General features: G+C 39.5%; 2 protein-coding genes and 1 non-coding gene across 6 annotated transcripts in view; 1 reads left to right on the forward strand and 2 right to left on the reverse strand.

Moving 5' to 3' along the window:
- Window positions 1-9286: 9286 nt before the first annotated feature.
- Window positions 9287-20602, reverse strand: LOC136759174 (C-type lectin domain family 6 member A). Of its 4 annotated transcripts, none has more exons than XM_066714052.1 (7): window positions 20430-20602; window positions 19291-19380; window positions 17975-18088; window positions 12632-12745; window positions 12375-12523; window positions 11530-11639; window positions 9287-9751 (listed from the first exon to the last, which is right to left on the reverse strand). In XM_066714052.1, exons 1-7 carry the CDS (start codon window positions 20530-20532, stop codon window positions 9643-9645), a joined length of 789 nt encoding a protein of 262 aa, XP_066570149.1. In that variant the 5' UTR covers window positions 20533-20602; the 3' UTR covers window positions 9287-9642. The 4 variants fall into 4 exon arrangements, with proteins under 4 accessions (XP_066570149.1, XP_066570150.1, XP_066570148.1 ...); XM_066714053.1 differs by having other exon boundaries at window positions 18014-18088; window positions 20427-20602; XM_066714051.1 differs by having other exon boundaries at window positions 20427-20602.
- Window positions 20603-30399: 9797 nt separating this feature from the next.
- Window positions 30400-30487, reverse strand: trnay-gua (transfer RNA tyrosine (anticodon GUA)). Its single transcript is given in 2 exon segments — window positions 30400-30435; window positions 30451-30487. It is a non-coding gene; the product is annotated as a tRNA-Tyr (tRNA).
- A 13726-nt stretch (window positions 30488-44213) lies between these two features.
- Window positions 44214-72089, forward strand: part of LOC136758278 (uncharacterized) — a 34803-nt gene continuing 6927 nt past the window's right edge. The window contains exons 1-4 of the mRNA XM_066712529.1: window positions 44214-45094; window positions 58863-59039; window positions 65177-65404; window positions 70578-70791. Coding sequence (XP_066568626.1) covers window positions 44591-45094; window positions 58863-59039; window positions 65177-65404; window positions 70578-70791 — 1123 coding nt within the window. The 5' untranslated portion in view covers window positions 44214-44590. The remainder of the gene's footprint in view (window positions 45095-58862; window positions 59040-65176; window positions 65405-70577; window positions 70792-72089) is intronic.

Here is a 72089-nt window from a genome sequence, read left to right on the forward strand (position 1 = left end):
AGCATGAATTAATCAATTATTTATTAATTTATGTATTTATTTATTGATTGGCACATGCTCTTATCCAGGGTGACTTACAGGATATAACAGTGCAATAATACAGCACATAATACAATTACAGTTTGTCCAATTACTTTTGACCCCCTTAAATGTGGGGGACCACATATAAAAATGGGTGTAATTCCTACACTGTTCATCCAATTTGGATATAACTACCCTCAAATTAAAGATGAAAGTCTACACTTAAAGCACATCTTGATTGTTTCCTTTTAAATCTGTCCAAATATGTATGGACCTAACTGTATACTTTGTTCACCTCAAAAGATGCTAAGACTTGCCTTGCATTACAGCAGCATTACCGAGCAGTTATTGCTTTGAACCTGTTTACCTGTGTATTGACCAAAGCATTCTCTCAGTTCTACGCCTCTGGATCTTCCTTGCTAAAACGGTTTGCCTGATCGTTCGACCTACCTTCCGTGATCCCGACTATTCCTTTTGCCCAGTCGTCTTTGTTTGCTTGACTGTCTTTCCCATGGTTGCCAAATCTGATTTTGGTGCAGTCTGGTTGAGACAGCGGTAGGTCAGTGTCTTGAACTGAATGCGTGCCAGGATCAGGAGCCAGTGGCGGGAGCCGAGCAGTGGATTGGCGTGTGTGAACCGTGGCAGAGAGAATACCAGTCGAGCCGCAGAGTTCTATATGAGCTGGAGTGGGCGGGTAGTAGGTGCTGGTAGGCTGGCCAGGAGGAAGTTGCAGTAGTCCAGACGGGAGATGACCAGTGACTGGATGAGCACCTGAGTTGAGTAGTTGATGAGGAAGGGTCGGATTTAACGTACGTATGCTCAGGGAGAATCGGCAGGTGAGTGTCAGCATGGTGATGTGCTGGGTGTAGGAGAGCGCAGAATCGAGGGTGACTCCTAGGTTCTTAGTGGAAGAAGAAGGAGCGAGTGTCATAGATTCCAAGGGGATTGAGATGGAGAGATCAGCAGAAGGTGAGGAGGAGGGGGGAAAAAAGAGGAGATCAGATTTGGAGAGGTTGAGCTTGAGGTGGTGCGAGTGCATCCAGGTGGAGATAGAAGACAAGGAAGAGGAAGGGGAGTAGGGAGACAGGGAGGTAGTACTGAGGAGAGGTAGGGTCAAGGGTAGATTTCTTGAGGAGTGGGATGACAGCAGTTTGTTTAAAAGCAGAGGGGAAACAGCCAGAGAGGAGCAAGGAGATGAAGGGGAGTAGATCAGGAGTAGTCACTTGCAGGAGCTGAGTGGGGAGAAGGTCCAGGGCACATGATGTGGGTTTGTGACCTAGGAGGAGAGGGGACAGAGGTGAGAATGAGGTGAGTAGAGGTGAGATCTACTGTGTGGAATGCAAAGCTGTTAGTCATGATAGAGGAGAGAAAGGGGGGACAGAGAAGAGTTCTCAGGGGAGATCCATGTCTTGGTGAGAGCGAGGAAATCCAGAGAGTGGTGGGAGGCGAAGGTGGAGATTAAGTCGGCCTTGTTGGAAGCTGTGTGGCAGTTCCACCATCCTCCAGAGAGGGGAATAGAGGGGAGGGATGAGGAGGGGAGAGGCAGAGAGATGAGGTTGGGGGGATTAGGGAAGTAGATGCAGATGTATGCCAAGAGGAAGGAGAGAGCAGGACTGGAATTAGAGAGATAGTCATATCTGCCTGGTGTTGATGGGCGGAGTCTCCTCGCAGTCTTCTCCTTGCTGGAGTCCCACAGCTAGAGTCCCTGCCCTTTGTAAGTGTGGCCCTTCAGAAAGGGGGGGCACTGAAGGCTACTGGTGCTGACTGCTGGCGCGGAGGTCCTGGGGGCTGTTAAATAGTCCACCTGTAACTAATTAGGAGAGTGCGCACCTGAACCACATTGGATTACACTGCTTTGTCCAGAGTCCGCAAGTCCCGCTGTAGTACAGCGATCGGCTGAACTAAGTGCTTGGAATGTCTGGAATGCTAAACTCTATTAACTGCCTGTTCTGATTGCAGAAAAGGCAAAGCTAAGCACACAACAACACTGTACAATCTCTCTCTACAATAGTATATGCAATGCAGCCATTTGTGGTTACAGAAACTGCATCAATATATAGTCCAAACTGCGCTAAGTAAGACCGTAACTAACAACTGGTTGGTGCACCTCCCAGGTTTGTCTTCAGAAGGGGGTAGCCATAGCATAGCCTTCCTATGTCACGTTCTTCCCTCGTGAGGAGGGATGTGTAGTGCAGTACTGGGTGGTGCACAATGGGGTAAAGTGGAGGTAGGCTCAATAAAGAGCCTGTGGGCTACCTGTGAGCCTGTATCCCCTGGCAGTTGATGGTTTAATAATTTCTGATATAGACTTACAGTGAGGGAAAAAAGTATTTGATCCCCTGCTGATTTTGTACGTTTGCCCACTGACAAAGAAATGATCAGTCTATAATTTTAATGGTAGGTGTATTTTAACAGTGAGAGACAGAATAACAACACAAAAATCCAGAAAAACGCATTTCAAAAAAGTTATACATTGATTTGCATGTTAATGAGGGAAATAAGTATTTGACCCCTTCGACTTAGTACTTGGTCGCAAAACCCTTGTTGGCAATCACAGAGGTCAGACGTTTCTTGTAGTTGGCCACCAGGTTTGCACACACATCTCAGGAGGGATTTTGTCCCACTCCTCTTTGCAGATCCTCTCCAAGTCATTAAGGTTTCGAGGCTGACGTTTGGCAACTCGAACCTTCAGCTCCCTCCACAGATTTTCTATGGGATTAAGGTCTGGAGACTGGCTAGGCCACTCCAGGACCTTAATGTGCTTCTTCTTGAGCCACTCCTTTGTTGCCTTGGCTGTGTGTTTTGGGTCATTGTCATGCTGGAATACCCATCCACGACCCATTTTCAATGCCCTGGCTGAGGGAAGGAGGTTCTCATCCAAGATTTGACGGTACATGGCCCCATCCATCGTCCCTTTGATGCGGTGCAGTTGTCCTGTCCAGAAAAACACCCCCAAAGCATAATGTTTCCACCTCCATATTTGACGGTGGAGATGGTGTTCTTGGGGTCATTCCTCCTCCTCCAAACACGGCGAGTTGAGTTGATGCCAAAGAGCTTGATTTTGGTCTCATCTGACCACAACACTTTCACCCAGTTCTCCTCTGAATCATTCAGATGTTCATTGGCAAACTTCAGACGCGTCTGTACATGTGCTTTCTTGAGCAGGGGGGCCTTGCGGGCGCTGCAGGATTTCAGTCCTTCACGGCGTAGTGTGTTACCAATTGTTTTCTTGGTGACTATGGTCCCAGCTGCCTTGAGATCATTAACAAGATCCTCCCGTGTAGTTCTGGGCTGATTCCTCACCGTTCTCATGATCATTGAAACTCCACGAGGTGAGATCTTGCATGGAGCCCCAGACCGAGGGAGACTGACAGTTATTTTGTGTTTCTTCCATTTGCGAATAATCGCACCAACTGTTGTCACCTTCTCACCAAGCTGCTTGGCGATGGTCTTGTAGCCCATTCTAGCCTTGTGTAGGTCTACAGTCTTGTCCATGACATCCTTGAACAGCTCTTTGGTCTTGGCAATGGTGGAGAGTTTGGAATCTGATTGATTGATTGCTTCTGTGGACAGGTGTCTTTTATACAGGTAACGAGCTGAGATTAGGAGCACCCCCTTTAAGAGAGTGCTCCTAATCTCAGCTCGTTACCTGTATAAAAGACACCTGGGAGCCATAAATCTTGCTGATTGATAGGGGATCAAATACTTATTTCCCTCATTAACATGCAAATCAATTTATAACTTTTTTGAAATGCGTTTTTCCGGATTTTTTTGTAGTTATTCTGTCTCTCACTGTTAAAATACACCTACCATTAAAATTATAGACTGATCATTTCTTTGTCAGTGGGCAAACGTACAAAATCAGCAGGGGATCAAATACTTTTTTCCCTCACTGTATGTACAGCTGGAAGTCTTTGAGTCTTGAGCTTAAACAGAAAAAGCCCCACTTCTTGGGATATTTTACAGACTTTGCAAAATACACCTAGTTTGAGAGGAAATTATGACATGTTGGAGAGGGAGAAGATGCACCAGACGGCATGCTGCCGACTGAGACTGACCACATTTGTCTGAGAGATGCCGTGAGAGATATTATCAGTTTCCTTTCCTGTATTCAGTATAGCACCGTGGTCATCCCCCCACTGTCGTTGTGTTTTTCATCCATTGCAATGGTTTAAATCATATTTGTTGTTAACTTGGTTGTGGATGGATCTAAAGGATGCATATTTTCATATTTTCAATATCTATGCCTTGCTTTTTAAGGAAAAGCATTCTGCTTCTTTACATTCATTAATTACATTAATAATAAATGTATTAGACATGATAAAATTAATAAATTATGCATTTTATGTACTTGTTTTAAATAATTGTAATCCTCTACCAGAGAGGAACTAAGTTACTATATATATATATATATATATATATATATATATATATATATATATATGTATTCAAATAACCAAATATTGTCTTTCAACATGTGGCTTTATTTTCCTTTTTGATTATGAGTATTTGTAATTAATGTACCCAAATTAACCTCTAAAAAATAAATGAGAACCAGCAAGGTTGTTGTTATTGTTTTGACTGTCACCCAGCACTTATCGTAATTAGGAGGTATGCATGCAGGTTGGACATAAGATGGCTTTGGTCTGTCCACAGCGTAAACAAGAGACAGAATGTAAACACAGTATAATTTTCTCAGCTGAACAGTGTGGTTGTTTGCCATGTTCATCTAGAGAAACTGGATGCAATTGACAAACTATATCTGCCAGGGCTTCATCAGTGCTAATGATCACTGCAAGAATGACTTTGGATCTTCATGTGAAGAATTGAATCTAACGGATTAAAAAAAAAAAACATGAAAAAGAAAACAAGCTTAAATTATGTAGTGTACTTCTGGGAGCAATTATGTATTTTGTCCTACCAGAATGTTTTTAAATATAAACCTGGAGCTTCATTTGCTTCTGCAGAAAACAGTTGTCACTGTTACAAATAATTCCTGCAAAAGGAATGATACTCCAGGTTTATTAAATTAATCTTCAGGACCAATTTTTTGTTCTGAATTATATCAGTTATTGACCCTAACCTATGCCCCACCCAATGTTCAGAGGTACGTTATACTCTTGAGAGTAGTCTGTGAAACCTAAAGAGAGCCTCAGAAGGCTACATTCCTAGGCCTCAAGCACTTCCTGTTTGTCTTATGGAGTGTGGTGATTCAGACGGACAACAGACAAGAAGGGCTGTGGTGTCCAAAGCTAAAACGTCTGGTATATAAAGTATTCCTCTCTGTCAGGGTAGTTTATCTCCTGGGATTGACCAATATGGCAGTGGAAAAGATGTGCAGAAGAGATCCCCTAGCCTCCGAGTGGTGCCTTCACTGGCAAGTGGTGTCATGCATTGGGGACTGGTTCAGCATAGATCTCTTCACTTCACAAGATTCTGCTCACTGCCCACTACATGTCTTGTATGACTTTCCCCCACTCACGCTCCTTCCAGACATTCTGCAGAAAGTCAGGAGAGAGAGCAACAGTGCTGCTGATTGCTCCCTGCCTAGGAGATCATGGTTCCTTGCCCTTGTCCCGCTTTTTTGTGGGGACCCATGGCAGCTTCCCCAGAGAGAGGATTTCGTATTTCAGCACATAGTACGCTGTGGCATCTGGACCTGGCAATGTTCCAGCTAAAGATCTGGCCTCAGAGTGGGATTGGCTTATATCCTTAGTGCTCTGTGGTGGATATTGTTCAGAATGTGAGGGCTCCTTCTACAAGTACTAATTTGCAGAGCTTCAAGATGTGGTGTCTGGAAAACGGGCAAGATTCTGTATCTTGCCCTATGGTAGAATGTTTTTTAGATTTTGCTGGAGATGTTGGATGCTGGGAGGTCAACATCCTCACTCTATGTTTCCACCATTTATGTTTTTCATGTCTGTATTGATGTGGAACCACCTAGCACCGATTCTTGGCTACAAAGTTTCTTAAGGAAGCGAGGTGCCATTGCCATCCCCTCTTGATGTAGTGCTAGATGAGCTTTCGAAGGCGCAGTTCAATTCACTTCATTCAGCTGATTTGAAGCTTATATTGTAGAAGATTACATTTCTGCTGGCTATAGTATCTGCAAAATACATTAGTTTTTACTGAACTCTGATTACCCTAAAGGAGGAGAGGGAAGTGTTTCTTCAATACATAATGCTTCCTGTACAGCACCCTGCAGAGTGTCACAACACTCAGGGTGCCTTGACATGGGAGTGCTGACTATGCCATCTCTTTTTTGAGAAGGGGAGCTCCCAGCACCCTAAACCCCTGCACAGGACTTAATCAGATCTTAGTACACCAACGAGACAGCAGGTAAAAGTTCAAACAATTTATTACAAACAAATATATTGCAAAGTACACAATGAAAATAAAGCAGTCAAAACACAAGGCAAGAAGTTGACAGCCTAAATATCCAGATAAATACAAGATATTCAAAACTAATAAGTATAAAATCAGCAGAACAGTACAATAGCCTTTAATAATGTAGGACACTAAAACTATAAAATCCAGCTAAAACAATACATCACTACATAAATACCTTGCAATGTGGCACACGGGTGTTTAGTAGCATTCTCTGCAGCTTTTCATCCGTTTCCGCCTTCTCTTCCACAGGAAGCCTGGGAAGAAGCACCAAGCAGGGCTGGCCCTGGACGTTCTGCCGCCCTAGGCGAAAAAAACTGGAATCCTTGATGGGTGCTGATGGTGTTTTGTCCACAGTGCTAGCTGGGGGGGAGGGGGGCTGATGCTGATGTTGTTTTTGTCCGCTGATGGTGTTTCTTCTGCGCTACTGGGTGTGGGAGGTTTTTTTGGGGGGGTTGGGGGTGTTGACAGTGTTTCCTTAACGCTAGCAGTGGGGGGTGGGGCGTTCAGAAAAAAAAAAAAATCTTCAATCATCATGGATGGACGGTGCCCCTAGCTTTTGCCTACTCCGCCTATGCCACAGGCCAGCCCTGGCACCAAGCATGGGGGTGAAGTATTGCACCATAGATAAATATAACATCAATACTGATAAGGCTGTCTTTGAATTGATATCAACAATATCTTAACCCACCAATATTCCGCTTTACTTTGAATGCACTACCCACCCGTGGGACCTTACAGAGACAGGTGTATTAAATCTAAAATCATGTGAACCACTTTAATTACCCATAGATGGACTCCATTCAATCTATTGTGTGAATTTTGAAGGCCAATCTGTTGCACCTGAGCTTATTTGGAAGTTGTGGTGCTACTGAATTGAAAAACAAAAACTAAGTAGCTGCAGTACCTTTTTTCCACCACATGAGGCCATGTACATCTGCTTAGGACAGTTTTTTTTTTTTTTCTTCCTTCTTGTTCCTTGTTTTTGGTTTCATCTTGGCTGGTCTGGTCGTGGCGCGGGTGCAGTGTGATCCCGGAGGAGATGCTTAGGATTGTTTCTGAGATGACATCACCCTGAGATGCTGTGTGAAGGCAATGCCAGTCTTCTGTGTGTTTATTTTGTCTCGTCTTGGTATTTTTACTCGTTGTTGTGTGGAGTAAATACATGTTCTCCGCATACCCTGGCAAAGAACAGAAGCTGCATGGACGCTTTACAAATGGTGCTAAGAGATTTCTGTTGCCTATTTTTGTTGTAGGTGTTGAGTGACGGCTGGGTAAGAACTCGATTTGGGACTTTTGTTTTGTACTTTGGTACTGTAAGGAATCTGCTTCACTTTTGTACAGAACAGTAATCACGATCCCCCATTGAAATATTTTTTTTGGAGTAGTTGGGACAATTCTTTTTGTTTGTTTGTTTGTTTGTTTGTTTTTGTAGATTGTTTTGCAAGGACTTTCTGACATTTAACATAAGCAAGCATGTTTCCCCTTGTCTCCTACTTCTGTTCTTTATATTTCCTTGGCCTTCATGTTTCCCATTTTTGTTCGTTTTTTTTCTTATTTTCCTAATTCCTATTCCTGTTGGAGCTTCCCCTCCAGGAAATAGATGTTTATTGTTATTTTTTTCCCTTTTCATTTTGTCAGTTATTTTCCATAGTTTTAATTATTTGAAAGTAATTGTTTTATGTATATTTTTTGGGTTGCTAAGGTGTTAGGGGATTATCGCAATAAACGGCTTTCTGAAGTACAGTTGTATCTCGGTTTGGCCTATTGCTTATTGCCACTTTTAGAGTATTAAAATGTTATTGATTTGTAAATGATAAAAATCTTTAGTAACCCTGAGAAACCCTTGATATTATTATACCTGTAGTTATTTGATATTTGAAAAAAGGCTCTCTAAAAACAGATTACCAGGAGATAAGTTAATATCTGATAGATACATTTTAACCAATATGTAACTTATACATTGCCTACTAAAATTTCAAATATGAATACACTCACATTAATCAAAAAGTCATATTTATTTGGATCATACCCTGACTTCCTGGAAATTCCTTGATAACATGGGCTGGAACTGAAACATTCATTTCAAGAGCAGTGCTAAATTCTGATATTCTGATTACAATTCCCAAATAATCCATTAGAGGGCAGTAGATAAATATTTGACGTGAAACAGCAGGTATTTGTGGCTATACACCCATCAGCCATAACATTATGACCAGTGACAGGTGAAGTGAATAACACTGATAATCTCGTTATCATGGCACCTGTCAGTGGGTGGGATATATTAGGCAGCAAGTGAACATTTTGTCCTCAAAGTTGATGTGGAAAAATGGGCAAGCGTAAGGATCTGAGCGACTTTGACAAGGGCCAAATTGTGATTGGTAGACGACTGGGTCAGAGTATCTCCAAAAATGCAGCTCTTGTGGGGTGTTCCCGGTCTGCAGTGGTCAGTACCTATCAAAAGTGGTCCAAGCGGTGAACCGGCGACAGGGTCATGGGCGGCCAAGGCTCATTGATGCACGTGGGGAGCGAAGGCTGGCCCGTGTGGTCCGATCCAACAGACGAGCTACTGTAGCTCAAATTGCTGAAAAAGTGAATGCTGGTTCTGATAGAAAGGTGTCAGAACACACAGTGCATCGCAGTTTGTTGCGTTTGGGAAAAATAGGCACAATACAAGCACATGAGCTATCAACACTCTGAGCTCTGTGGTTTCTGACTCACTGACACATATATGTGGTCAGGAAACAGGGCTGGATGCAGTAACTGTTACTTCTCTATTAATATTTAAAAATTTAAGCTTAGTTAGAAATATTAAATAGCTTTAAATAGCTACAAACAATCGCCTAAAAAGCCATTGATAACTTCTACACAATTACAATTACACTTACACAATTACAGTATTTTTATTTAAAATCCTTTGGTTGCAAAAAAATATGTAAGTGGGTTGGTTTAACTTGTTAGAATAATAGAGATATATCTCTGTGTTGTAAATGACTGATTTAATACATACATATAATTAAGTTTGGACTTCCATGCTAGTGCACATGTGTAGACTCCTGGGGCTGCTGACAGCTGTTCCTAATCAAGTGGCAGTGTAGCCCCGACACCACTGATCCTGATCAAATGTACTGATGCATTTGATCCGGATCAGAAATGGCAGTGTAAAAGTGCCTACTCTATCAAATACTGAACTTTTCCTCCAGGACAGGTTGTCACACAGATGTAGACTGATGCTCACATATTGAGAATATTGTTGAGTTGCAGGGGTGTGAAACGACAAATGTCTGACCCCCATCGGTAAACAACAGCACAATCCCCTCCCCAGTGCTCATTCACTGCGTCCCTGTGAGAGAGAGAGAGTAGAGTCACTGAAACAGTCTGATCACCTCAGAACATCTCACTATGAACAGAATACAAATACTATGAGTATACTATATTCATATTATTATTATTATTAATAATAATAATAATAATAATAATAATAATAATAATAATAATAATAATAATAATAATAATAATAATAAGTCCTGTTAGCAGTAGTAATAATAATACTATATTAATGTTAACTTAAAAAAAAAAAAATGAATGAATAAGTAATCACTCCCTTTGCTATGACACACCTGATTGAGCTGTGGTGAAACCAATTGTCTTTAGAAGTCACATAATTAGCTGAATGGAGTCTCTGCAATTAAGGTGTTTCACATGATTTCAGGTTAAATACACCTGTCTCTGGCAGGTCCCACAGTTGGTTAGTACAATTCCTAACAAAAACATAATGAAGACGAAGGAACATTCAATGCAAATCCGGAATAAGTTTCTTCAAAAGCACCAATCAGGGGTAGGATATAAAAACATTTCCAAGGCATTGAATATTCCCTGGAGCACAGTAAAGTCAATTATTTAGAAATGGAGAGAATATGGCAAAACTGTGAATCTGTCTAGATCAGGCCGTCCTCAAAAACTGAGTATCCGGGCGAGAAGAGCACTAGTCAGGGAGGCCACCAAGTGGCCTATGGCAACTCTGAAGGAGTTACAGTCTTCCATGACTCAGCTGGGAGACACTGTGCATACTGTTTCACAAAAGTGGTCTTTATGGGAGAGTGGCAAAACAACAGCCATTGTTGAGACTCACATCAAATCTTGGCTAGAGTTTGCCAGAAGGCATGTGGGAGACTCTCAGACCAAGTGGAGGAAGATTCTATGGTCTGATGAGACCAACATTTTCGGCCTCAATGCTAAGCGCTACATTTGGTGCAAGCCTAACACCACATCCTGAGAACACCATCCTTACAGTGAAGCATGGTGGTGGCAGCATCATGCTATGGTGCTTCTCTGTGTCAGGGCCTGGAAACCTTGTAAAGATAGAGGGAAAAATGGATGCAGCAAAGTACAAAGTCATTCTGGAAGAAAACCTATTGAATCTGCAAGAGACTTGGGAGAAGATTTATCTTCCAGCAGGACAATGACCCCAAACATACAGCCAAAGCTACATGGGAATGGCTTAAAAACAAAAAGGTCAATGTCCTGGAATGGCCCAGTCAAAGCCAGGACCTCAATCCAACTGAGAATCTGAGGAAAGAGTTGAAAATTACCATTCACCAAAGGTCCCCCATCCGACTTGATGGAGCTTGAGCAATTTTGCAAAGAATAATGGGCAAAAACTGCTGGGTCCAGATGTGCAAAGCTGATAGACTTATCCACATAGACTAATGACTGCCAAAGGTGCCTCTTCCAAATATTGACTGAAGCGGTGATTACTTATGCATTCAAGTATTTTCTGTTTTGTATTTGTAATTAATTCAGAACAATTCCCAGATCATATTTTTCACTTTGACATTATGGACATTTTCTGTGTTGATATGTGGCAAAACCTCCTGATTAAATCCATTCTGATTTCATGTTGTAACACAAAGACATTTGTAAATGTGGGGTGAACACTTTTGAGAGCCACTGTAATACAAAAGTCCCTTTTTATCCCCTTTCATTTGATACATAACCTGCAATGCTGTCATTTATAATAGTGGGGCAAGAAATTGTAATAATTCTTCTGCTATGGATGTCCAGATGTATTATAGTGCTGAGTACATCCCACACTGACACTGCCCTCATCACCAAACTTACACTGTTGTGTTCATTGGTCGACCATCAATCCAGCTCCATTCACCACTGCTGTCCTTTCCCAGTCCAATCCAGTAATTAATATCATGATTTACTATCTTTAAAATGCCATCCTGTAGAGAGACAGAGCAAATAAGCCCAACCTGGACACAAACAGTTTTATCTGGGATTGTGGAGGCTGCATTGTCTTGAATCTGGGACAGTGTCTTTGTGTGTCTTTTTCTGCATCTCACGTGTCTCTCACGTCTGTTTGTCTTTGTAATTGTCTAGAGTCTAAAAGTATTTCCTAATTCAATGTTCTGTGTCTGAAAGTTACGAAATGTGTGTGTTTTATGGCACTGCACATGTCGTGGTTCATGAAGGGCATTATATATGAAAAAACTGATCCCTCTACGGTCACACCACAACAGTAACATGAGTATAAGATCTACTTAATGACCACAACCATTACCTGAGTATTATTACCAGAAAACAGTTTAATAGTCTGGGACATAGATAGGGCCATACTTCACTGTGTTAGTCAGCCCCAAACACTGGGGCTATTTCGTATTTTCCTTTTTCGTTCAGGCCTTTGAAAATACTATTGATTTCCTGAGTAACACCAAGCCTCCAGAGTCACTGCTCTACGCAGCTGTTGCAGCACTTATCTTTGTATGGCAACCCAGATCCTAAGAATCCCACTCTCCAAACCCCAGCTGTGTTACAGTGCATATGTATATCTGAAAAGCAGATGTTTCTTTCTATTGCTCCTATTCCCTATAGTTCCTTCTCTTTATATATATATATATATATATATATATATATATATTCATCTAAAACTGTAATTGGTGTTTTGCTGTTGTACTAACCAGATCTCTCTTGTGCTTAATCACAACCAGTCGAGCTCCCAGTAACGAACAGGACTGTTTTGCAGATTCCCAGGTTTTCTTTTCAGTAGACATGTAGTAACAGCTCACATTGCCTGCTGCCCTCCATCCCACTGGACAGCAATGATGCTCTGTATAGGCAGACACACAGACAAGTGATTCATGCATACAAATACTGTTTGGGCTTGTAAACACCTGTGTATCTTCTGTGTCTCTCTCCTGTGCAATTACACATTTACCTTTCTCTCTAGGGGACAGTTTCACACACAATGTATCCAGTGCTTTATTGTATCTCTCCATGTCCATCTCCATCTCCCCCAGTCTGCTCTCCCAGTCTGCATTGTTATTCCACCCTGTAGATAAGGCCCAGGATAAGTTAATTAATGTATTGTGGGAGATACTTTTCTTTTTTTTTTTCTTTTTGAAAAAAAATACCAGAAGATTATATTTATATATACAGTGAGGGAAAAAAGTATTTGATCCCCTGCTGATTTTGTACGTTTGCCCACTGACAAAGAAATTATCAGTCTATAATTTTAATGGTAGTTGTATTTTAACAGTGAGAGACAGAATAACAACAACAAAAATCCAGAAAAACGCATTTCAAAAAAGTTATAAATTGATTTGCATGTTAATGAGGGAAATAAGTATTTGATCCCCTATCAATCAGCAAGATTTCTGGCTCCCAGGTGTCTTTTATACAGGTAACGAGCTGAGATTAGGACCACTCTCTTAAAGGGCTACAAGACCATCGCCAAGCAGCTTGGTGAGAAGGTGACAACAGTTGGTGCGATTATTCGCAAATGGAAGAAACACAAAATAACTGTCAGTCTCCCTCGGTCTGGGGCTCCATGCAAGATCTCACCTCGTGGAGTTTCAATGGTCATGAGAACGGTGAGGAATCAGCCCAGAACTACATGGGAGAATCTTGTTAATGATCTCAAGGCAGCTGGGACCACAGTCACCAAGAAAACAATTGGTAACACACTACGCCGTGAAGGACTGAAATCCTGCAGCGCCCGCAAGGTCTCCCTGCTCAAGAAAGCACATGTACAGGCCCGTCTGAAGTTTGCCAATGAACATCTGAATGATTCAGAGGAGAACTGGGTGAAAGTGTTGTGGTCAGATGAGACGAAAATCGAGCTTTTTGGCATTAACTCACCTCGCCGTGTTTGGAGGAGGAGGAATGACCCCAAGAACACCATCCCCACCGTCAAACATGGAGGTGGAAACATTATGCTTTGGGGGTGTTTATCTGCTAAGGAGACAGGACAACTGCACCGCATCAAAGGGACGATGGATGGGGCCATGTACCGTCAAATCTTGGATGAGAACCTCCTTCTCTCAGCCAGGGCATTGAAAATGGGTCGTGGATGGGTATTCCAGCATGACAATGACCCAAAACAAACAGCCAAGGCAACAAAGGAGTGGCTCAAGAAGAAGCACATTAAGGTCCTGGAGTGGCCTAGCCAGTCTCCAGACCTTAATCCCATAGAAAATCTGTGGAGGGAGCTGAAGGTTCGAGTTGCCAAACGTCAGCCTCGAAACCTTAATGACTTGGAGAGGATCTGCAAAGAGGAGTGGGACAAAATCCCTCCTGAGATGTGTGTGCAAACCTGGTGGCCAACTACAAGAAACGTCTGACCTCTGTGATTGCCAACAAGGGTTTTGCGACCAAGTACTAAGTCGAAGGGGTCAAATACTTATTTCCCTCATTAACATGCAAATCAATGTATAACTTTTTTGAAATGCGTTTTTCTGGATTTTTTTGTTGTTATTCTGTCTCTCACTGTTAAAATACACCTACCATTAAAATTATAGACTGATCATTTCTTTGTCAGTGGGCAAACGTACAAAATCAGCAGGGGATCAAATACTTTTTTCCCTCACTGTATATATCTCCACAGGGCTTTTTCCTCCACAGTAGAGCTAGCAGCGGCAGTAAAATCTGAGGCCCCGCTGCCTGACCTAAGCCACAGTGTGTCATAAGAGATCTCGCCCATGTGTGGTGCTCCTCTGCCGGTTTGCGCCCGCACTGCAGCCCACAGCTGCGGCTGTAGGAGATCTCACTCTCTCAGCTTGCTGGGACTGAGCTCTGCTATGCCTCCTTGTCAATGTGTGCAGGCCTTGTTTTAGATCCCACTACAGCTGGTGGTCTACTACTCTCGACCCCCTTGGACCCCAGACATAGTGTGGTTAAGCCTACGGGTCTATGGCTTGTATCCTACACTCCGGTGTGTGTTGCAAGGCACCCGTGTCCGCTAATTAGTGGAGAGGCACTTACAGTGGCCAGTCCCGCTAGGCACTCCATAAGCAGCACAGCAGCGGGGGCGTCGGTCAGTGTTAGCACCGGGGGCACACAACAACTGAAACACTGCCACTGAAACGTTAGCGGACACAGGGGCAAGGACCGCAGTCATGCTCACACTGGGAACTGTCTACAATCAGCATATACAAAGCAGGGCTACAGAGGCAAATTCTTACATCCTCCACTTAACATAGCAAGGCTGGCTGCTCCACTAGCACAGCTAGGAATGAGGCCGTAGATCTACTTGCACAATATATAATGCGCAGGGCAATCTTGTGTGCCCTCTATGTATTAATGTGGCAGTGGACCCCTGATCCTGTAGGAGCAGGGCCACAGACCCACTAAATAACACACAGCTGAGTAGCCACAGCTGGACACAACAGTATATTCAACATGGGCAGCAGGAACATGCATGCCGCCTCTGCGCAGCACAGGAGCATCCTCGCTCAACTGAACAGTACAGAACAGTACAGCCAGCTCCACTGTGATGTCATAACAACAATATACATCATGGGGTGCAGAAAGCAGTTCTCTCCGCGTAATATGGGAATGGCGTCCAGTTGCTCCACTAGCACAGCTAGGGGCGAGGCCACACCAGGTATACAAAGGAACTATGTCGTAACAAAGGAGCTATATATATCGTGGGGTGCAGGAAAAAGTTACTGCACCCTCCGCGCAATCACACGAGGCACATAGAGCGGAGGTAGGGAGACAAGCATGGCTATGGTGGAGTTCACCTGTGGGAAGTCCACCAGGCCCACTTCAGACACATCCTGGGTCCTGGCATTAGCCTCCGGATGGTTGCCGGTTGGTCCCAGGTCACTATCATCTCGTAGAGGAAGTCCGGGAGCAGTGGGAGGGCCCGAGTGGGGCCGCTGTAAGTGATGACCTCTCCCGAACCTGGAGCATGGCTGGGTGGGATCAGAGGGCCAGGGGATCTGGAAACAGTCCACGGCCCTCTGGATTACGGCCCAGAACTCCTGGTCCTGTCCCGCAGGAGTAGGGTGAGTGTCATCACTCCATGGAGGGGGAGGGGTGGCTGAGACCAATTCCTCCTCCATGAGTTCTGCCTCAAGCTCTGAGCCCGCGTGCAACAGACTCCCTTCCAACTCCAGTGGCGCGGTGTGTGCACTGGCGGTGGAGTGTCATGGTGCAGAGGGTGGCGGGGCCTGGTGTGCTGCTTGTGCGGCCAGGAAAGTGCAGATCTGGTCCATCCTGCTGTTTAAGGTGAGGATGGCCGAGTCTCGTTGCCTGTCCGCGGAGCTGGACCTTTGGTGCCAACGTCACGGTGGGGATGGGGCTGGCGACGATCTGGAAGAAGAGGAGGGGGCCCGTTCTCCATTGTCTCTCTCGTGCCTGCGTGGGGGAAGCAGCTGCTGAAGTAGACGCAGCCGCGACAGCAGGTGTAGTAGGAGCAGCAGGTGCGGCTGCATAATGATGCGTGCTGGAGGAGGAGACAGCGGGGCTTGGGGATAGACAGAGATCCAGAGCCACTAAGCCCCTGCTGTGCTATGCCCCTGCCCTACTCGCCGGAGAGGGGGATTGCCGGGCACGGTGGTGGTTACAGCAGCATCCAGTGTAGGACCAGGGCTTCGGGCAGGAGCATAGCCAGGATTTCAGGGCCGCCTGAAATAAAAAGTGGGTGCTGGCGAAGTACGGTCCAGGGGTAGGATAGCTGCCGAGGTGCCGGGGTGGGAGATCAGGGCCCCCTCCCCTCAGGCCCCCCCCCTCTCAGGGCCCCCTGAATCCTCATCATCTTTCCCCCCTTTACTATACCTGTGGCTCCGGGCGCGCCGTCTCTTAATCTTCGCCTAGCACACACAGACTTTTTACTGCCGCTGCTAACGCTCCCACAGTGGAGGAAAAAGCCCTGCGGACAAAAAACTAGCACAGCAAGCAGTTGGATAATATAAGGCACTGTATTAACACGTCTATTATTTTTAAAAGGCTCTTCTTGTGAACCGAAACTGAAACCGAAAGCACAGCCGGACCTCCGGTGCGTGGATGGAACAGAATTTAGCTATAAATATAACTAATATAAAGACAAGACAGAGACAAAGATGCAGTGAAATGGTGGTGAACAACACTATACATGAAGCCAGCCAACCGAAATACGCAATTTGTAAATGGTCTGATGCACAAACACACAAGACACAGAGAGCTCACTTTCTCAAGTCCAGCGAAGATGCAAAAGAGGAAGATCCTGTGCAGACATCAACTTTTATACAAACAGGAAGTGGAAGGGACCTCTTTGAGTGATGGGCACAGGGGCCAATTACAGCTTTGATAGAGTGATGTTTCAATTAGGTTCCTACGGAAGTGCGCAGAAACCCCTCCCCCTTTGGCAGTGCTTCCAACTTGAAAGATAACTCACACATTGGCGTTTTGAAAACTTGATATACAGACGTGCACAAATGTGTTGGTACCCTTACGGTTCATTGACATAATGCTTCATTCCTCCTGAAAAGTGATTAAATTAAAAGCTATTGCATCATGTATACTTGCATGCCATTGGTATGTCATAGAATAAAGCAAAGAAGCTGTGAAAAGAGGTGAATTATTACTCATTCTACAAACATATTCTAAAATGGCCTGGACACATTTGTTGGTACCCCTTGGAAAAGATAATAAATAATTGGATTATAGTGATATTCCAAACAAATTAGTTTCTTTAATTAGTATCACTCATGTCTCCAATCTTGTAATCAGTCATTCAGCCAATTTAAATGGAGGAAAGTAGTCTCTGTGCCGTTTGGTATCATTGTGTGCACCATACTGAACATGGACCAGAGAAAGCAAAGGAGAGAGTTGTCCGAGGAGATCAGAAAGACAACATTTACAAATATTATTAAGAAGTTCAAGGTCCATAGAACTGTAGCCATCCTCCCTGGGCATGGCTGAAAGAAGACAATCGACCCCAGACTGAACAGAAGGATAGTGTGAATGGCAGAAAAAGAACCAAGGATAACTGCCAGAGAGATACAAGCTGAACTCCAAGGTGAAGGTACGTCAGTTTCTGATCGCACCATCCATTGCTTTTTGAGCGAAAGTGGCCCCCATGGAAGAAGACCCAGGAGGACTCCACTTTTGGAAGAACAACATAAAAAAGCCAGACTGGAATTTGCTAAAATGCATATTGACAAGCCACAATCCTTCTTGGAGAATGTCCTTTGGACAGATGATTCAAAACTGGAGCTCATCAGCTCTAAAAAGTCACATCAACTCTATGTTCGCAGACGAAAAAATGAAGCTTTCAAAGAAAAGAACACCATACCTACAGTGAAACATGGATGAGGCTCGGTTATGTACGTACTGCTCAGTGTCAGAAAGCTCTGTCTCAGTCGCAGGTCATGGGTCCTCCAACAGGATAATGATCCAAAACACACAGCTAAAAGCACCCAAGAATGGATAAGAACAAAACATAAAACATTGGACTGTTCTGAAGTGGCTTCTATAAATCCTGATCTGAATCCTATCGAACATCTATGGAAAGAGCTGAAACTTGCAGTCTGGAGAAAGCATCCATCAAACCTGAGACAGCTGGAGCAGTTTGCTCAGGAAGAGTGGGCCAAACTACCTGTTAACAGGTACAGAAGTCTTATTGAGAGCTACAGAAAACATTTGATTGTAGTGACTGCCTCTAGTGGTCCCATCATTTTTGTCCATGCCATTTTCATTTGTTTTATTATTTACAATATTATGTTGAATCAAAAGCAAAGTTTGATTTCTATTAAATATGGAATAAACAATGGTGGATGCCAATTACTTTTGTCAGTTTCAAGTTATTTCAGAGGAAATTGTGCATTCTTCATTTTTTGTGGAGGGGTACCCACAAATTTGAGCATGTCTCTATATATGATAATATACATTACTGTTATATCAATGCCTAGTATTTATAATAGTATTACTGTGTATCACAAACACTAATTTGTGTGTTAGATGGGATCCAGAATCTGCAGAATCATTAGAAGAAAACCATTTGCTAAATTGGTCAAAGTTTGTGCAGAATAACAAAATCAGTGTGTCATAAACATCCTATATTATAGTCATCAAGGGTCAATTGCAGTGAACTTGGAGAGTTAGTACAGAGCTACGTACTAACCACAGGATCATCCCCAGTTAATTTGCATCTTTTAGTTAGTTGAACTTGACCCTAAATGTTCAAAACATTATTTAGCATATTCATTATTTATCAAATCAAAGAATAATCAAACTGGGTGGACAGCAGCTTCACTGTGGATGTGGCACCAACCCTGGAGTGATGTCTTATTTCTGTTATTTAGTTAGCAGACTACAAAGTGGTAATCTTCAGGATAATTGTGTGATGTTTGTGTGGTGTTTAATTGCAAGCATTAGCCAATGTAGTCTGATTTTGTGTTTATTCTACATGTATCATTGCTAAAAAATATATAATTCACATGCAAGTGTGGGTTGGTGATCTGCATTTGATCAAATAGGTCTGTAGCCCATACATACATACATACTATATATATATATATATATATATATATATATATACATACATACATACATACACACACACACACACATGCAGTATACAGTAAATTGAATGAATAAGATAAAACCTACAGAGTATCCCCATGACAATGACTGTGAGTAGGAGTATGCACACTGTGACTCCAAGAGTGATGAAGGCAGGATTTGTCCTACAGGACTGGACTTTAGAAAGACAGAGAGAGGATGATTATTATACACACATAGATATAAATCAATTAAAGTGCAGACTTTAAACCTGTCTTCAGGTCTTCACTCATTTCAGTGTTCTCTTAGATTAATCAGTGTTCAAAAGTCTAGTTTAAATATTGTTTTGTTTTGTTAATATAAATATTTATTGAAATGAACATAATTTGAACAAAATTAAGGTTTTACTAACCAGCATAGCTGTATATAGTGACTGCACTTCCCTTGTAAAATTATGGTCAGAACTTTATATATATATATATATTTATATATATATAAAGAGGGAAGTTCTGACCACCATTATACAAAGAAAACTTTAAGTCACTATACAGCTCTGGAAAAAATTAAGAGACCACTTAATATTGATTTCTGAACTTGGGTTGGTCTCTTCATTTTTTCCAGAGCTGTATACAGTGTCTTGCAAAAGTATTCAGACCTTTCCTATGGTTCTTCTTTTGTGAAGTTACAAAATTATGCATACACTTTCTTTACTTAATATTTTATTCAAAATTTGAAAGCTAAAACTGAACACTTTTTAGGGTAAGTAAGTTACGGTCAATGTCAGCACAAACTAAAGATAAATAAAAAAAATATATATATATATATATATATATGTAACTTAAGTACATCTGTGCACTACAGCGTCTTCACTTCTATGAGGTGCTGGCCCAAATAAGGCAAAAATATATAAAGAAAATTAAATTGTGTAGCCGCACTCTCACTTATTAGTTATTCAGACCAGACTTTTATATTGTTACAGTTTCATTTTATTGAATAATATATATATATGTTGATTCCGTAAGTATTCAGAACTGTCAACTCAATATTTGATAGAAGCAGTCTTTATAAGTAAGTCTTTACAAGCTTTGTACCAGATTTAAATTATAGAGAACTTTATGAAAATTACTGAAATATTCCAGCGTGTGCTAGATAATTAAATTTTACTTGATTGATACCACTTCTCTCTATTTCTCTAATGAGTGTATATCAGTGCAAGTCCATCAGTATTTCAGTACTGTGCTCACCACCTCTCTGTCCTCTTCTCATCTCTTTCTCTCCTCTGGAGTTCAAAGTGTCATAAATGTCCTGATTTGGTCTCTGTAGTGCAATGTAAAGACCATCTGTATCCATAGTCTTCAGAGTGTGAGCACTCCCAGTGAGATAGGAAAACACTCACACTTAGTCTTATTTCACTTGGACACTGAGGCACTGGAGACAATATACAGGAACTCACAGAACTCCACCACTTCCTATTGCTCTCTCTTGCTCTTTCTTCCTGTGTCACATGCAGACTTGGTAAAATAGGCAAGGCCCTCACTGTGAGAAACATCTGTAAACTGTACTTATTGCAGCACTATCAATCTTAATTTAATTCCTCCACCAGTCTCTTTGCCCAGTGGCTGGCTTATGTGGATTCCAGCCTTTGAGTAACAGTTTTCATCTGACTTTACTAAATGTGTCCTTAACATGGTCTTTAACAAACAAATCCTGGTCCTTCTGAGACTTAGAGGATGCCATGACTATTTATTCTTATTATTTATTTATCTATTTATTTAGTGTTTACTTATTTGTATTACTCTAGTGGTGAAAATATTATCTTTTACTTATTTCTGATGCCTTAGGCACTCTGTATACAGTTAAATGCTTAACTATTTTATTACAATGTAACTAAACTGCAGCACTTTTAACTATAATTCTGTAATTGTTACTTATTACTTATAAAATATAAAATATTACTTATTTTCTTTGTCTTATTCTGGGCTATGCAAAAAAATTAAAATACAGACATTCACCATGTAAATTTGCCTTGATAATACAATTATTATCTCTAGGCAGGTGCCCTTATACAGAATGACTTACAGGATACAAGAGAAAAACTAAATTGCAAAAATACAGTACAAAATTACAAATCAGGCATAATACGAATTAGTTTCAAAATGACAGAAGTACAAGAAAAGTAATTCTTCAGTACATCTTTTCTGTGTACTTCCTTGACTGTTACCGTTTGATCTTTCATATACAGTTCTTTAAACAGATTAAGGTCAACTAGCCCCCTAGTTATCTCGTGATCACGACATAAATTACCTCCCATTAACTTGTGATCACGACATAACGTGCCATTATGCCGTTATCACAACATAACATCATCTCTCCCTATCAGAGAAAATGGAAGTGTTGTCATTTTCATGAGACAATGCTGAGACTGGGGCAGTGCCATGTCAACACATTCGGTTTCATTTTCAACAAGGCTAATGCAGACAGAATTTGTGTTATGCCTTTCAATAATTGAATGACTACACATCAAAGGAGTGGCCACCCCTTAATTGGCGACACAGGGGCTTTAAATACTCTATTCAATTATTCAATTATACATCGGACTGCACAGGAACTGGAGGGGGAGAACACAAATTAAAACATCCAAATGTGATATTGGTTTATTTAACCAAAGTAATCAAAGTGAAAAACATGCAATGGACTGAGACCGCTACATATGTAACAGTTAAAACTGCATAAAACCATACACTAACAATTTCATGCATATAAGAAGGGACCATTTTGCAGTGATAAAGACCACTCAGACAACTCGATCAATGTGGTTTAGACCTCGGAAACTGTACACAGATGAAGGATTAAAATATATAATTTCAAGCAGGCATAGCCAGTGGCGGGACTAGAGTTCACTTTCAAATCGAAAGACAGCCATTACCTAATGGGAAGAGCCTTCTAACCTGCCAATCATTAAAAGCATGTACCAAAGCTGCCCAATAGGGGCCCTGCCATTTCTTCTTCCACCTGCCTGTGAATGTGCTGACGATTTTGCTTGCGATCCTAAAGCTTGAGAAGTGCGCTCTCCTACTCGGATTTAGGTTTCCTCATCAGATTATATCCTTCGACTACTCTACTATTATTCCTCTTCGGAGCTCACACTGCAAAAAATACAAGTCTTATCAAGTATATTTATCTTGTTTCCAGGCTAAAAAATCTAACCATCCTTAAAATAAGATACATTTCCTTAACAAGCAAGATAATAACACTTGTTTCAAAGAAAATTTGCCTTGAATATGTTGTATTTTGTATTTTGTCCTTGTTTTGTCTTTTTTCACTTATTTTAAACATTTTTTTTTTTTTTTAGCTTGAAATAAGTGAAAAAATTCGCCATCGCCAACCCCCCCCCCACCAACAGACTGACCAGACTCGACCTATGGCAAGCCTGCACCCAGGACTCCTGGGTGCGAACAACGATGAGCCACGGATACGCCCTCCAATTCCACTCTGCCCCCCTGCCCCTTCAGGGGGGTGCTGACCACTACTGTCAGATGTCCCAAAAGGGCTCAAGGTCTCTCTCAGGAGATCGCGTGATGCGGGAGAAGCGAGCGATATGACTAATGGCCGACGAAGACTCTCGACCTGGTTTCTACTCGGGGTACTTCCTGTTGCCAAAGAAGGAAGGAGGCTTCAGGCCCATTCTCGATCTGAGGGGTTTCTTAAGAAAAGACCCTTCCGCATGTTGACTGTGCAGCGTATCCTCCAGTCTGTCCGGCCGGGCGACTGGTTCACGTCAATAGACCTCAGGGATGCCTACTTCCATGTCCCCAACCTCCCAGCACACAAGAAATACCTGCGCTTCGCCTTCCAAGGCCAGGTGTACAAGTTCAATGTGCTGCTGTTCGGCCTCTCACTGGCTCCCCGCACTTTTTCGAAGTGCATGGACGCAGCCTTGGCCCCCCTCAGGACAAAGGGGATAAGGATCCTGAATTACCTGGACGACTGGACGACAATCGGCCAGGTCCCCCTCCACCAGGGCCCAATATACTTACAAGTGGTCAGTTTTTCAGAACTGGTGTCTAAGGAAAAGTGTGGATCCTGTGTCGTGCCCCATACTGACAATCCTATGCTTCCTGCAAGAAGGGAAATCTGCATCCACACTGAAAGTTTCTCTGGCTGCCATCTCAGAATGTCACGATAAAATTGACAATGCCTCCTCAGGAGCACATTTCCTGGCGATTCAGTTTCTGAAAGGTGCAAGGCGCTTGAGGCCACTGATAAAGGACACAATTCCAGACTGGGACTTGGAATTAGTGCTGAAGGGACTGAGCGGTGCTCCCATTGAGCCCATCTCCACAATGGAGCTCCGCTTCCTCTCGCTCAAGGTAGCTTTTCTTGTAGCGATAACATCGGCAAGGAGAATCAGTGAAATTCATGCCTTGTCTGTAGATAAAGCCTTTCTGATCTTCTTGGGAAGCAATGACATATTCACTCTCAGGACGAACCCAGCCTTCCTGCCCAAGGTTGTGTCAGCTTTTCACATAAACCAACCTGTTGTCCTGGAATCTTTCCATCCCCCTCCTCATGAATCGGATAAGGACCGCAGACTACACACACTCTGCCCTGTCCGGGCTTTGAGGTGCTATATGCGCAGGACTGCGCAGAGCCGCAAATCCAACCAGCTGTTTGTCTGCTACGGTTCCACCACCAGAGTGTGGGCGGTTTTAAAACAGCGAGTGGCACACTGGGTGGTGCATGCAATCCAGCTCACCTATGAGACTGCTAATGTTCCCATGCCTGAACATCTCAGCGCACTCAATGAGGGGACAAGCCACGTCGTGGGCTCTTTTTCACAGTGCCACACTGCAAGAACTGTGTAATGCTGCAACCTGGTCCGGTCAACAGACCTTCGCAAGGTTCTACCGCCTCAACGTGGCGGACCGGCTGCGTCCAGGTTTAGGCACCCAGGTACTTCAAACTGCTAGCCCTCAGGCGCCGTGAAGCTCTGCTATCCTTGTCATTATGGGTTTAAGCTTAGTCAGGTGTCAGGACTCATGACAGCTCTGGTATAATCTTCCCATTAGGTATTAGCTGTCTTTCGATTTGAAAGGTAACAATAGGTTATAATCATAACCCCGGTTCCCTGAAAAAGAAAGACAGCTATTACTCTTCAGGGGTCGCTCAGCCAGACGACCTTCCTGATGAAGAAATGGCAGGGAGCTGCAGTCAGGAGGAGACTTTTCACAGATGGCGGGGACCCTATTGGGCAGCTTTGGTACATGCCTTCAATTATTGGCAGGTCAGAAGGCTCTTCCCATTAGGTAATGGGCGGTGCGGCACAGTTTTCTTCCATGAGAGTGGGGGGGATCACATTTGGGGGCCCCCCCTCAGCCCGGGGCCCCAGGCAATTGCCTAGGATGCCTACCCCCTTGATAATAACCTATTGTTGTATAAATGGGTTGGCCAGGGGCTGGTCAATGGTCCATACACCATGACAGAAAATTAGTGTTTAACACTAACCCTAAGGGGCATGAATGAATCCTATGATTGCTGATTAGAGGTAGAAGTGATTAATCACTTAACCCGGAGTTCTTCAATGTGGCAGATAGTTTGGTCCAAAAGGGTTACTTCACTAGAATTCTTTAACATTCTTTATACTATGAATAGTCAGTGTCTCTACCTCGGAACTGCAGCACAATTTATTTCTCTCTCTCTCTCTCTCTCACACACACACACACACGCACACACCTGTAGAAGCAGAACTTCAGAGGAGGCGAACAGCTGCTGACTCTCAGTGGCTTTGAGTCAGTTTCTTTTCCAGCTCAGGGTGAGTGGCAAGACACAGGTAGGACAGTTGGAACAGCAGGGCCGTCTTCTCTGCAGCTGGAAGCATTTCAAGGAACATATCCATATCCTTCATGAACTGTTGAGCTGGCACCAGTTCTGAGAAACATTTTTCAGCATCAAAATCAGCAAGCAAGTCAAAGTTTATTAATTCAATAAATATTTCCCCCCGGACCATTTCTCACCACACTGAAATCTATGGAAGCCCACTACCGCCACAAAAAATAAAAAAAGCGCCCTTTTTTTTTTTTGGTCAATTTGCTATCTCACAATTATGACTTACTATCTCATAACTTCAACTTAGTATCTAGTTATTATGACTTACTATCTCATAATTTTGGCTTACTATCTTGTTATTATTATCTCAGATTGTTTAATAGCAGTTTATATTGGCTTCTTAGTGCGGAGGGACTGAAATACATGTCATATATATATATATATATATATAATAAAAATAAAAAACACCCTAACTCATGTATGTTTCCCTATCTTATTTGTATGCATCAAACACAAGACAAATTTTTAACTCCAGTTTGTTTTTAGTAATCTAGGATATTGTGTTGCAGACATTATACTTTCACTATACCGTGTTTTATCAAACAATGACAATTAATTATAGTGAGTTAAAATGTACCGAGATAATTATAATAATACAAAGGAGAGAATAAATCCAAAGTGATAAATAATCAGCTGAGCACAGAATTAAACTCACAGCTAAATCAGAATCCGTTGAGCACAGCAGCTTGCATCAGCACCTGGGGCAGTGTGGGGCATGCTTCACATTTTCAAAAAACCCTTTTATGGTGTAGCAAGGAGGCACTGCATTGCTTATGTGAGGATCTAAATCAGGGGTGGGGAATCTTTTTCCTATCAAGGGCCATTCGAGTGTTCACAAAAGTATTCACGGGCCACAACCTTAATTAATACACCTGCATCAAAACATTAATACAGATGAAACTTACATTTTATTGCAAGAACAAATCACTTTTTTCTAAACGTACACACTGCTGTTAAAACATAAATAACTATATAGCCCACAATTAGCAAAAAGCTCAAAACGGCATACAATAAGATTGAAACAAGTAAATATTGGAATAATGATCAAAATCAGTATTTTATAGTTCAAAAATAACTATTGCATTTATCAAAACATAATTGTACATAAAGTAAACATTTGCAAAACTGTGTAAACTTTGTTTTCAACATACAAAGCTACAGTGTATAAAATCAGTGTATTTCAATAATTTACTAGATATTTATCCTGCATACCTGACAGCTCGGGACAGTCCAAACAGGACAGTTTCTGCACTTTCCCTGCAGGAGCTCGTACCTCACACTGCATTGTGACAGCCCTCTCCAGGTGAACACTTTTACTCCACGAATATATAGCATCGCAATAAATGCTCCTCCGCTGATAATGTCCGTGAATCATTATTTTGGTGGATGTGCTGCGCTATTGCTCTCTGTACTGTAGTAGCAATCGTGTATTGATCAGTAGAGTAAAAAAGCACTCGATGCCATCTGGACCTGCGTTTCACTCGCAGTGTTTTCACAGCACAAACCCACAAATGATCTGTCATTCCCAGTATCACTGATGCCCCTGAATGAGTCATGTTCATATACACGGCATGTCCAAAACGAGCTCTCTTCAATCTCCATTACCAATCCATGTTTATTTGCGGGTCATCACTGTATCCGCTCGATCTGTCTGCAGTTAAACACCTGCAATGCTTTACAATCTGTATTTTTCACGCACATGAAAGACTGTAGACGGGTAGAGATGGACACCTGAGTGCCAGACTGACTCTATTGTAAAGGGCAGACAGGATTATGGGTTATATTTGAGTTATTATGTATTTAAATGACCGGTGAAAATATCCCGATTTTGGCTATTCTAGGTAAATGTGTTTATAACTTATTTATTTTTCTGTGTATGGAGTTAAAACGCAGTAGAGATGTTTATTACATAAACTCGGCGCTTCTAGTGTTGTGACTGTCACAGATTTTTTTTTTCAAATGGACTCTAGCGCCGGAGCAAACAGCCTCAGGGGCCGAAGACAGCCCGGAGGCCGGACGCTCGCCACCCCTGCTCTAGTTTCCTTCAAGACTCACCCTCTCTCCAGTCCTGACAGAAAGGTGGGTGTGGGGGCAGACATTGTAGCCTACATGCATAGACAATACAAGTGTGTAACACCTTCTTAATGTTTCCGAAAACATGAAGTGAAACCAGTGGACGGTTTTGAGAATACTAATTGGTCAGTACAAAACCAACAATAACGTTTTAAACAATGCTTGCTATAATGTAATATCAGAAGCCGTATGTGTTGTAACATTTCTAATAAATGGGCCTGTTTTTACTACAGAAACAATTTTATCAATAACAAGGTTCCTGCATTAATCCACATAGCTGTGGTATCCATTGCTTTGCGTCACATTATTATTATTATTTTAATTTAGATTAAGCATTTATCCATAGCGATGTACAACGTTATACAAACGCAAAATTACAATGTTCTATAAGATACACCATAGGCGTAATTTACGCCATTTTTGAAATGTGGAAATTCCCCTGTACCTTTTGAAAGACAGAAATACAGTCTCACTGAATACCTGTCTGCCTCCCTCAACCTACCCGCCATTTTTAATGAAAGTTCCTCCTTGAGATGCAAACAAGGTCTAAAATCACTATGCATTTAATTGCGCATATTGTAACTATCTGGGACTGGGGGGGTCATGTGGGGTATGTGTTTGTGTTTGTGTCCTTCCTGTTATGATTATGTAACTTTGGGGTTTAGTTACTTCCGGGGGTCAGGGGTTGGACCCGCGCGGGAACACGTGGGGGCCGTGATTGGGGGAGACAGTCACGGGGTGCAAACTAATAAATAAAGGTGCCCCGGGGAACGCGGGTAGAGAGTTGATGGCGTGATGGCGTGATGGCCAGATGGCCAGATGGCCAGCCATAAAAAGCCTGTCGTTACTATATGAAAACCATAAAACAAACGTGTTTTCCATTGGAGACGTCTAGCTACGGTAATGGCAAAATCTAACGCCACAAACGTATACACTGCGTTTAGTCTTGATTACTTTGTTTATGTATGTATGTATGTATGTATGTATGTATGTATGTATAATTTGTATAGCCGCTACATTATGACTCGCACATACACACCCTTCAGAATAGTCCTATAAGACTTCGGGCATTGCTATTCAAAACATTATAATGGATGGGAAACCTTTTTTGTTTTGAGTAGCTTAGGGAGGCAACAATCCGCAAGCTTTGTACCTGGTTACATTCTGTAAAGGTTACTAACTCTACCGAGCGATACAATTGAATTCCCACGCCTTTTTAAATGTTGGCAGGCAAGAACATTAAATCAAAATATAGGGCTGTTGAGTTTTCTAAGAAATCACTTTATATCCACTTTTAGAAATTAGTGGGTAATTCATAAACAGTCCGTACTACGTTGGCCCTAAATTGCAAACACATACAAATAAAGATGACTTTACAATTAAAACACCAGAAAACTTAAAATAGTGTCTACAGACTTTAGAAAAGTGTCTGCAAACTTAAAAAAGTGTCTACAAATTAACAAAAAAATGTGAATTACAAATTGGTATGTTGACAAACATTTCATTGCATGTGTAAGATTTGAGATAATTTCACAGATATTTATACACACATTGTAAAAAACAACTCCATATAAGGAACATACCGACAAAGCAGATTTTAACTGAAAAAAATATAACATACTTCTGCTTTTGGTCATCCTGGGTTTGTTATTGTGTAAAAAGTTTTTTTTTTTATTTATGGCAAAAGTCGCAACAGTTAAAATATATTTCTATTATGGCTTAATGTTACTTAACAATAGACTTGCTATAGCACAAATTAAGGCTTCCAGCAAGTTATCTGGTCTGTGAGCCAATAAGTAATGCAGTCTACTTGTGTTTTTGTGGACAAAGGTTAGCAAATAAACTTTAACCCATCTGTTAAATAGTGTAATTTCGTATGAGCAATATCAGACTTCTGTATATCCTTTAGTGTATAATGTAATGTAAAAATGACACAGCACAGAGAGGCCTACAGAAAGGAGGAAGAGCAGAAGCAGTTTCAGAACTAAGCACGTTCCCTGACTTGTGGAGCTGGAGTTAGATCGTCAACATTAAAATGTTACTGACAGTTCTTTAGATTTTTTTTTTAATGTGACTTTACATGAAGATGTTTAATTATGTTTCAGACAGTACCTTATTTAAATTAATAAAAAGAGTTATAAATAATGTTTATGTTAAAGAAAGCATTGTCCAAAATAGTATATTGCCTTGAATGACTCCTAAAAATTGCCCAAATCTAAATCTTAGATTATTATTTATTATTATTATTATTATTATTTTATTTTTTATTTTTTTGGGGGGGGGGAGGTTGTATGATGCTATGATGGTACAGATCATAACATTTTATTTTTGTTTTTATAAACCACTATAATATACATAAATACACATTGGTGCTGTGCATAAGTCAGACAATTGAAAAGGATTGCGCATGTCTGCTGTTGATGAAATTGCCAAAATGTGACGCTGGTTATGCCACAATGCTACTGCACACAAGTGCAAATGACTGATTCCAAACCAATGTTTAAAGTAGGATACTGTTAGTGCAAATTGAGCATTACATATCTCATGCACTACAAGCTGAGGAGCCTTTCCCCTGCTCTTCAAGAAAAAGATTTGTCAACTTGGGTCTTATTTGAAAAGCACCTATTTCTCCCTCTGGTGTTCACTTTCAACAGCTACAACTGTTATGTGCTGCAACGTTTTAAATGAAAGAAGAATACATGATTGATTTGTATTGTTGTTGTTGCTGTTTGTTCTGTCTTACAGAAAGGGTGTTTAAACACAATGACGATAAGACCTTGCCCTGTTTTTCCTTAAATAAAGATCTCCATTGAGCAGGATTTGAACCAGCAACCTAAGGATGCCTAAGTTGTGCCACAACAGTCCTCCACTCTAACAACTGAGCTATTAAAGGGAGAGGTTTCTAAGGTAGGACTGCAAATTGTTTTCCACACGAGACATGGCGAATCCTATGGCCCACAGCTAGATGTCATGCAGCTATGCCGTGCCTTTTTCTGCACTTCTCCAATACTTTGATCTAAACGCAAAACTGCCTGTGCCAGAAAGAGCTGATTGATAGATAGCTAGATAAATAAATACATCATCACTGGTGGAGAACAAAGTGATCTGAGCTTGATACTGCTAAATGTTATGTGATTCCCTGTTTTAGACAAGCCGGTATTCCATGAACCCGTAGCATGTTTTGAGCCATTCGAGCAGTTGGGATGTTGAATCACAATGTGGGAAGATGTTGACAGTTCTCAATGATAATAAAAACCCTCCTTCGAGCCGGATTTGAACCAGCGACCTAAGGATGCCTATGTTATACCACTACAGTCCTCCGCTCTACCAACTGAGCTATCGAAGGGATGGAACCAGAGCAGGCCTGCATGATGTTCACCTTGGGACATATATTGGGGCCCATTGCCCACAGCTGGGTGGCTTCAAGCCATCCTCTGGTTCTTTTCATAATTCACCTAAACTTTGATCAGATTGCAAAACCCGCAAGAACACTTGTGTATAATACTTACAGTGGACGATCATTCCACAATTTCAAATCAATACATAGAGAAAAGATTCAATGAATAGATGTTGATATAAATTAATCAATACATCAGTCTTGAAATAAATACACAAATACATAAGTACATGTTGAAATAAACACAGAAATTAATAGACAAATGTCCATGCATGTATTTACTTTCTTCAGCGTTCATGTTTTCATTTATTTCACAAATGATTTCAACATGACTTGATTCCTTTATGTTTGTATTGATTTATTCTCGTCTCTGTGTATTTCTTTTTAATTGTGGCATGGATAGTCCTCCATAATTACAGGGGTTGGATAATTTGACATGGAATGTAATACTTAAAAGCATAAAGGTGAGTGTAATGTAGCAGGTAGAATTGAAAAGGATTGCGCATGTCTGCTGTTGATGAAATTGCCAAAATGTGACGCTGGTTATGCCACAATGCTACTGCACACAAGTGCAAATGACTGATTCCAAACCAATGTTTAAAGTAGGATACTGTTAGTGCAAATTGAGCATTACATATCTCATGCACTACAAGCTGAGGAGCCTTTCCCCTGCTCTTCAAGAAAAAGATTTGTCAACTTGGGTCTTATTTGAAAAGCACCTATTTCTCCCTCTGGTGTTCACTTTCAACAGCTACAACTGTTATGTGCTGCAACGTTTTAAATGAAAGAAGAATACATGATTGATTTGTATTGTTGTTGTTGCTGTTTGTTCTGTCTTACAGAAAGGGTGTTTAAACACAATGGCGATAAGACCTTGCCCTGTTTTTCCTTAAATAAAGATCTCCATTGAGCAGGATTTGAACCAGCAACCTAAGGATGCCAAAGTTGTGCCGCAACAGTCCTCCGCTCTAACAACTGAGCTATTAAAGGCAGAGGCTTCTAAGCTAAGACTGCAAATTGTTAATTATTATTTATTTTAACATTTATTTATTCATGTATTATATATTTATTCTCATTTTCAATTTTTTCAATTAAATTTAATTAATTTGTTTAATTTTTTAATATAGTCCTTCATAGTTATGGTGGCTCTAATCGCAGTACTGGCCAAATCTGTAGTAACATAAGGAATCACTGGTGAAAACGGAGTGATCTGAGATTTTGCCTCTAGTAATTGTTATGTAAGTCCCTATGTAAATAAGGAATCAACAATTCAATTCCAAAAAATATGTTTTTATTTTGTTCTTATCAAGCAGTTTTGGTGTTGAAACACACTGTGTTAGATGAGCCCAACCTGATGCCTCCTTGGATGAAATCAATCAATTATTTGATTTTGATTCTGATTATGTTCAATTTGATTGTTAAGTTCTGGTTGTGTAACTAAGTAAAATAGTGCGACTGATTTTCCAAATTTAAACAACTTATATTTTCTTTCCTTAACTTAAAAACAAACAAGTTATTTCATTATTTCAATCTTTTAAGGATGAGGATCAAGATGTTCCAGTAATAATGAAAATAGATGTTTTCTTATTATTTATAAAATCAAATTTGATTTTTTACTATGTTTAACCAAAACATAGAAATTAGTAGGTTATAGGTATATGCGACCTATAACACAGATAGATATATCAATTGTTAATATCCACTAGTAATGGTGAACTGTTGTCTGAAGTTAACCCAACTACATACTGTACCAGTTACAGTAGCTATTGTAACCAGTGTGTGCTGGAAAGCCTTGTCAGAACATGGGACAGGTAAGGGCGCATTGGCAGTCTTACCTGACAATTTCCTTTTTTTTTTTTTTAAGCCTCGTCAGTTCTTAACTTTCACTTAAAAAGTGTTTTGTTTTTAATAGAATTGTAAACAAATACATTATTTTTGTAGATCTGGTCTATTTTGTTTATTTAAATATTATTCAAGCACATGCAAAAAAAAATGCAAGCTAACATATAAATGAGATTAGATTAACAGTTATTTAAATAACAGTATTTTGCTCCCCTTTTAATTTTTTCCAGAAATGCCAGTGTAGAATACAAAGGATTAAACGGTCCTCCATGTCAGAGGAGGAAAGAAAAAGCTGAAAATGGCTTTGCTGATGCTTCCGCTGGATGTTACCTTGAGTACTGAAGAATCTGTGGTAGAAGATAATCCTTACAATCAAGAAGAAAAAATGTCAGTTAAAGTGAGATGGCCACGGAGATGGGAATCTGTGCATTTCAGAGGGTCACAAAATACCTGTGATATACTTTATTAAAACTACACACAAAAAGTAGAATGCCATGGAAAATTGTATCCTCATCTAATACAGAACAGCCAGATTTACCCACTGAGTTAATGTGGATGCTTAGAGATTTTGAATAAAATCTGAAGTGTGGCGTAAGTAAGACATATAAGACAGATGCATATAAACACTTTTTTGGAAACTTAAACTGCATCCCATTACAAAGAGAATGTCCATGGTATCTTTGAAGAGAAGTTATTTGCAAAGCATTCCAAAGATACATAAATAATACATACAATTAGAAGAAACCAGGAACCAACAGGTAGCAGTACACCACCCATAGTAAGGCCTTGCATGCTCCCTTTAGAAACTGGGAAGCCAGGAAATGAGCCTCAGACAACTCACCATCAATGGAGACATGAAATGCAGAAATGGACGCTAAATAGACCTTGAGTGTGGATGGGGACCTGCCCTCATCCACCAGCTCCTTGCTTCCTAGTGAGAAGTTATGAACAACACTGAGGCCGATCATTCACACAAATCAGATCTTCATTGGTTAATGTTACATTTGGTTAACTGTAATTGGTCATCATTAGCTGTTACTTTAGCAGACTGATTAAATATAGACTGTAGTTTGTGCTTTTGTTGAGTTATTTGAACTTTTCTTATTTATAAAAGTTTTGAACGTTTTAAAACATTAATTGTTCTCCACAAATAATTGTGTGCACTTTGTTTATTCAAACCAATTATATATAAATTTTGTTATTTGTCTTTAAAAACTGTCCTGTATTTTAACTTGCATGTGATTAAGTAATTGGCCATGGAAAGCAAACAACAACAAAAAACTGGCTTCATTCATTTATTCAATTCATTCAATTCTACCACTCGCCTTACAATGATTGCAAATCATTTAGTTGTCATGAAAATGTATTCAGATTTACCCTATTGATGATGCATTCACCTCATAAATCATAACACACTGTTCTCCTCTACATTAAACTAAAGTACCGCTTTTCATAATAAAAAGTATCAGTATTGGTATCAGTATCGGCGATTCTTGCTCTGTATTACTTGGTATCGGATCGAACCCAAATTTTGGGGTATCGCACACCCCTATCAGGAACACACAGTCCCGGCAAGGGCTTTTATAGCCTCAGTTCGGCCAATCCCGGCCTCTCTGAGGACTGCGCTGCCATTGGTCCAGACCCGACAATGGGAACTCGAACAGCAGGGACAGCAGGAGAGAGGAGAGAGAGATACATAGCTGTGGCACAAGTCAAACACAACAAATGGACACACAAGTTAAGAGACATTGCGCTAGCCGTTACAATACATTACTTTACGTGCAATTACCCATTTACAGTGCTGTGTTTTAACTGGAGTAATCCAGGATGTGCAGCAGTATATATATATATATATATATATATATATATATATATATATATATATAATAATAATAATAATAATAATAATAATAATAAAGTATATAACAATATCAGTGATCTACAGAGCTGTAGCTGAGAGTGGACGGGACTGGAGGGGAAATAAGTAAACGTTTCAAGCTCCTGCCTTTTCTTGTTGCGTCAGATTCAACTAAATAAAGAGAGGAAAATGAAAGAGGCCGCAGACATTTTTAGTTGTTGCTGGAGTGCTGGAGAAACAGAGCAGTCATGGAGGAGGTGAAGTCGGTGCGGTTCAGAAATAACTGTGGCAAAACCATTAAGCTCAGCTACCCCAGGAGCACGTTTGACAGCATGACCGTGGAGCAGCTGACGAGAAAACACCAGACGGAAGAAGAGGATGAGAAGACATACCGTCCAGGTTAGTTCAAGTTAAAGTTAAACACCACAATTCCCGTATAACCCACAGAAAAGCAGTCAGATTCCACTTGTAGTTTTGGACCTTTTATTTTTGTATTCAACACTATGATGTAAAAAAACCATTGCATATTGACCAACTACCAATATTAAATGCCTTTATTCTAGTCTTATATATCCATCTATCTTAAATAACCGCTTCAACCAATACAGGGTGGTAGTGAACTCTCAACCTAATGCAGGATACACCTGGACTGGAAACGACAACTCATACCTATGCAGGAGGAAAAGCCCCCCCTTGATATAAGTTAATAGCAAAGAAAGACACAATTTTCTTCAAAAAGCATTGAAAAGCGTTATTGTAGATGATGTTTCCAACACCTGGAGTTAATTTAATATTTTCTTTTTTACCAAATAGTCCTATACAATGTTGAGATCTAGACTTTAAAGGGACTTATTGAAAACTAACATAGTGGATACATTCGTTTCCAAGGCACAGAATGCTTAAAAATATACTGAAGTCTTACAAATGTGTTTGCCCTCTATTGGCTGTGTTTACATGCTAGTTTCAGTCATGGGTTAACATTATGCATATTTAAATCCACTAAGCCAGGGATGATGAACCTTTTTTGAATGGAGTGCCCAAAGTGTGGTTTGTATACTTTGCTAAGTGCCAAAGGGTGCCAATGATAAATTAGGCATATAAAAGTTTATACAGGGGCTAAACGGTAATTTTTTAAAACCATTATTATTATTATTTTTGTAATTAAGTTATTAATCAAAAATGCCAACAAAATAAACCACAATACAGAAAAATCTAATATATATATTGACATTTAGAACCATCCCACCTGCATCCACTGCCAACCTCCCCACACCTTTAAGCCACCCCCTTATCCCTCTGTAGTGTGGAGAGCAAGTGCAGCTCCAGTCTGCTAATGGGAGTCTGCTGCAGAATATGAAGCTGAATGAAGAGAGGCACATAATCTTCCCAAAAAATATTATAAATGGGCAGGCTCAATTTTTCCTCACAGATTATTGTCAATTTACATATATACAAAGTAATAGTAACTGCACTTCACTAGCTCCATCATTTTTGGAATATGTCCCTTTTTATTTTGGACAATGGGAATCTTTAATCCTCATTCAACTTAAATCAATCAATCTTAATTGTATATAGTGGGACACCATGTTAAAGCATGTTACAACATTAAAGAACAAAGAATAAGTGCATCATACAATGAATACATAATTTATATGTTGCAGTATTGCTACAGTGTGGTAAAATGCATTAATCATATTTCATCAAGTTTGAAGATTATAATGCTAAAGTACATTGTAAAAATCCCATTAAAATCACAATCTACCCCCAAAACAAAGTCCCACAGATTCTCCCATTGCCCTGCCATTACATACAAGCAATAGAAGTTTGTTGATTTGGCTACATTAGTAACCCTTCCGTATTGTTTTCCATTTTGTTTGCACTTGCACTCAATCATTACCAATGCACCTTCATTTTTTGCCGACGTATATTTACTTAACATCTACTGCTTTTACATTTTGTAAAATAACTAAAACAGGTAGATTAATATACATTGTGTGGCAATTATGGTTAAAGAGAGAACAAAACGCAGTGGTATCAGTGCAGTGTGCACAAATATACTCTACAAATCAAAGGCATAATTTATTTATTTTTGAGAATTTACAGCTTTCTTTTGCCAAGTTCATTAAGTTTTTAAATTGTCGGAGTGTTAAATGTGAATGAGTGTGGCCATTTCTCCATTTGATACATAATACATAACAAAATGCTTTCCCCCGCTTGTTCAACATACACATCTATTGCTGACCACAACTAATCACAAAAGGACAGACTTACAGTTGTTATCTTCCTTTTGCTGCCAGAGTGCCGCATAGCAGCACAAACAGCAGTGGCGGCTGGTCAGAGGAGGCACGGGAGGCTGAGCCTCCTTAAAAATTACTCAGAAATGATCGTAGGTAGAGCAATAAAATTGACTTTATTACAAAATTGTTCACACCTTGATGACGACGACCACTATATATATATATATATATATATATATATATATATATATATATATATATATATATATATATATATATAAGTTAGTTAGATTTTTTTTTCCTTTTCATTTTCCAAGATAGCAGTCAATATCATACGTCCACATTCATTGATTGTATTGCACACAGAGGAGGCTGAAATCACAATGGCTCCTCTCGTTACTAAACTGACCAATCAAAATGGATGTTCAAATATTGCAACATCAAAAACACTTTCAAAAAAGGCAGAAGGGAGGCACATTGAATTGTGCCACCTTAGGCATAAATAACCAATAAACATTGATCTCCCATTCCTAAAACAATTAGCTTTCATTATCACCTTGAAACAAGCCTGCCATGGTTGGGAGAGAGAGAGTGGCATAACCTCACTTTAGCCAACATGGCTGTAATCGCTAGTGTGGATTATTTGTTACAAAATTACTTTGTACATACTTAAGAAACACTACAAGTGAAGAGTGACTGTCCCGTTTGTCCAAAATATCAATGGAATCCAAATTACTGAAGGACCTCAAATTGAGTGGACGTTTGTATGACAGGGCCATTTATAAATTTGCGACAATGAAGGAGCGGAGGATGGAGTTCATCTACAAATAGGTGAGTAGAAATGTTAGACCGAATGAGGCCCTCCATTCATACTTTAATAAATTATTTTATTGGATTGATAATAGTATGTAGACAACACTGTGATTTGTTTTAATTTCCTACTTAGACAAGTGTTGGTGATGGGAAAGATTTAAGTTCAGTCAAGACACTCACGTGATGATTTGACCATTTATTGATACCATAGACATGGAAATAGGTTTGACTTTGACGGAGTCGATGTACATAGAGGAAGCACTCCCTGCCTCTAGCATTAGCGAGCACATACATAGAAAATGAGGCAGGCAGCAAATAGAGTAAAAATCCCCCTGATGGATAGCAACATACAGACACCACGGGGGAGATGGGGATGGTGGAGGGTGGCAGCAACACAGAATAATACAGCAACCGGGGGTGAGTGGACACGTATCCGTGCGACTTCTACACTGCCGCCTTATCGGACATGTAAAATACTACACACAATAAAACAGTATTATCGGACATGAACCTCTGGGCTGAGCAGCTACACAGTGATGAGCGAGATGACGCGCTGCCCGAGTGCCATGCCTGAACTAGGCTTCACTCATGTGTTGTCAGTTATCAGATCTTTATATATTATCTGCATATAGGAGCCTAATTATCACAAAAAAGGTGATAGTCTAATAATATTTTGTCATAGCTAATGATCAATTTCAATTTACACCTAAGCCTCCTCAGAAAATTCCCCCACTAACCGCCACTGATAAACAGTCATCATAACATTATCATCTCGTTCGTGAAGTGCAGATTTCCGCAGTTTTGCGCGGATCTATGCAGCTCCACCAATGGGAGTGGAGGATTCTGCAATTCTGTGCATAACTGCGAAAATCTCTGCACAAGAACCCGGCCTAAACATAAATATTCAGAAAATAACGTTAGCGCTGCTCAATTATTTGTGGGGGGTGCCATCACTGCCAAATATCCTGGTTTTCTAAATAGTCGCTCACTTGGCGTGCCAACTTATACGGCTCTGCATGCCACAGGTTCACTATCCCTGCACTAAGCGATCCCCAGTAGTGCATGGTTTATTAGTCCAAATATCATCACAGAGCAAACAATCCAAGATTCTCAATTGTTATTTTCAGCATTAGGCTAAGACTTTAACACTAAAGCATCACTGAATATCATTATTAGCCCAGTTGCTTCAAGAAAGACAAAGTCCTTGCTCTTGGAAACTGAATATATACACTCACCTAAAGGATTATTAGGAACACCTGTTCAATTTCTCATTAATGCAATTATCTAACCAACCAATCACATGGCAGTTGCTTCAATGCATTTAGGGGTGAGGTCCTGGTCAGGACAATCTCCTGAACTCCAAACTGAATGTCTGAATGGGAAAGAAAGGTGATTTAAGCAATTTTGAGCGTGGCATGGTTGTTGGTGCCAGACGGGCCGGTCTGAGTATTTCACAATCTGCTCAGTTACTGGGATTTTCACGCACAACCATTTCTAGGGTTTACAAAGAATGGTGTGAAAAGGGAAAAACATCCAGTATGCGGCAGTCCTGTGGGCGAAAATGCCTTGTTGATGCTAGAGGTCAGAGGAGAATGGGCCGACTGATTCAAGCTGATAGGAGAGCAACTTTGACTGAAATAACCACTCGTTACAACCGAGGTATGCAGCAAAGCATTTGTGAAGCCACAACACGCACAACCTTGAGGCGGATGGGCTACAACAGCACAAGACCCCACCGGGTACCACTCATCTCCACTACAAATAGGAAAAAGAGGCTACAATTTGCACAAGCTCACCAAAATTGGACAGTTGAAGACTGGAAAAATGTTGCCTGGTCTGATGAGTCTCGATTTCTGTTGAGACATTCAGATGGTAGAGTCAGAATTTGGCGTAAACAGAATGAGAACATGGATCCATCATGCCTTGTTACCACTGTGCAGGCTGGTGGTGGTGGTGTAATGGTGTGGGGGATGTTTTCTTGGCACACTTTAGGCCGCTTAGTGCAAATTGGGCATCGTTTAAATGCCACGGCCTACCTGAGCATTGTTTCTGACCATGTCCATCCCTTTATGACCACCATGTACCCATCCTCTGATGGCTACTTCCAGCAGGATAATGCACCATGTCACAAAGGTCGAATCATTTCAAATTGGTTTCTTGAACATGACAATGAGTTCACTGTACTAAACTGGCCCCCACAGTCACCAGATCTCAACCCAATAGAGCATCTTTGGGATGTGGTGGAACGGGAGCTTCGTGCCCTGGATGTGCATCCCACAAATCTCCATCAACTGCAAGATGCTATCCTATCAATATGGGCCAACATTTCTAAAGAATGCTTTCAGCACCTTGTTGAATCAATGCCACGTAGAATTAAGGCAGTTCTGAAGGCGAAAGGGGGTCAAACACAGTATTAGTATGGTGTTCCTAATAATCCTTTAGGTGAGTGTATATCAACAGGCAAGGAAGTCTCCGGTCATGCAGACTGTACTGTCTAGAATGCCGTCTGCTTCTGTGGGTGCAGCCACAGTTCCAGTTCATCAGAGCAGTTCAACTCCCAAGCCTGTCCAACACGGCGGCGGACCTCCTCTCTCGGGGAGGCCCCCCGGTCTCAGAATGGTGCCTCCACCCGCTTGTTATACAGTAGTTGTGGAGCCAGTTTGGCAGGGTGGACGTGGATCTCTTTGCCTCCTCAGTGTCCACACACTGCCCACTATGGTTCTCTGTCCGAGAGCGCTAAGGACCCTAGGTATCAACGAGCTAGCCCACATGTGGCCACATGTGTCTCCTTTAAGCGTTCCCACCATTTTCCCTTCTCCCGGTGGTCCTGGAGAAGGTCAGAAGAGAACTAGTGACAGTTCTACAGATTCTGATTTGCAGAACTGATCGCTCTCCTCCACAGAGAGCCTTGGCAGCTCCCAGTGAGAGTGGACTTGTTGTCCCAGGTGCAGGGCACGCTTTGGCATCCCAATCTGGGCCTCCTCCAACTCTGGGCCTGGCCCCTGAGTGGAAGCGTTTCATTGCCTGAGGGCTTCCAGACGCGGTAGTAGCCACTATTCAGTTGTTGAGAGCTCCCTCTACGAGATCGCACTATTCCTACCACTGGTGGATGTTTAGTATCTGGTGCCAAGACGACGGTCAAGTCCCAATTAATTGCCCCATTGGGGTCATATTAAAATTTTTACAAGGGCTGTTGCACCAGGGTAAGTCCCCGTCCACGCTCAAAGTGTATCTGTCATGTCCGGATTGATGGTGAGACCCCTGGGTCTCATTTCTTGGCTGTGCAGTTTCTAAAGGGAGCTCAATGGCCGCGGTCTCCTCGCACCCCTTCACTGCCTGGATGCACTTTTCCAAGCCACGTTTGAGTCACTGAACTCAGCTGAGCTGAAGCTGGTGTCACTTAAGACTGAGTTTTTGCTGGCAATCACCTCTGCAAAATGCATGAGCGAGTTGCACGCTTTCCATCCTCCTCCCTTCTCTTTGAAGCAGGAGAGTCGGCTTCACCTGCTCTGCCCTGTGCGGGCCCTCAGGTGCTATTTGGAATGCGCTAAGGACATTCAGCGCTCAGACCAATTATTTTGTGTCTTATGGAGTGTGGACACAGGGCCAGGCGCTTTCAAAGCAGCGCCTCTTGCATTGGATTGTAGACACCATTACCATGGCCTACAAGTACCCTGGTACCTGAACACCTGGTGGCCTACTCGACTTGAGGCGTTACCACATTATGGGCACTTTTTCAATTCGCCCCCTTGGCAGACATTTGTGCGGCTGCAGCTTGGGCCTCACCGCTTACATTTTCCTGGCTCAGGTTGGACAGGTTGTTCCCTTCCTTTGGGAACCCGGTGTTGGCTGCAGTCGAGCCCCAGTAGCCTATGGGCTCTGGCTCCTGATTTCCTCTCCCAGTCTGTCCCTGTTAAACGCATCCTGATGAAGCAATTGAAGCGTGTCTTCCCTTCCACTGGACTATGCCTTCCAGTCAAGCACCCACCTGAGCTGCTCCTGGATTTGCTGACAGGCCTATCGATGTGTTCCCAGGGTTTGTCATGCGGCCTACAGGTACGTTGCCTTATGAGGCTGCCCTGTATATAGTTCGTACATTATGCATTGTGTTGCGGTGGTGCATGCGTCTGGCCTGTACCCCGCTCTGTATATATATAATGTGTTAACAGGACTGTGGCTCCAATCTGAAAAGGTGTAGAATGGAGCTCACTGCCACTGTTCCCAGCTGATGGAGCTTGAATTTTGCTGCAAGGTCACACGGGAGTCCTAGCTCCTGGCAAAAGAGGATGAACCTGCTCTGACACCACGTTTTATAGAACAGGAAGTGGAAAGGGACCTGTCCTGAGTGATGAGCGCAGGGGCCAATGGCAGCTTTGATAGTGACATTTTTTATTGGGTTCCTTTGGAAGTGTGCAGAAACCCCTCCCCCTTGGGCAATGCTTTCCTTTTCAGATTAACCATGGTTGCAGTCACAACCTATATATTACACCATGCTCCCGAACACTAAACCTTAACAAAATGTGTCTTCATGTTTCCCCTATCTATCTTTACAGAAACATACAGACACATATGTTTTAGATTTCTAAATTATCTTCTTGGTGTTGCTTCAGCACCTCCTATATGGCACAAAGGAGTCCCAGCTCAACAGGGAAAACTGGTAGTTAACGAAGTACACGGCAGGAGGATATAATGAGGTGTGTAAAGGCAGTGTCCCAGGCCAGGCAGAGACAATAGATGTTCTTATGTTCTTATGTTCTTATGACATGGGAAAATGTGGAACAACCTAAGATAGGCTGGCAGGACCCATGGTTGGTGTAACAGAGCAGAATTAGCTTCCTCATCAGGTCAACATATGATGTTTGGAATCTGATTGATTGCTTGCTTCTGTGGACAGGTGTCTTTTATACAGGTAACGAGCTGAGATTAGGAGCACTCCCTTTAAGAGAGTGCTCCTAATCTCAGCTCGTTACCTGTATAAAAGATACCTGGGAGCCAGAAATCTTGCTGATTGATAGGGGATCAAATACTTATTTCCCTCATTAACATGCAAATCAATTTATAACTTTTTTGAAATGCGTTTTTCTGGATTTTATTGTTGTTATTCTGTCTCTCACTGTTAAAATACACCTACCATTAAAATTATAGACTGATCATTTCTTTGTCAGTAGGCAAACGTACAAAATCAGCAGGGGATCAAATACTTTTTTCCCTCACTGTATATATATATATATATATATATATATATATATACACAGGAGGAGAGTCAAAGATGGCTCTGATATATCATATCTAACTTGGTCTTGTACAAATATTTTTCTTTCACACAAGTATTATATTTAATGCCAATAATTCTCCTAAACTATCTACTCTTGGAGCAACCTTAATGTATTTATTATGTTAGAAATAAACTATCCTGAAACTACACCTCCATTGCCATGTTGAAGTTTTCCAATCTCAGACATGAAGCTGTTAGGCTCTGGTATACATGTGTATACATAAGTGAGTCAGACCTGAAGATAGCGCAGCAAGTGCAATGCTAAGTCAAATTTGTATTAGCAAGGATACATATAAATTTACATATTTAGTTATTGATAGTGATGCAATATAAATAAATCAGCTTTCCAAATATCACCATGTATTGTGCTATATGTACACTCAAATAAATAAATAAATAAATGTTACATTAGCTATTTTGCTGTTCTTCTTATTCTTAAGTTATTTAGCAGATGCATTTATTCATGTGACTTAAATTGTTTCAGAAACACTAACATACTACTGGTATTATACTACTGGTGTAAGTAGTGATCATCAAAAATAACTTTCTTATGAAAGCATGTGGTACACATCATACTTAAAAACAAAACATTAGCCCTTACAAAACATGCCCACTTGCTTTCCTTATATTTAAGAACAGTTCAAATGACATATCTCATGCAGATTACTTTCAGATCCTACAAACCCACATGGATGAATAAGTATTTTTATCTGAAAAGTCTTTAATCCCCCCCAGAGTGTTACAAAAAGGTTTTGGGAGAAATAAATTGTACCTTTAATAGAAAATGATCATACTTTTTTAAACATCATGTATGGGTTCTGGTTACAGTTCTGACTTGGATGTCCTGTGTGTTAACTGGAGCTCAAGGTTACTCAATTTTTAAATGTCCTGTTCCTTGGTTGAGATGTAAAACTGATGTCCTACTGTAAAGTACAATGCAAAATGTATTATTGATGCTAAATGTACTCCTAGTGCTTTTATGGAATGTACTTTAAGCAAGATATATAAGGTGTTTCCATAGATTCATTTTCTAGTATCAGATATTGAATGAAAGTAATGATATTCTATAGAGTATTTAGATACTCTACAGAACATTTTAACCAGGTATAAAGAAGCATATATGTATAAGTGTAAGTGCATACTAAGACATTGTATTTTGTTAGTTGCACTCAAGTTACAGTATTTGAATACATTATACAACCCAAAATATTATAAAATCCTCGGAGAGGCGTAGGCTACAGTATAGATGGTTATATATTGTACATTTCAAATGTCCAATTATAATCTGTGAGTCAGACACAATTGTTTGAACGGTGCAATGTGCTTTACGAAACATGTGACTACAAACAGTTAATTGTTCAGTACGGATATACAGTATACTTCACGTGGTTCACTGTTGTGTTAAACACGGGTTTACGTCCAAGTGTGTTTATTCAAGAACCACAAGAACACATTAAGTCAAATATGAAGAGACAAAGAGCCTAACCACTGTGAACGCCTCAGTAAGGACGTCCAAACTCCCGGAACTATTCAAATCTAGTGACTTCGATTTAGTAGTAGATATACAATAAACCTACAGAACTGAAACACAGGCGCTGCAGTCTTGTTCCGTCCGTACTGCATGCACAGTAGCAGAATGAATAAGCAAAACAAGCGATGATAATAAAACTGCTCATGGAATATGATTGCTAAGAATCTCTTCCTGGTTATGTTGCCTGCTGTTCACGAAGGAACTGAAGCCTAAAACACGTTTTTGTGTGTTTGTTTGTTTTTGGTGTGGTGTGTGTGGCTAACTACAGCACGTTAGTACAAAGCCTGACTTGTGCGTGCCTGCTGTATTCTGTGCATGTGGACGCTGCTGTATCATTTGTGTTTCACCTCATGCATCACAGCCTCTGATCTGTTTTTGTATTCCCTGAATGAAAACTGTGAAGTAACAACAGGACGCGACCAAACATGAGACCCGTCTCTTCTGGGATACCGATACTGAAGCCGTCTCCTTCAACAAGTATGTTTTTAACGGGTAAATGTTAGGGTATAGTCATATCGCGGATGGGACAAGAATGGAAAACACCGCCGATGGTTTCAATAGCAGCATGGAAGAAAAGTACAGAGCTCTGGCGTACGATACGACGCTGAGCACTTTACTGGCAGTGTTGGTGTATGTGCTGGTGAAAGTGAGTTTAGACCGGATAAGGCAGTGGCGAGCCCGAGTGTCGGTTCTGGTGGTCGGATCTGGTCCGGTTGGCCTTACCGCTGCCCTGGTGGCTGTCCGCTCTGGGAAGGTGCTGAAATTGACTGTGCTGGACGAGCGCTACAGGAGCGCGCTGCTCTGCCGACCGCAGCAAATTGCTCTGGACCCGCGGAGCGTCAGCTTTCTGTTCGCCTTGGGAGTGGATTTCGATAACATGGAAGGGTGCTGGCACAATGACCACTTTTTCACTAAAATCGGGGTATTCCAAGAACACCTTCTGAGCATACTGGAGCAAAAGAAACAAAAGGTTGATATAAAAATCCACCTCGGCACGAAGGTAAGTGATGACCCTTTTAATGCAGCACAATGCAGATCTGTGCTTGTATGTTATTCATACATACTGTATGGATATCGATTTTAAACATCAAGTTTGACACGTTTCCCCTATTGACGAGAATATATTCGTTGTGTGTTAAAAACATTATGTTCGGAATGCTGCCTTTGCGTTGCAGACGGGGGCTGTCGCCTGTCATATGACACATATGTAATGGTAATAATAAATTAATAATTTAATTTGTGCAGATTCTTATCACATGGTCCTTTCGAGAGCTTGTGTTATTCTTAAAAGTTTTATTTGATTTTAAAGGTGCAATGTGCCTTACCAAATATGTGTCCGCATGTAATTTGTTTTTTCACGGTCCTGGTGTTCTAATAACTTTTATGCTATTTGGCAGGAACAAGAACAAGCTACATGATGTGTCGGTTAATCTTTTCCTGATCAAACAGTTTAGCTATGTGTCAGCTTACAGCGCCATACTGACTCTATGTTCAATACAATTAAACAGATCAATGATTTTTAATACTATTTTAAATAATTATTTAAATGAAAATGATATATAATGAACATGCATTCAGTTAGAGTGCTGTAAAATAGAGACTGATTAGCTGTTATTACTGTCTTCAGGTGTCATTAGCAAAGACTGTATATACATTTTTATTTCTGAATAAACCCCCGCCCAACCCAATAAAAGTAAACAAGAAACTACATACAGAGCTTTGATGGGAATTAATCTTTACTAACCTGCTCACCAGCAAGTGATGGATCCATAGTCACTTTAGTCTAAATCCACAAAGCACTTTGTTTAATTGTGTGAACATAAATTGTTCCAGATCATACATATATAACGCATGCAAATTCACAATCTTATTGATACACATATCATACAATCAGCAGTATGGACAAAAACTGGGAAACTATCTTTGAAAACGTATTAATACATCCATTTACCACACAATATTTTGAAATTCATCCATAAATGGTACTATTTTTCCAAATATTAAGACCCAGGTGCAGTGGCTGAGCTTCTGTTACACACAGACACATGTAATTAAGTTTTTTTTTGTTTCAAAAGCACCATCCAGAATAATTCAGTTGAATGTAGGTAAAAGAAGGCTATATCAACACATGCCTTCACTGGACCAAGATACAACCAATGGCAACCTCTGGAGATATGATATAGATGTCAGGAGGAAAAGCAGAGTTGAGTCAACAAGTTTATGTTGAAATGCACAAACTGAACTTTGATAGTACAGGTATCTCTTTCAATATATACATCTTTTTTAAATCTATTGTGTTGCATCATGGGGATAATGTGACTGCTGCTGAACTTTGTAAAGTGCATCATGCTGTTACAAATCAACAGTCTTACAGCTGCAAATGCAGCCTCAAAATGGAATAAACTATTTAGTATGATTGGTCTGTATTAAAAGAGTTCACAGAAACAAAAATGTGGAAGAGGACATCATAGCAACTAACTGCTTTGCTCATATTAATTATACAATGATGTGCACATTGTTGTCAATGTAGATAATCTGATTCTAATGGTTTATTCCCACTTAATTTCTGCTAGTTGAACAGAACAGTTACAGCTCTATCATCATTTTTTGTTAAATAAAAGTGCTTATGTTTCTATTATGTTTGAACATACGCATCCATTTCATGCTTTATGGTTAAAGTTTAAAGTCAAATCTTAGGCAAAACAGAAATATACATATTACAAAAAAACATTATACTGATATCTATGATTCAATGTACAAACCATATATGTTTGATGTATCTTTGAGTGTGTACTGCACTATAAAATACACGGAAACAAATTAACCTGTGACATTAGTCAGGTTCCAAAAAAGGTTCACCATAGTTGTGTCAGTACATGCAAAAAAGACAGAGTTAGTTTGTTTTCATTTCTGTCAGATGAACAAAACAGGTTATATTGGAAAAATATGTGTGAATGGTAGATGGCCACTTTGAACACAGCACATATATACTGTGCTGTGACAGAGAGCAATCAATCAGAGCTCTGTAAAATTCAAATTTTTGTCTGTCTGTTGGTCTGTCTGTCCCCATATGAAAATGACTTATGGGTTTCTATTATATTTATTCCAAATACTTGTAGATATACTATACCTACTAAATGTTGTCTGTCCAAAACCAGGAAACCAATAATGTAAAAAAACTGAACATCCATAATCACCATAATTGCTTGCTCTGGGTACGACAATACTTCATATGCCTTTCTAAATTAAATATGTGTGTTGAAATATATAAAGGTGATGGTTGTTATATATTTATTCATTCTGCAGTGTGCAAGCTCTGTCTTCTCTTGGAATACATAGGAGTATCCATGACAATGACAATGAGGTGAAAGAGCTCCCTTTAGAAACTGCACAGCCAAAAAATGAAACCCAGGGGGCTCGGCATCAATCTGAACATGACATGCGGAGATAGCCGCCAGATACACTTTGAGCATGGACAGGGACTTGCCCTGATCCAACAGCTCTTGTAGAAATTGTAATATGACCGCAATGGGGCAATTAATTGGGTTTTGAGCACCATCTTGACTCCCTTGGAGAGGGAGCTCTCGCTGACTGAACAGTGGCTACTACCTCACCTGACAGACCACAGGCAATCAAACACTTCCACTTAGGGGCCAGGCCCAGAGCTGGGGGAGGCCCGGATTGGGGTGCCAAAGCGTGCCCTGCGACTTTCAAAGCCACAGCAATGAACCAGTCGCCGGGCTTGATGGTCTGGGACGTGTTGCGCAGGTTGAGCGTGCTGAAGCGCCACACCCTGAGGCGGTGGTTCAGGCATCTCCAATCAAAGATGGGGTGGAAACCATTATTTTCCTTGGGTACTAGGAAATGTGGGGATTAGAATCCCCCATGCTGCCCCAGTGGGGGTGCTTCACAAATTGCTCGCATCTCCAGGAGAGCGGCGATTGCGATGCAAAGTGCCATACACTGCAACGGGTCCCTCACTCGCGTTCACACCACGCCTCAGAAGGGGGGTGGACAGGCCAAGTCACGTGACACCATGAACTGTAGGGTTAAGGAGACCAGCGCGGTGATGGTGCTTCAGCTGCACCCTGGGTTCTGGCATAGGCCTTCCCCACCCGAAACCTGGGCAGGGGCCAGTGGTCAGTGGGCAGTGGTCCCAGGTGGCTCTTAGGTTGTCCAGGAGGTCCGGCAGCAGCGGAAGGGCCTTTGTGGGCTGCTGCAGCTGGTGCTTCCTCTCGAACCTGGAGTGTCGGGGGTGGGGTCAGAGGGCCAGGGGATCTGCAAGCAGTCCACGGCCCTCTGGATCACTGCCCAAAACTAACGATCCTGACTTACAGGAGCAGGGGGAGTGTTGCTGCTCATTGGAGTGGGGGGGGGGGCAAGGTTGGTTACCTCTCCAAGAGCTCCTCCTCTGACTTCAAGCTCACATGCAGGCTGAGCAATAGGCAGTCCTCCTCCCAAATGACCTGTCTGCTGCTCTTGTCCATAGACAGGGCAGAGAGGCTCCCCTCATGGGCTGGCGGTGGAGACTCGAGATAGGGTCTGGGCTGCTGTTTGCAGACAGGAGGGCACAGATGTGGCAGATGTGTCATCTCGCTCTCTGTCCGTGGAGCCTGACCCCAGTCCCTGACTGCACTGCGGGGAGGGGGCTAGCAATGGCTCAGAAGAGGAGGGGATGGCCCGTGGGCTTCGCGCCACCACTCTTCCCTGTTGCTCATGTGCTTGCGCGGGGGTGCGTGCACGGCTGTAGCAGCGTGCACCACGGGCACGTCAGGCGGGGGGCGCAGCTGCCGTGGGGGCAGCAGCAGACGCAGGCAGAGAAGGCTGTCTCCAAAGCTGCGTGTCTGGAGGAGGAGACGGAGGGGCTCGGGGAGAGGCAGAGGTCCAGAGCCACCGAACCACTACCGTCAGACGCCGGAGTGGAAGATTCCTGGGTGCAGTGCGAGGCTGCGGCTCCAGGCGCACCGTAGCGGACCCGGTCATCGCAGGTCAATTCGTGTACCACTGTCGGTGCCCAGACAGGCGGGGCAGAGGACCTCACCACTCCAGACTGGAAAGGTGTGTTGGCCGCCAGCAGCACAATGGTGGGGGTGAGAAGAGCTCATCGCCAAGCGCTCACGCGTGTGACCAAGGAAATGTGCAGTGGGGGTGGCGGTCAGTGTTTGCACCAGAGGGCACACAACAACTGAAACGCCACCGCGACAAGTGGAGCGCCTAGCGGGCTCGCTACTGTAAGTACGTCTCCACCCAGCAACGTTTATGTACACGGGGACACTGCAACACCAACCAGACACAACCTTGCTGTTGCCGGACAGAACACTGTGTATGCCGAGCACCAGGTGCTGGATACAAGTGCTGCGTAGGCCCGTAGGCTTAACCACACCGTGTGTGCTGGGGTTTCTGGGAAAACTGGGTCTGAGGGTAGCAGACCACCAGCCGTAGCAGGAACTAAAACTGAGGCCTACACGCACAGACGGGGAGGCTAAGCAGAGCTCGTTCTCAGCGAACTGAGAGAGCGAGATCTCCTACAGCTGCAGCTGCAGGCTGTAGTGCGGGTGCAAGATGGTGTAGGAGCACCTCTCGCAGGTGAGATCTCTTACGACAGACCGAGGCTAAGGCCGGGCAGCCAGGCCTCGGATTTTACTGCCGCTGCTAGTGCTCCTGCTGTGGAGGAAAAGCCCTGTGGACATAAACCAACACAGCAAGCAATCGGATAATATATTATTTTCAAAATGCTTTATTAGTGAACCGAAACTGAAACCGAAAGTGTAGCCGGAGCTCCAGTGCCTGGATGGACAGGATTGGAATTAGCTATAAATATAACTAATAAGACACACAATAGAGACAGAGATGTAACGAAACGGTGGTGAACAACACTATTAGTGAAGCCAGCCAGCCAAAATACGCAGTTTTTAATGTCTAATGCAACACACAGACACAGAAAGCTCATGTTATCGGGTCCAGGCGAAATGGCAAAAGACGAACCTGTGGCAGCTTTGATAGAGTGAAGTTTTTGATCGGGTTCCTATGGAATTGTGCAGTGCTTCCGACTTGAAAGATAACACGTGAGTCAATAAACGTGTTTTTACAAAAATGCTAAATTATATATACAGTGAGGGAAAAAAGTATTTGATCCCCTGCTGATTTTGTACGTTTGCCCACTGACAAAGAAATGATCAGTCTATAATTTTAATGGTAGGTGTATTTTAACACTGAGAGACAGAATAACAACAAAAAAATTCAAGAAAAACGCATTTAAAAAAAGTTATACATTGATTTGCATGTTAATGAGGGAAATAAGTATTTGATCCCCTATCAATCAGCATAATCAGCCCAGAACTACACGGGAGGATCTTGTTAATGATCTCAAGGCAGCTGGGACCATAGTCACCAAGAAAACTATTGGTAACACACTACGCCGTGAAGGACTGAAATCCTGCAGCGCCCGCAAGGTCCCTCTGCTCAAGAAAGCACATGTACAGGCCCGTCTGAAGTTTGCCAACATCTGAATGATTCAGAGGAGAAATAGGTGAAAGTGTTGTGGTCAGATGAGACCAAAATCGAGCTCTTTGGCATCAACTCAACTCGCCATGTTTGGAGGAGGAGGAATGACCCCAAGAACACCATCCCCACCGTCAAACATGGAGGTGGAAACATTATGCTTTGGGGGTGTTTTTCTGCTAAGGGGACAGGACAACTGCACCGCATCAAAGGGACGATGGACGGGGCCATGTACCGTCAAATCTTGGGTGAGAACCTCCTTCTCTCAGCCAGAGCATTGAAAATTGGTCGTGGATGGTATTCCAGCATGACAATAACCCAAAACACACAGCCAAGGCAACAAAGGAGTGGCTCAAGAAGAAGCACATTAAGGTCCTGGAGTGGCCTAGCCAGTCTCCAGACCTTAATCCCATAGAAAATCTGTGGAGGGAGCTGAAGGTTCGAGTTGCCAAACGTCAGCCTCGAAACCTTAATGACTTGGAGAGGATCTGCAAAGAGGAGTGGGACAAAATCCCTCCTGAGATGTGTGCAAACCTGGTGGCCAACTACAAGAAACGTCTGACCTCTGTGATTGCCAACAAGGGTTTAGCCACCAAGTACTAAGTCGAAGTGGTCAAATACTTATTTCCCTCATTAACATGCAAATCAATGTATAACTTTTTTGAAATTAATTTTCCTGGATTTTGTTGTTGTTATTCTGTCTCTCACTGTTAAAATACACCTACCATTAAAATTATAGACTGATCATTTCTTTGTCAGTGGGCAAACGTACAAAATCAGCAGGGGATCAAATACTTTTTTCCCCCACTGTACATTAAAGCATATTCAATTGATTTATTTTTAAACCCTGTAACTGAAGTCTTCTCTGAAACCAGCTGTAGTATCAATAGGAGCAGCACCAGTGAAGTTCAATTTACTTAATAGTAAAGAGTAGTTATAGTTTGTACAATGCATTATGCAAACAATTTTTAAGGACATATTTTTCATGATCAGAAACAGAGACAAGTTTAATCATGCCAGAAGATCAACTGGAAAGAGATTAATATATAAGAAAAGGTCCCACTCCAGCAGTGTTAGATGCCTACCCTTAGCAAACCCCAAGCAAAGATGTTTTAACAGTTTCTGTGTATCAGAAATACCAGTGCTTAGAATACAACAGAAACAGTGGAGCAATACTATTGAATATGTGTGTAGAGCAGTACATTAAAGTACAGTTACATTTAAAAAGTCATAGGATACCCTATAGATATAGTTAAAAGCATTAAATACCAGCCATTTGTAACAATCATAATTTGTTTTCTGACTGTGCCCCCCCAAAACATTTAGCTGCATAACGCCGCTGGGTGAATTAATATTTTAACTGTTACATTAATGTTGTCATTATCAACACAAATAGTCAAAGCTGTTGGCGTGACAAAAAAACAAAAAACAAGTCTAACAACAGATAGCGTGGAGGATCTCCTTCAAGGGCTTTGTTCTTTTTTTTACAAACTGTACAAACTCTACCGTTGCCATCTACTGCACTTTTTGTGAAAGCGATCATTCATACTTTTCCTGCTGTTGCACCTGGTTTGTTGTGAGTTTGAGGGAATTCATTTATTAGTCTTTATTTTGTCAAAATCAGTAGGATTGTTCTGCTAATGTATGTAGTAGCCTATATTAAAATCTACCTTTGGGTCTGTTTTAATGTAATTTGAAGTTACAATGAAATGTGATATTTAAATGAGATTTGTGACTGTTGAAGTAGAAGAGTGTGAAGTAGACTGACAGTAAGGTGTCTGAAATATATTTTAATTCTGCACAACACTCTGAATCTATTCATGGACTGTATTGAGGCTTTAAAAGGCAAGTGTTTTAACATTCAATCCATGTCCATGAGTTCATGAAGAGAGTTCATATTAAATTGAAGAGAGATATGATGGACAGGTTCTTTGGATACACAGCTGTAGATTCAAGCAGTTTACTCAAGACATTGCTGGAAATGGGCAACCTACAAGGTTTTGAGTGTTAAAATGTGTTAATACAATAGAATTGTACAAAAAAATCTGATACTTTCATTATCCACTTCTAGAAATGCAAGAAGACATAAAGCATTAATTTTAGAAACTGTCATATTTATCATTTAGGATTAATGTTGATCAGTAGGCCATTTTTATTTGTATGTTTTTCTTGCACATTATGTAAATCAAGGAACCCTCACTCTTGACTAAATTAATTTTGATTGACCTGTCTTTTTGGCTGCTATTTCCACACCAGTAGATTGCTTCTCACAGGTGGGTGGGCTTTCACCTGTCATGCTCCTTGCATGCTTGTTCAATTGTAACACATTTTGCAATAATGAATTACTGCTGTATATTTTGACAAATAACGTGAGATATGAATGTATTTATTAACAATATATCCTTAAAAATAATATCTTACTATAGTTGTTTACTAAGCCACAGGTTTGGAAGAATAATTCAACTTTATGAAAGTCATCTGTGTTTCTTATTTAATATCTAAAGTTGATTTTTGAAATACACATTTTGCATTTCTTTGGCTTCGGAGACAAAAAAAACAACAACCATGTAAGCTTGTAAGAAAAATATGTTTCCCTTCCTTTAATATAGTAATTTTCCAATCGTAAAAAAGCTACAATTATGATCACATTTAAGGGCCTGTGATCATTTAAAGTGTGAAACAGAAGCTCTTAGTACTGTGACCTGCTGTCAGATGTGGATCATTTCTTTCTTTCTACAGTAGGTGTAAATGTTATTCATCGTGCAAGAAAATGTGTTTATAATATGTTTATTTAACATATATAACGTATATAACTGTATACATCAATACATATCTTAATCTTCCTGTAAGATCAATATTTCATATATGATTTGTTTATACATATATAAAACTATGAAGGCTATGTAGTCCATGTGTACTCTGTAATCCCTGACCTTAAACTTCCATTACATTTAAGGCATGTTTATAAAAAAGGGGAAAAGAAGAAGATGGTGTTGAATTAATTTGTCAAACTGCAAACTATTTTGAAAGAGGTTAAAATGGTTTAGATATCCACTGTCTAGCAATTTGAAAATAAAAACGGAGGCATTTGGTCACATCAATCAGACTTTGAAATAAATCACTTTGCGTCTAACTTCTTATCTTGCTTCTTTTGAAAAGCGTAATCTGCATGTTTTACAGGCCAAACATAAATGCTGAGTGACAGACTTGTTTGTTAGAAATTACTATGTCATCAGGTGTTGCTGTAGTGTTATCCTAGCTTTTTTTCTCTCTTGAGATGAGTATTGCAAATACTAATTAGAGAAAAATACACCTTGTAATGGTGAAGAAATTATAGGTTTAGTGAGCATGGCTTTGGCTCGCGAAGAAAGCAAATAGCAGTGGTAACCAAGGCAATATGAACAGGACTGGGTGAGCAGATGGCATGTAAAGAAGACCACATTAACCTTTATGAATGTTTATACGTCTGAGATAAATTGAAACATTTCCTGTTAGTGGGCTTATTGGAAACTGGCTCTTGTCCATATGCTGACATTTGAATGACCTTCACTGCGTCACCAGCTCCTCTGAAACACATATTTTACTTTTAGCCCTCTGGAAATGCTATTAACTTTGTGTTGTATATTGAATGACTAAGCTCACCAAAGTTATCTTTCATTAATATTAATGGAATACAAGTAATTTTAAAGTAGTAAGTCAGTAAATAAAGCAATGGCAGTAAATCATATGTAACAACAAATCAAAATTCATTAGATGTGAATAAAATGCAGACAAGCCACTCAATACTTTGCCTTATTTAATCTATGCATTAAGCTGAAACACTTAAACATGAAATAGGATTTTCTCCTCTGTATAGTAGCTTATTTGATTTACAGGAATTAAATAATATTGTTAACAGCAGAACAGAAATCCTAACAAAGTCTGACCTTGTGAATAATAATCATATAAAGGTTTAGGCTGTATTCATATGGAAGAATTTGTTTTACTGAGTTTCACAAGCAGTACCAAAAACTGTTTAAATCTACAATTCAGGGTCTTTCATCTGTTTTGCAGATAAACTGTTCAGTTTCTGGACAGTCGCTGTGACTTTACCGAAACTCAGAAATTAGTAAAATATGACATTGATTGCATAACTTGTCCACATTAGTTAAAAAAAAGTGCTTAACCTTCTACCCTCTACCCTTGCACTCATAGCTATGTTTTTGTTATTTACTTCCAGCTGAACTGTGATTACAGTTTAGGTTTCTGGTACTGTATATTACTTTTTCTGAAGCTCATACATTAAAATTTGATACACATTTGTTACAGAATGGGCAAAGAACACAATAGATAGTACAGAGCATATATATTTATGAATTATGAATGGCGATGTTAACTCTGAAAATACAATGGTGACTATAGTACCATACAAAGATCAGACCAATCTATACTCCTAAAACAAGCTGACATTATGGTTATGAGTATGTTTTATTTTATTATATTAACATATTTTTTATTTATTTATACCCCTGTATCTACTGTAAACTGAACTGTACTTAACTCTCAGGATGTGCTGCTGCATGATGGTCTGATACTGGCATTACATGGGGGCAGGGAACAATAAATGTCATCACTATCTTTAAGCTAATTATTATGTGAATGACTACAAATCAGGACATGTTTTCATTTCTTCTCTTTCGTAATTCCTAAATAATGTATTATTTCCATACAGAAAGTAAAAATCTGTAAAGATATTATAACCCCATTTACTATTTAGTATGTGTAGTGCATTTTATGGTAGTGTTTAAATGTTTATACTTAATTCTACAGTTGAGTTTGAATTACACACCACATACAGTGTATACAATATACAGTACAGCTGGAAGTAAATAACAGACATTGCTATGAGTGCAAGGGTTTAGAGTTATGCACTTATTATTATTTTTTAAATATGGACAAGTATTGCATTCAATGTCACTGGGGTATTTTACTAATTACCATGGTTATAATTGCATTTCCTTAAATGTAATCTCAATGTTCCTTCTCCAACAGTTTCAACATAGACCTGCATTATAGCCAGATTTATACAAAGTAAAAGCATATACACACACTATTGGGAGTGTATTAGTTATTCTTCACATAAAAAAAATAAAGTTGTGGTATTTTGCATATCAAGGGATTGGAGATATTATAATGTTAAACACATTTAGGAATGCATAAATTGTATAGCTTCCTTAGATTTTTATAACTCCATAGTAACACTTAACCTTGAACTAGTTTCTAGACATTTTTCATAAAGCAAATTCCAAAATGGAATAAATCAATATAGCTCTTTGTATCCTATAGTCAGATTAAATGAAGGTTTACTTTAACTCGTTGGTTTAAAGAGATAAGTGGGCAGTTTTTCTAAAGAGGGGATCTATAGGGTTCAGCTAAAGAGATAATGGTTTAAAGAATAAATGTCAATGAATATTGGTGTTGCTTAAGAAAGGGCTAATGAAATGATAAAGATAATGTTTGTAACATTTAGGACTGACTCCATTCACAAAATAAATAAATGTAAACTTTATATTGTTTTCACTCTGTAAATGTGCAACATCTTCATTCATAATTCAATGTTATGCTGTGTTCTGTATTATCTATATTATTATTCATTATTATCTATTGTATTCTTTGCACATTCTTTAACAAAATACTGCAGAAAAAGCAATACACTCCCAATACAGTGTGTATATGCTTTTGCTTCTTTATAAATCTGACTACAGTGTGCATATCTTGAAACTGTAGGAGAAGGAATCATTTTGATGCCCTTGATACTCTTTCTTATTGAGATGACATTTAAGGAAATGCAATGATAACCATGGTACAGTACAAAGGGCTGAGGATTATAATGCTCACTGAATGTTGATAGCATCGCCTTGATCCAAAACCACCCAAACACATTTTTATGTATTTTATTTAAGTCTTGTGTAGTTTCTGCTGTTTTCAGTTTGCTTCCATTTGTCCGAATATAAATAATACAAATCTTTGAGAAACTGAAGATTCGATAAATATTTTTATTTTCTATTTATATTGTATTGAACGTTTTCTATCCAGATTATAACCCCTGAAGATGTAACATCTAATTTTCTGAGAGGGGGAAGCAGCAGGCAACATAAAAACATCCACAACAAATCAGACATCTCAAGTACATAAACATTATCATTATCAGAGCAAACATGCTGTAAAAAAGTGACCAGTTCTTTTTTAAAGAAGTAACATATCTGATAGCTTTCAAGTAACTTTGGCAAACCATTCCAGTCATGTAGTGCTTTATAACAAATGTCATTTTTACCATGTTCTTCTGTAGCTATGGAACCGAGGACCAAAGTGAGTATCCATAGTTGAATGGATAACAATAAACTAAAAACACCTTAATTATGAGTATATAGATAGAAACATTTAAAAAAACAGATGTAACCAATGTTTTTGAGATTTAACTCTGCATATTATCACAAAGGTGAGTTCTTAAAAGATCTCAAAACCTTGTCCATCAAATACCAGTTAGCAGTAGAAGACCAGTTTATAGCATTACTAGCACACACAAAGGCAGAATTTTATCCTCCCTGTTGACACAAAGGACCCACTCCATTTGTCTAGCTATAGGGTTATGAATTTACTTTTGTGATCTATTTACAATGTGCAACAGCCCATATTCCCAAAACTCCTCAAAATACATCACTCTCATCATGTTTCATAAAAGAAACAAACTAAATAAAAATATATATACATTATTGGGCATGGTGAAAGCATTTGATGAAAAAAATATAGTTTTTAAATACGAAACCACAAAATATTAAGCAATGGTATGGTTTCACAAATAATAAAAACATACAGTACAAATTCCAAAGTAGGTGTTATGTCTGTAAATATCTGTATACTAATAAATATATAAAACACCACAGCTGTTTTAATATTGCACTTATTCTCACTAGCCTTTTCAATGATATTGTATGTCTTTATGACAACATGAAAAAACTTACTGAACACAGAGTCCAATTATAGTCAAATTTGGCATAACAGTATGAACTTGAATACAAGTTATAATACATAACAGCAATAGAACTGGGGAATCCTTAAGAGTAGAATAATAAATAATGATTTCTGTGAGCCAGTGTTGAATGTGTCCTGGTATAGCTTGTCAGAAAGTGGGTCAGGTATGGGATTCATGACTGATTCTGCAATGTTTTGGCTTTATCAGCACTTATATATGTTGGGCTCATAATGTTTAAAAATAAGTCTGTTTCTATGACGTCATTCCCTCTAGACTTGGTAGAGCGTTCAACCCCCTGTGTTAGGGGACCTTTTTTTGTGTGTAGCAGGTCTGTTGCTTGATTGCATTTGGATTAGTCTGTGAAGATCAGGTGCTCAGAGTTGTACCTAAGATGGCAGTTTGAATCTGAGCAAGGGGTCTGACCTGTGTATCTGTTACCAGAGGGATAGGAAATGTGTATAAGCCTTTTATAATCTATTTTATCCTTCTACTCCTAATAAAATAAAATAAAAAAATATATATATATAATTTGATAAAGTCATCAAACGGAAATATGCAAAAACACAACAGAATTTTAGTTAATTCTGAAATTAGTGAGAAACCCTTTTGAACACAAGCTGTATAACATCATGACAATTATCTCTGAAGCATAATAAGTTTATGTGGAAATGCAGGCAATCATAGTTATGTGCGCAAAAGTGGTCTATGACATGCCATGGGAAAACCCTGTTTAGGGATGATATATCTTTATTTTAAGTGCAAACAATTATCAATCATTATGTTTAAGTCTAAAATAACTGATCAACTGAATAGCATAATCTAAAATTAAATTATGTAGTTATGTATTCATTTTTGTTTTCTATTACTGTCTGCTTTCATAGATTACATGATATTGTTGGTTCTTATATGAAAACTAAGTGTAAGAAAGGGAACCTAGTGTCCTTTTAATGTATCACTACAGCAGTTGTTTAAAACAAAATGGATGTAAGTTAATTGGCATATTTCAATTAATATATGGATCTGATTTTCAAAATGTCAAATAAATACCTGAACTACATATAGGGGCTCTTATGTACTGCCAGGGTACAGCTCCTCTGTGATTATTTGATTTAATGAGATAAGTGGAACTGCCACCGATAACTAATTATGATTTGTATGTATTATGAAAGTTGGTTGAAAAGATATACAATAGCGGAGTTTGAGGAATGCAAACGCTGAATCCTTGAATCCTAATTTGTTGTGTGTCTTTCTGCAGTTCTCCGAGGAGTACCTGAGGAAAATTCCAGGTTCAGACTGGCCTCGGATCATTGTGGTGGCAGACGGCTCGTGTGGCGAATCCTGCTCAGTTCTTGGGATCAGTTCTGACTACATTGTGGAATCCTGCAATGCATACGGTGCCAATGCCACCATCGAGAGGCTCGACCAAAGACAGGTAAGGTATCAGTTATATGAAAAAAACTAAATCAGCAATATCAAACAACCATTTCAAATTTAATCTCACTGCTAATACTAGCAAATTAAAAATTTTACACCCCAAATTTAGGCTTGGTGTAACCGATTGGTCATATGAAGTTTTGGCTTTACTCGATTGACTGAGGAGAATTCCAACCTGGCAGAATGGGCCGGACTATTGTATTAGTGATAAATATCAGATCATTTCCTAATCTTTATGTCCTTTTCTTATTTTTGGCTGAATTAGTTATTGAAAAGGTTACAATATTGTGCAAGGATGGAGAAAGGTAGACCTTTATTACAAAGACAAAATGTCAATGGTTAATCCAGACCTCACAGTAGTATCCTGACCAAAAATATGAAGAACAATGAAAGACAGACAGCTGGAGGCTTACAATAATAACAATAATCCCCATGTGGCCACATAATTAAATTGACAACAATAATAATGGGCAACAGCTTCAGCAGACCAATATCAATGAGACCCATTGAATTGCTATATTGCAGATAAAGTAACAGTATCTGAAATCAACATTCAAATTTAAGTTTGTCTGAATATACATATTGTGATAACATGCAGGGTGTGGGCCGTGTGTGTTCAGGGATCGGGGTTGAAAGCAGCGGCGTAGTTGAGGGCATATGCAGGCCCAATACCTCCCCACGGGTCGATGAAATCACTAGCACATGCAACACCCCCGCCTCCCCCACTTGACAAATCACTAGCATCACCCTCTCCCACCCCCTGGTCGACAAATCACCAGCACACAGCCCCCGTCGACGAAAAAAATGGAGTATACCCACTACTTCAGTCACCACTACAGCACTGGTTGAAAGTCACAGTCAAGGTTCTTGTACTGAGGAGGCAACAGTGGGCTGTGCATCTGTAAGGCTGTAAAATTAAAATAATACAGCCTGGGTCAGGGCACTAGCTAACACTGTTATCTTTCTACACTCGGGACACTATTAGGTTTCCTGAAATAATCACTCAGCAAACTCTCCAATCTAGCAGGTAGTAATAAAGTTGGATTCCAGTCTAGAGTCAGTAATCAAAGTGGGTCCTCAAGCAAAGCCATGGTTTGTATTCGGTTAAATCATTCTCTCTGGTTACAGTTGCACTTAAGCACTCCTTATGTCTGCCTCGCTCTTCCCCTCAGATAGTCTGCAAAGAGTGAGTGCGTGCATCTCCTTTTCATACACCTGGCTGAAGAGCTCCAGGTGTATCTACCAGGCTGAGCTGGCCGGTGTCTTGGCAATATGTACCTGCCATCCCTGATCACAATATATAGGAATAGATGAAGAAGAGCGTTTTTTCTATTTGAATGCAACAGAAGATGACTGTTGTTTTGCTAATCATATTGTATTGTAAGGTCCCTAATGTTGTCTTATGAGTATCAACCTTTAAGAGAACCAGTATATACTTATTGGACTGTTTTATGGATAATGTTATGTAGCAAGTATTTAGTACCCAATAATTTGTTTAATGTTTTGTAATCAATATTCAAAAGAGAAAATTGATAATGGTTATTTGCACATTCTAATGGATCTGGGCTAGACCAAGTAAAGCTATAATAACCTAAATGTTTGTGAAAAAAGACCAAAATATCTTGGTATCTAAACAAGACCAATTCACATTGAAACTGGCAATTTTGCAGGGTTCCTTTCACCATGAGGGGAAGGGAGTACTTTCACATTGCTTAAAACAAACACACTCGTCAGCCATACATCAACTCGCAAGTCCCATTAGCAGTTTCTTTGTAGTAAAGCTTTGTGATTATTTATTAATTCATTCTGTGGCAGTGTATGTTGTGTGTAATTTAGCAAATCAACTATGCACCTTTCTACATTTTTGTTGGCAGTGAAAAGGTTTGTTAGAGTCACCTTGGTCTTCTCACACATCTGCCCTAACTTTAAACGTGCACTGAGGTTGACTATATGAGCAGACCACTGTGCTGCACTTATTGTTTGTAAGAGTGGCCTCAGAGACAACAATATGGACAACATCCATATTAATTCAAACGTTTTCAGGATTATGTTTATAAATGAAAATATACAAATGTAACTTATTAATCTTATAAAAACAAATTGTACTTGTTCTCTAATCAGCATGTGGTGTTTTGTAACTGTAGTACATAGTCCTTTAATGGGGTAGTAATACTTTACATTTGTATTGTGCTTGAGCCAGCAGGAATCAAGATACATAATTCAATCATTAGGACAAAACCATCAGATGGTGAATGCAGACCTGTGACCTTCATACTTGGAATATAGTTAAGAGTGATTTGAATTAGTACTGTCATTTCATAATATCACACTGTATTATGTAGTTACAGTGGTGTGTCCAGAACATTTTGAATGGGGTGGCCAAGGGGGGCACAGATCCAATTTAGAGGGGCCGTCCTTAATCGATGCGAGATGGATCTTTTCAATATAATTATGATTGTTCAACACATTAAATGATTCAGCTATTTTTGGTACATTTCCCACTTCAAATAAATAATGATTAAATTCCAAAAGTCTTACTACAGTCTTTGCATTGAAGGTTAAGATTATTTTTAATGGTATTAGCATACATTAGTAAATTTGTGCCATCACTGATTTGTACCCTAACTCAGTCAGTGATGATGAATCAAGATGCAGTTGTCATTTTACTCTCCAATCACCCATTATAGTTTTATAGAAGGAATAATGCATTAAGTTGTTCACTCAGGTCTATTCCGAATTTGTAATAATGTCCAGATGTTTTAATAATTATTTTACTATTGGTCAGTATAGCCTACATCTGTTTGCAAGTCAGGTTAGGGCAGCTAGCTTTATAGTCACCCTTAGAGATATTGGCACTGTCAACTTATGCATTTAATGTAGTTTATTTACAAACAGTACATAATGGAGAAACTGTAAATAAATTATAAATAACAGTTTAAATAACACAAAAAATATACAATAACCCAAACCTCAGCAGCACTGCCTCAATGACTCAAACTGTCTTTCTGACTCTGTGCTCACACACACTGCATGAAAATCTAACACTGACATCTGTGCCTGTATTCATAAAACATCTCAGAATTAAATAATGTCAAAAGTTAGTTTGGGTGTAAAAGTACTCCTCCCTCAGAGGAGGTAGGAGCTATTTATTAAATGTTTTACACATACTTTTACTGACAGTAGGATCCAATCGTATGAAAAGATTTTAGTGAATTTTCAGGACAGTTTAGGTGAGAAAATGGCTCACTGTGATGTATTTTTCATTTCTAAGAAAATGAAAAAAAATGTGAGATCACATGTAGACAAGTAGAAGTGAAAATACAACTTCACTAATATGCTAAGCTAACTAAGCCTTTTATTTGTTTATAATTTGACACAAAATAATAAGTGTTTCACCCTTATTCCTTCATTACTACATGCTACATGGAATTAAAATGCTAGATTAATTTCTTATTCATAATCACAATAAATCAATATACAACATCTTAAAATGTAACACTATTTATCCTTCCATTGTATAGGAAATTGTCAACAGGTGGAAACACTGGGGTATATTCATGAATATATTCAGACAGTACTTGTAATATTAGTCCTTTTAATCCCCGTTAGATAGCACTTCACAGTTTTATTATGCTTCTTGCGTTTTTTATTGTTTTCCTCCTTGCTTCCTTTCCCGCAGCCCTTGACTGTGACCCTACATCTTGACATCACTTAGCTTTTACTGTCCAGGATGTATGACCTCACTTACTGTACTTGCCTGTGTAAATTGGAAGTTGTAAAATGTATTATATTTTGAATTGCTATGTCTTATGTAAATTGAATTTGTAATGTTTGATGCCTTTACTTAACTGTATTTTTGCACTTTGTTTTGCACTTATGTTGTAAGTCGCCCTGGATAAGGGCATCTGCCAAGAAATAAAAATAATAATAATAATAATAATAATAATAATAATAATAATAATAATAATAATAATGAAGGGTTTTACACCGATTCGCTATTTCAGATACTTTTTCTGTATTGGATGAAATACAAATTAAAGTTAACATGCATTCGTCACCATGCATACAGTTTATTATGAATATGCTTTGTATGAGTGGACACTTTTTCATTCATTTTGCAGCAAATTTTTACTTCTATTCATTTTAGAACAATAGTCGGATATAGAATTGGTGTAATGTAAAACCCTTGGTGAATATAAGCTAGCACTGATTATGAATGCAGCTTGTTTAGGGTATATTTGCCGCTCAGTGATGTGGAAATCAATAAACTGTCAAACAATCTTGGGTGCCATTATGGTTTGATGGAATATTTGACTTATTGAAGGCTGTGATGATGGTCCCAAATCATCACTGCTACATTGTTGCATTTTCCCTGTGGCCAGACACAGTAACATTGTCACCACCTATACTCTGCTGACCACCTGTATCTCTGTCTATTTCTGACAGTGGCAGAAGAAACTGCATTTCTGACTGGATCAGTAACAAACAACATTCCATTACTGTCCAAATTATATTGTTGCAATAACTCTTCATCACACCGCTGTAACACCAGTCCTTTCACAGAAGGTGCGCTCAGTCTTCTTCTCATTGCTGCCATCTCCCAACTCTTAACTAGTTATTGGACCTCATGAGGTCTCCTAAATATTGGTTGAGTTAGGAGTACTTTTAATTCTAAAGAATCTTTATGAAAAGCTTTGACTCCTAAGAGAAAACGTGGGGCCAAATTGACGTCACTTTCAGATATTTCAGGTACTTAGGACCAATTTATCACTCTCAGACGGGCCTTGACCTAAACATTTCTGGGGGCGCACTGGGGTGGCCAATCAGATTTCAGGGGGAGGCACCATGGGCTACACCTAGACACGCCCCTGTGTAGTTACTGACCATGTTGTCACACAATCAGATATTATAATTTCCATTTGCATAACATAATTTTATAAATGTAGACCTTAGCAACAATCTGAAACTTTAGTAAATATATCATAGAACCATTGCTAAACTGTAACTCAAATTAATCCAGTACAAACATTTGTATTTTTGCTTCCTATTCCTCCTACTGCTTTTTTACTTAAACCTAACTAGGTGCATTTTTAAATCCAATAATCTGTCATTATTTGAGCAGTCATTCTCTCAGGGAAGGTTTAATTTAATGTTTCTTTAATAATGGTTTTGGCTTCCTGCACAGTTTTAGTTAAGTAAGGTAAAGAAAAGCATAGCCGATACCTTGCTGCATGTGAAAAATCCAGATGGAAGAGAATTACTTCTCTGCTGCAAATTAAACAAAAGTCTGGATATATGCTGATAATTTGGCCTCTGAATTTGATTGGAGCCATCTGCCTGGTCAGTTTGCCTGGTCTACAATTACAATTGGCCATGGCCTACTACCAATGCATAGATTTGTATGGCTAGTTTTCTGTGTTCATTTTCCACAGGGCTTTTACAGTTTATTTATTACAGAATATTTCTAATTAATAGCACACATTTGTTTCATTATCATGTAATCTTAAACTATGTAAATTATTCCTGTGGGCACGACTGTAATTGCTGTATACAGTAAGGTTTAAAGGAACAATAATATACATTTGCCTAAAAAAAAACTGTGAGAAGATGCTTCTCCTGAATTATTGATAATTATGCACAAGACGTGTTACTTTGCAATTGCAGTAATGTTGAATGGCTTATTGTCTGTAGGGTGAAATAGAACAAAGTCAAATGCACTGTGGATGTAACTCTATGCCATAGAGTTTATGTAGAGCAAAATAATCCTTTAAATCTGATCAAATTAATCAAATCCCCTTTAGGTTTAGTTAAAAGCCAGTTGCAGGTGCTTTATTTGGGGTAGCACAAAAGTTCCTCAATTAATGCCTCCGGATATATAAACTAAACAATAAAACATGCCTGGTTTAAGTGATAGTGTAAACCATATTAGTGAGGAGTGTCACCCCTGCCTACTAAAGGAATATATATATATATATATATATATATATATATATATATATATATCATCCCAAGCGAAGGAGAGCCATTTCTGATGTGTATAAAACAACTGACTTTGTATGTACCATTAAAGATTAGAGAAGTACAGATCAGGGTTATGTTTTCATTTTGGGTATGTTTTTTTCTTCTCTTTTTCAGGTTCCTACCCCAGAGATAAGGGCTCATAGTTTATATTTTGATCTCTCGGCTTATGGTGTTGATTTTTTCCCAGCCGGCAGAGAGTCACAGAATTCACAGCAAGCTACAGTGAAACCAGGGTTCCATCTGAAAATCTATGGAACATTCCGTAATCGATACATGGCTTTATCTTGTCCAGCATCAGATTCTAAAATGGTTCGCTTCCTACGTCATACATCCAATTCATCGGTGAGTACAATTGCTTTTATGTCTGGAACTTATGCTCCTTATAGCCTTTGACCTAATTTAAGTCGAAACCTCATATAAAATGCTTGTGAGTCATACATGATGGTTCCACTTTCCCACTGCTCTAGATGAGACTTGACTACCTGTTATACAGCTTGTTTCACAGACCTCAATTAGCACTAAATATGGACTACACTAACTAAAAATAACATTGGGTAGAATATTTACTTTATCATGACATTGCTTTGAACGCCTTATTGTATAATAAAGCTGAGTTCTACAGCTCCTTCATTACCCCCCATAAATGAATTTAAACACAGAAAAAATCTTGACTTTAAATGCTGCACAATTGATTATATTACAATTGATTATTTTTGGTTCTCAATGGCAAAAAACCTGTTGGGAACGTGTTGTTGCTATAGTATATGTTTATTGATGTAATAAAGACCAAAGGTTATAGTGCAATATTGAGCAATCTGTGATGTTTTTTCATTATTTTGTTAATTTGGATGGGACTTTTATCATGCTGAAGATAAGGATTTATATGAATGGTTTATCCTTCTTTTATGTATTGATTCATTTATTTTTACACAAAGCTTCATACCCTCACCTACATTCATCTACCATTATGCCTTTAAAATGAATGTAAAATATAGCCTAAATGAAATAAAGCAGATAAGTGCTTCCATGAGCTCCCCTGAAGCAGACATTGAAACATATAAAATTGTCTGCTGCCTCATGTAAAATCAGTTTAACACGAGCTGCACATAGACTCGTTTGTCAGTCTCATTGTATCTGTGTTATATTATCTGCAGTGTGAAATACTAAGTGGATTGCAGCCTCTGAAAGGAAGAACATCTTGTTGTGTAGTTTATACCTCTAAACCTAGTTTATGCAATAGGCATCAGTCACTGCATTGTTTGACTTGGTAAATGTTCCAGCATATTGAATAAGACATAAATAGAACAAATGTGCGTTTAATATCAGGCGTGATTTCGAAAGACTTACATAAAAGACCTTCTGTTGGTTGGATTTAACTTCAATAATGACCAGTGAAAAGGGCATGTAGGCAGTTCACAGGAGAATTCATAACTAATACAGGTTTAAATATTGGCATAGGCAACTAATATATGTATAAATATTGGTCAAGGCAATGTCTATAAATCTACCTCTAGTAAATAAGATATGTTATCACAGTATCTTTCCTTTAGAATGGTGAAATATTTTCTTCAAATACATAAACAACACTAGTAAATATGGGTGTTAATTTGTTAAATTATATATTTCAATAATTAATATGTTGCAAAGTAATTCCTTTTGGTAGACTGTATGATTGTAATGCAACACCCTTATGTAAAATGTCATGAAGTGGTAGTAAATAAGTGGCATAACATATAAAATTAATGAATACATAGTCTCATCAAAGTCATTCTGAAGGGATGTGGAAGTCATAATTAAGAGATAATAATAACTATATGGAAGATATTCCTAGAATACTTTTTTCTGTTACAAATACCCAACTACTTCAAATAAAATTACCTTGCAGAGCCTTGAAATAGTTACAGATGATTCATGATTTTACATTTTATGTTTTTTTAATTTTTTTAAAGACTTATTCTTTATTGTATTTCTTGACTATGGAAAAAGCAAACATGACACTCAGTTGATTGAAAAATAATCAATTAGGAGATATAAAATTGAGCAAAATCTTGAGGGATAGTTTTAATCAGCATTCTGAGTTTCATTCTGAGATATTTTATTATTTTCTTTGTCTGCTGCACAGATAAACCTTTCATTCTGCACTACACACTGTGGCAAACAAAAGGTTTAAGTAATGCCTTGTCCATGATCTTCACTTACCTTATGCTCCTGTTAGTCATCAGGAAACACAAAGAAAGATTGCAATGATTAATGCAAAGTACTAATGAGGTTCTGTCACTGGCTAAACATACTTTGTTATAAAACTCCTTATTCAAGGAAACATGCATGCGGTTACCTGGTTACCATTGAGCAAGATGAATTGATTGCCTTTGCCTGAAAAAGCCTGAAATAGATCATTAACACTGGAAGATGATGTGATTTATTATCAAATTCAGCCTGCTATGTATCCTGACTAATAGCATGTTACACATGAAAGGCCAATGAGAGAAAATTTGATAGATTGCAAAATAGAGTAGTGTGATATACAGGTAGCAAATGATTGCACTCTTTTTGTATTTCTTTTTTTAAGGCTATTAGATAATCCCCCCCCCCCCCCCCAGCATTTTATATTTGATAACATCTTTCACCATCATAACATTTAATTCCAGTGGGTGAGCTGACCTGCTGTTTTAGTTGTGTTCTACCTATTTGCATTCCTGTCTGTAGTGTGTAACAGATCAAAGCCAGGAGTAGCGCAAACACATTTTTTAATTCTGATAAACTGATTCCAATCCACTTTAAGTTTAGTTAGTCTTTGGCTGATTTATTATGAATAACACAGTGTTTGCATTTAATTCTTCACAATCAGGAAGTATCGGGCATAAATAAACCACTAATTAACTAGGTAAAACAATATTTGACTTCATATTTGACTTTTTGTTTGTTTAATTATCACACAAACAATTATTTTGTATGTGTTCATTATAATATAGTTCAGAGGAATGCTTACTTTAAAATGGTATTACAATTGTAAAAGTTTTTTATCTAGTTTGTTCTAGTTGTAAGCACAGTTTTATTTTTTTGTCTTTTTATAAACCATACTGCTATTTAAAAACACAAGGTGCATTCTATTAATGCACGGAAAATACAGCAGTGGAGGATGTTAGTCTCCCTTAATATATTCACTCATTGACTGTATAAAGATGGCTGAAGGCTGTGTCAGATTGTTCCAAAATCATGTGTACATCATTCATTTTATGTTTTATATCCACATCAATCCTCATTGTTAGGATTGTACATTTAGAAACACGGTTCCATTAGGGTATCTTATGTGCTACAGGTGAAGTAGGACTTTAAGTAATCTATATTTAGCTTGTGTGGGAGAGGATTTGAAAGAACTGCTGCACGTATGTGTTGGTGAAGGTCTGCCCAGCTGATGGATACACTTAGGAATGATTTAGCCTACATATTTATGTAACACCTATTTACTTTTAGTCATCCATGATAAATGTTCAATCCGTAGTATACCACTACAAATAATATAAAATTACAGTGTCTGAGCAGAAAACTATAATAACAAAAAAAATATTGAAATGTTGTATACAGTTTTTTTAAATAATCTACTGAATTATAATTATACACATGTTTAGACTGTTTACACACTGGTAATTCATCACATATTTTTGGTGGCTATGGCAGGTTACAGTTTAAAATAGTTTCAGTTTATGTCTGGACAAAATCAGAACAACAAAACATAAAAGTTGTGCATACTTATTAACCGAGAACACACTACAATTGTACCACCTGAAAAGAGGTCAGGTCACTACCTCTACTGTCCTGACTTTTTACCTGCAGATAGGCACAGCCATAGTCACATTTTTAATACTTTGTTTGCTATTACCATTCATAACTACATTTTCCATGGGACCTTTTCAAATGTAGATGTTCGTTAATGGGAAGTGATGTAACACATTGTATGAACACTAGACAGCTTCCCAAAGGGCTGTTGTTGTTGATGCTTTTTCAGAATTAAAAATACAGTGTGGAATTCTGCAATTAAAAAGCATACATATTGAAACAAGTGGGATCCTGCTAGTGTTACCTGCCTATTTAATATAAGCTCATGGAGTTTATAGTTCTACTGCACAACTGGCATTTTTAAAAAGGAAACAAAAATAAAAAATACATTTTGCACATTATTTTTTCTTTGCGCATGCTTGGCTCATGTTTGTTAACTAACATTAAACCTTTACCACTCAGTATATTAACATATGAAATTTAAACACTAAACTATTACCACATGGTTTGTTTATTTTCTTTTTAGATCTCAACTTTAAATGATGCAATGATTAAGAATGATAAAGTGTCTTAGATGTGTTCATTTCAACAACCTCAACAATATGACTTGCAAATAAGTATGCTAATTATTAAAATGTGTTAAAGGCATTACTATTTGATGTCTTTCCATTCCCCACTAAAGCGTTTGATTTGATTGTAAATATTTCAGTTGTTTGAAGCAGCTGGTGTTTACAGATAAAATATGAAATACAACTACATTGCTTTAGTGGTAAAGGTTGGAATGACCTGGGACACATCATGTTGTTTTCAACATTCATTATTATTAACATTGATTTATTAACTATTTGTTAATTGGTCCTAGATCTACAGAGAATGAACTATGACCACTTAATTTCCTCTTGAGAACTGCTCTGTTAATGACAGCAGGTGTAACTGGTTTGGTGAAAGGATAATAAAGATAAAGCTTAACCTGCTTAGAATGCATGATATCAATAAGTGTGCTGTATGTTACAGTTACAGAGTTCTTCAAATATATTTAAACTATATCATATATTTAAATATTCTCAAATAATAATTGCTTTCCACAAAATGACAGCTATTTTCTACAATCTGTATTTAAAAAATATGTATATATATATTTTTATATTATTTTAAAATAATTGTTACTTTTCAGAATCAATGTTTATACATATATGTATAGCAAAATAGTATACCTCAGTATATGAGAGGTGGGACCATGCTATAGGAATGTTGTAGGCAGGAATATTTTTACTTGACGTCCTTCTACAAATACTATGATGATTAAAAAGAAAATGCACCTAGTTTTCTAAGCAAACATTTATTTATGTTATTTCAAATTCATTGCTAAAGTGGTATAAGAGCCCACTTTAGCAATTAATTTGTTCTATAATTTCCCATCAAAGAACAATTTTATGGGACAACATTATTTATCAAAGGAAAATTAAGCATTCAAGGCTGCAAACTCTTAACGGCTGTGTTAAGAGCCACTAGGCATCAGAGTAACATTCTTTTTTTTTAATATGCTGAAAAATATACATACCCAGAACAACTTGTGCTATTTCTGTTTTGTCAGGATTTCATAGTGATCAACCATAACAAAAAAATAGAAAGGCAAGCATTGTTCTCTTCTAACTATTAAGACAACTTGTGATAGGAAATTATGTAGTTTAAATTATACTGTTTAAATGCCTTGCATGTCATCTGCTTTCCGTTTCAGATAATGAAGAATATTTTCCACCAGTCCTTCAACGCTTACAAGACAGACATTGAGCCCAGGTTGAATGACCTCACTCTACACCACTTGCAGTGCAGCCGGAAACTATTTGAAATCATGCTCTCTCACAGAAGGGTGAATGCAGCCTACATTGAGGGGGACAATGTGGCAGTTACAATTGAAGGAGAGGCTGCCAGGGTTCTAAATTTTGACACAGGTACTTTAAATATGTTGGCAGCTAAAAGTTGGCACACTTTTTTTGTATTGACAAAAACTGCCATATGATGTTAATTTCAAAAGTGTAATGTTACAGTATCTGGAGCAGTAAACAGTAACAGGTTACATCTGAAGACACAAGCCTATATGGTATGCTAAGTATCTAGAAGAAGACATAGCCTTAACAAATTTGACAAACATTGCATGTAATGGATAGTACATTGTTTAATTTCAATTGGAAGAACAATAGATGGATTTTTATTGGTTGCTTGACACAGTAGTTTACTAATAATTGCAGTAATTTACTTTCCCTTAAAAATTGTCATTATATTTATCCTGACAGTAGCTTCATGAACAAGGAAAATATCAAAATATTGCAGTATTGTAATGGGCCATTCTGGAAATGAATAACCCCCTACACTTATGATAACAATTGCTTCAGGCCAGAATTCAGCTTTTACAGGCAATTGATTTTCTTGTTAATTATATCTGAATGTATATTCAGAGATGAAGATACGAACATGACATTTATTGATGTGAACAGATTCAATTAATGAATAAACACAATGTATTTGCTAAAAAATCTTATCTTTCAAGTCAGAAGCACTGCCCAAGGTGGAGGGAACCATAGGAACCTAATCGAAAACGTCACTCTATCAAAGCTGCCATTTGCCCCTGCACTCATCTCTCAGAACAGGTCCCTTCCCACTTCCTGTTCTATGAAACGTGATGTCAGTGCATGTTTGTCCACTTTTGCCATTTCGCCCTGGACCCGAGAACGTTGAGCTCTCTGTGTCTGTGTTTGTAATAATCATTCAAACTGCGTATTTCGGCTGGCTGGCTCACTTCATAGTGTTGTTCACCACCGTTTTCACTACACATCATCTCTGTCTTGTGTGTGTTTAGTTATTTTTATAGCTAATCCCGATTCTGTCCCTCCGCGCACCAGAGGTCCGGCTGCGCTTTCAGTTTCAGTTTCATTCACAAGAAGTCGTGTTTATATAGTGCCATATATATTATGATTGCTTGCTGTATTGGTTTTTTATCCACAGGGTTATTTCCTCCACAGCAGGAGCGCTAGCAGCGGCTGTGCGTCGTAAGAGATCTCGCCTGCGTGAGGTGCTCCTCCGTCGGCTTCCGCCCACACTACAGTCCGCGCCTGTGGCTGTAGGAGATCTCGCTCTCTCAGTTTGCTGAGAACGAGCTCTGCTTAGCCTCCTTGTCCGTGTGTGCAGGCCTCGGATTTAGATCCCGCTACGGCTGGTGGTTTACTACCCTCGGTCTCCCCGGACCCCGGAC

Source organism: Amia ocellicauda, chromosome 9 (genome assembly GCF_036373705.1).
Source record: "Amia ocellicauda isolate fAmiCal2 chromosome 9, fAmiCal2.hap1, whole genome shotgun sequence".
NCBI classification, from domain to species: Eukaryota; Metazoa; Chordata; class Actinopteri; order Amiiformes; family Amiidae; genus Amia; species Amia ocellicauda.

Bases quoted from the DNA above. Each gene is read 5' to 3' on its own strand.
- LOC136759174 (XM_066714051.1), bottom strand. From the start codon at position 20,532: ATGGATACAGATGGTCTTTACATTGCACTACAGAGACCAAATCAGGAC. The intron at 19,381-20,426 runs GTGAGCACAGTA...GTCTTTCTAAAG, and splicing joins GAGAAGAGGACAGAGAGGTG to TCCAGTCCTGTAGGACAAAT. The intron at 12,524-12,631 runs GTAAATGTGTAA...CTGCCTATACAG, and splicing joins ACTGTCCCCTAGAGAGAAAG to AGCATCATTGCTGTCCAGTG.